Source organism: Megalops cyprinoides, chromosome 9 (genome assembly GCF_013368585.1).
Source record: "Megalops cyprinoides isolate fMegCyp1 chromosome 9, fMegCyp1.pri, whole genome shotgun sequence".
Taxonomy (NCBI): domain Eukaryota; kingdom Metazoa; phylum Chordata; class Actinopteri; order Elopiformes; family Megalopidae; genus Megalops; species Megalops cyprinoides.
The window spans coordinates 37,500,856-37,572,944 of record NC_050591.1 but is presented as its reverse complement, the minus strand read 5'-3'; the positions used below and the strand labels follow the sequence as shown (position 1 = coordinate 37,572,944).

The 72,089-nt window shown below is 44.8% G+C and overlaps 1 protein-coding gene and 1 long non-coding RNA gene across 2 annotated transcripts; one reads left to right on the top strand and one right to left on the bottom strand.

Moving 5' to 3' along the window:
* Positions 1–17,426: 17,426 nt before the first annotated feature.
* Positions 17,427–39,006, bottom strand: ttc12 (tetratricopeptide repeat domain 12). Its single transcript, XM_036537802.1, is given in 21 exon segments — positions 17,427–17,555; positions 20,209–20,434; positions 21,188–21,287; positions 22,511–22,612; positions 24,463–24,531; positions 24,761–24,853; positions 25,315–25,449; positions 25,596–25,659; positions 27,559–27,651; positions 28,472–28,640; positions 29,115–29,203; positions 30,741–30,810; positions 31,898–32,086; positions 34,343–34,403; positions 36,039–36,110; positions 36,841–36,900; positions 37,445–37,566; positions 37,676–37,756; positions 38,335–38,364; positions 38,367–38,507; positions 38,952–39,006. Coding segments are annotated over 21 exon segments (2,148 nt in total). The 3' UTR covers positions 17,427–17,428.
* A 23,318-nt stretch (positions 39,007–62,324) lies between these two features.
* On the top strand, positions 62,325–63,091 carry LOC118783606. Its single transcript, XR_005005197.1, has 2 exons — positions 62,325–62,517; positions 62,657–63,091. It is a non-coding gene; the product is annotated as an uncharacterized LOC118783606 (long non-coding RNA).
* The last annotated feature ends 8,998 nt before the right edge of the window (positions 63,092–72,089 follow it).

Genomic DNA, 72,089 nt, shown 5'->3' with positions numbered 1-72,089 from the left:
TGCTGGGCGGCAGGCGGAGTCCAGGTGCTGCTTGTTTGCATAGCAATGTGACACGGCTGGTTTTTTTGTTTTCTGCAAAGAAAAGCCGCTGCAGGTGAAGGTGAAACCTGCTTTACCAGCTCTTTACCAGCTCCGTGCTTTCAGAGCCAGGAGGGATTTGCCTGCATCCCTGAGTGTGTGGTTTATGCTTAGTGTGTTTCCTCCCCTATGCATTTCATAATTTTTCATAAATTTTATTACTAATTAATTACTCAATTAAATTAAAATCTCGAGTGGCTCAACCAGTTGTTTCAAGCACAGACTGAGCCCCACTGCCCTGGCTGGATCCCAGACATGTCATTGGCCAACAGTGACCGAGACCCACAGCAGCAGAATGAACTAATTCCACTGGAGATATAGAGGTGGGGAGGTCAGTCAGGGGCGTGTCCACTCTGTTGCTCAGCAACCCCTGCTGCTCAATCAGGAGCCTGCCTTGGGCATTCCACATTAAAAAAATGTGATGCGTTTGATTAAATGCATTTGTGTTTTTAGCTCTTCTAGGTCGAATCTGTCTATCTATCTATCTTTGAGTTCACCTGCTGTGTTTCATGTTGTTCAAAAAGTATTTTCGACATTGTCTCACACATGACAATGTGCTTAATAATATTGCCTGTTCTGTACTCATCTAACTCCCGCTCCCCCTCTCCGTCACCCCCCCTCCCTCACCCTGACTCCCTCACCCCCTCCCCCTCACCCCCTCTCCCCTACTCCCTCACCCCCACTCCCTCACCCCCGCTCCCCTCACCCCCACTCACTCACCCCCACCCCCTCTCCCCCACTCCCCCACCCCCACCCCCTCACCCATGCTTCCCTCACCCCCTCTCCCCCACTCCCACCCCGTCTCCCCCTCTCCCTCACCCCATCTCTCCCACCCCCACCCCCTCACCCTGACTCCCCCACTCCCTCACCCCCACCCCCTCTCCCCTGCTTCCCTCACCCCCTCTCCCCCACTCCCTCATCCCTCACTCCCCCACCCCCACTCCCTCACCCCCTCTCCCTCATCCTCACTCCCCCACTCCCTCACTCCCTCACTCCCCCACTCCCTCATCCCCGCTTCCCTGTCCTGCTCTCTTGTCCTGGCTCCCTGCAGTAATTCATATTATAATAGGTGCAACATTCAGGGCAAGATGCACTAAGAAAAAGGGTCAAAGCACAGCATCATCCCAGATGACTGCGGTGTAGCTGATTGTGCAGCTGAAGCACAGCCTGTTCTCTAAGATAAGGCAGGTACCTGCATATTTAGGAAATAACATTCTGTGGATGAAACATCCTCTGGTAATGCCCTGCATGAGAACGAGTGTGGGGTTGCTTGTGGGTCAAATGGGTTTGTATAGTGAATGATTACATCCTCTCTCTTATGGACTTCTAAAGCCTTGAGTCTCCTGACTGACATATTGAGTCAGCGATTGACGGAGTCATTTATTGCCTGAGCCTATTCCCCTGCCTCCGCTCTGTTTTATGGGATGCATATTCCAGTTATGTGTCAGTTTATTCTATATGAAGCTGGAAACGGGGAAATGCCCATGATCATGAGAAATGCTGGTGTCATGAGAACATCAGGAGGCCATTCATGGTCAATGTTCTCCCTTACTTTAGCAGCTGAAGTTTGCAGAAGGATCGCTAAGCTCTGCTCTTACGGTAATGGCAGTGAATGTGAATGTGTTTGGCCTGTTTGTATTATCTGATAAAGAGTGCTGATAAATGCTGCTGAGAGTGACTCAGAAAGGCTTCTCCCTCTAAATGAGTCAGCTGCGCTCACATTGGCCTCCCTGCCGTGGGCCTGTGCCTAATTCACCACTCTTTCACTCCAGCACCAAACCCTCCTCATTCTTCACGAAATATCCTCTCCTGCCTCCTCCCTGTCGGCAGCCTTTTATTGATTGCTTTGTGGTTGGTATTAACACGCTGGTGATTTATGACCGATTCTCCTCCACATTCGCTTTGGTTCATTTTTCCCTCCGTTTCTTCTCCTCTTCAACGTCTCCATCTCGAAGTTTGACATGTTTTGTTTACGCCTTCAGTAACGTGAATCCGCAGAGGAATCGTCCCTGATACAATTTCGCTCTGTCCCCTAAATCTCTGCTCTCTGCGGAGAGGTGCTGCTTAAGTCAGCGTCTGTGAATCATCTCTGCTGCCGTCTCACTGCACTTTCCCTCACCGTGCACCGAAACATCCATCCTCCTCACATTTCCCCCACAAAGAGCACAGAAACAAATCATAACCACACCCACAGGAATACAGCAATCTTCAGTATAATGTAAACACATACAGTAAGACCATCTTTATGAATGTTGGCTCTATGAAAAGGGAGCATCATGTGTGATAGGAAAAATACACTAGTATAAGTGCTTTAATGCGGTGTAGAAAATATTGTTTTTTTATGGTGGGAAAGTACTAATATTTATGTATTAGCTGGCATGAATGAGCAGCCCTTTAACGCTAATCCCCCTGAACTCCATGTCACAACTGCAGTCAGTGTGGTGTAATTTTACAGATTAACATGCAACTAGCAATTCCAAAAATAGGGTCATGAAAAAAAAATGAATGCTTTCAGTATTAAGAAACAAATTAGTAAGGCTGGCAGCCAAACACCTTACAAGACCAAGCTAATACATATGCAAATATATTTAACAGAGCATATGTAGTTAAATGTAAGCTCAAAATACTGTTAAGAAGATGATAAGGCAAAGGTATAGAAAGCACTAATTACACAGTGCTACATAGTTACATAGCAACTGTAACTCCATTTTATTTTTAGCTGCGGTCATACAATTTGGAGACACAGGTTGAAGAAAAGTCATTCTGAACTGAAACCTTTGATTATAATATAAAAAGACTCTTGTTCCATTTAATTTTTCAGTTATTTCACAGTGGCTGCAAAGGGCTTGGCGGACAGGAAGGGGTTAAATTAAGCGTTGTGTTTGAACATTAGAAAGACGAACGTCTAGCGGAGGGTGAAACGGCACCACAGCGCCCCTCTGCCTTCTGACAGCTGCTGTTTGCCTGTTTTATTAACACAGCTAAACAGGCAGTGATAAATGACTGCACACACAGGCACAGACTCCAACCACTCTGCATTGTTCTCAACATAAAAGTACTGTATGTGCATACCTGAGAACTTCGGAGCACAACGTTAACTTGAAATATGACTTTAACTTCATTAATTTATCACACACATTGAGTTAATTATCAAACGTTCATTAATTAATGGAATCTGTGCCTCCATTCAGACATCAGAGAGAATATTACGTCATATTTAAAGTAAGTAAATGCTCAACATTTCACTGAAAGACTGCTTGGGCAGGGGGATCAGATTAGGTGGATTGATTTAAATGTAAAATTCAATATATTTCCAAAACAAACTTAATTTTCTATATTTATTCTCACTGTACTTTGCCTGTCTAGTTTCCAACAATATTGTCATTACATATGATAGCCACTGAGCCACATGGCATATTCAACCTTTTCCTGCATGCTAGAGTTGCAGAGAGAAAACAGATTTAAGTATCAACTCAAAAAACACACATCCTGGGAAACAACAGCACCCTCATTTTGAGCAAAACACCCTCGTTTTGGGCAAACCCCACCCCAAACACTCATCTACTTAGTGGTAACAGAGACACGCAGCTCTCCACAGAAGCACTTCAGCAGGCTTTACGCACACGTGGTGAAGTGAATGAATTGAAACCGAGTGGATGTCTCTCTCCCACCACACAACCGGTCGAGTTCGTCACAGTTTCTCATCAGTCAGTCCACTCTATGTACCACTCCGCCTCTTTGTGGCCTGGCCCCGCCCCCCTGCTCCAGCTGCATGAGATAGCTGATTGACAGGCGCAGAGACAAATCATGCCATCCCTGTGATTACATCACAATGCTTATCCATCATAGCGTAATCCAACACTAAATCGTGGTCCCTTTAGTGATCCAATGAGAAAAAGCTGGTGGACCGTCATTACAAGACCAACCAGGAGAAGACCCAGAATTCAGAGTGTGAAGTACAAAACATGGCTGCTGTTCCACACAGCTTGTGACGTGTCATCAGCTGGATCTGAGGCAGTCATGCTGCTTTAGTCTTGACATAATGTGAGAGTGTGGCTATAGGTTTAGGGAATGACTGGGCGGGGACTCAGTATTGACAGGAAGTAATGAAATAACTATAGTGCAATGCAGCATGTATGTGAAACAGTAACAGTCGTACCCCCTGTTCCGATGAAACACACACTTCTGGATACAGCTCCCTGAGCGTGAAAACCAGACGATAAAAGGCACCTTATCAGAATTCCTGTCTTATGTGGCTGTTTCAGTGGAGCTGAAAGCGCATCCAAGGTTTTAGATAAAAACTCTGCCTTTTGATATTGGCCATTTGTAGCTTTCTGCTGGGTGGGTTTGTGAACTTTGACTATGAATTTCTTTATTATAACTTATCTATGGTTGACTGAATGCAGGGATACCAAAATCGCAAGCAAAAATAGCTGATAAAATTCAGATGGATTACAATGAATAGTTTACACTATACTTGACAATTTAGATTATCATGAATAGTGAATGAGTAGTATTATTCTCACATACATATTTTAGACATACAGTTATTTTCATACAACATTATTTTCTTGACATTAATTGGCCAAACATACAGAGTTACAGAACACAAAACTTCTATTTTTGTAAAAGTTTTATTATTATTTTTTCACTCATAGGTTTTATATTAAAATCTCCCCACACCCTAAACATCTAGAAGAATCTGCAGACTTCAAAAATGTCCCGTTGGAATACAGGAGAAATGCACTTGTGTGCGCTACGAAATATGAAACACTGCACCTTCTGCAACATCATAATCTTCATCATCAATGTTGTCATCAATGACATTATCCTCAACATCTGCAGTATTGCATCATCATTATTACCAAAAGACCTGGACATGAAAAAGACTGGAACGAACACCACTGTTGCAGTGCTTAATTTATACTTTATTATGCTTGCAAAACAAATGCTAATTCACATGGGCTGCACTCTAATCACTCAAATAGAATCAATGATTGAGCATTTATGCTAATTGGTACTAATCATAACTGCTGTTTGGCAACAACGACATCCTAAACATGTCCTTCGTAACTCGACATTTTTTCAACAGCAACATTTCATGCAGAATCTTCCCGTGTGAAGAGAGCTCCAGTGCCATGCAGACTTGCTCAGTAGAAGCTGATACTCACTCCAGCAGAGCTATATCTGTATTACACAGACCCAGAGACAATACATCTCAGGCAAAGGGCTCTATTATCCTGCTCTCTATTATTAATCCACCTCCTCCTTAAGCTACCCACTCCACTGACGCTATCAAGAGGAGGTATCAGAAGAGCGATGTCATGGCCCACAGACTCATCCTCACCAAACATTTATTCGAGGAAGACATAGATCGTTTTACCAAACATTGATGTCCCCGTTAATAAACTCAATATAAACCTTAGCTAATAAATAATGTATCTACAGTCTATGGCAGGCAGCAGCTTTTGTGAGAGGTGAGTTATGTATATTGAGCAATGCCTTGTCCTTTTAAAATGAACAAGGAGTGATTAACAAGGCTGCTGAACGTTGGCTCAGTTAGGATCACTGTCCCAGTGCAGACTCACATTACCGCAGTTCACTCCATTTTCCCCTGAAGTGCCGCTTCACACCATAATTCACCAGCTGCATACAGTTTCTTCTGTAATAATTCCTCTTCTTGTTATTTTCATTGCTGGCTTATTTGGTTGCTCTCACCCTTCTATAAGCTTGTCTTTGTTTATTTTACTGATTTTTGTAGTTTATTGGTTAATATCAGTACCGCTGAATGCATTGGTATTCAATAAGAGGCCAACCTGCAACTAAATTTGCCTGATTTGGCTCACAAGCACGATTCACACACCCTGCATCTTTCTCTGCTCCCATCTTTTGCTTGTATCTGTGGTAATATCTCATGCCCTAATATCCTATTAATCAATGCTTGATTCTTATTCTTATTCAATCCTGGATCAGCTCTCTGTGTTTGAAAGCACTGTGTTACACCCCGCATAAAGGGAGCTAAACTACATAAAATATGATTGATTGATTGATCTATTGATTGACTGATTCATCGCGGCCCTTGAAGACCTGCACGTTTGCTGATTTCTGACTCTATGTGTCAGTACATGGGGAGCCTCTCCATCGGTATCTGAGGGGAATCACGCCAGCTCGGCGGGAGGAAAGGAGCAGGCAGACCAGCTTCAGGCTCTGCTTTTCACAGCGCTGTTTGATAGTGCAGATTAAATATGACTGAGGCTGAAAGCAGCTTGTCGTGCAGTAGGAGAGGGAGTAATCTGCTGTGCAGGAAGGCGGGGATCTGACCAGGGAGAGCTCCGCCTCTAACGAGGCTTCCTATTGGCTGCTGGTGTGGCTGCATGACGTGATTGGCAGGACTGGGTCTCTGCGCTCAGGCCATTTCAGGGTCTCCGCTGGAGGAGGGGCAGCAGCCCCGCCCTGCTGGGGAGAGACGGCCCCTCCGGGTGCGGCGTCTGTGGGCAAGCCACAGCATCACCAGCGCCACCGTCGCCAACGAGCTCCCGGCAACCGTAGCCAGGGCGATGGCGGTCCCCTCCACCTCCACTGAGTCTGAAGGGTTCACAGGGAACAGAGAGACACAGAGAGAGAGAGAGCGAGAGAGTGAGACAGAGAAAGAGACAGTGAGAGGGATATGCCACTCGCTTACGTCCGTCCAGACACGTCTTTCTGACCACTGAAACATTCTGTTTCATTCCCTCCACACCCAGATGATGTGATCCTTAAGGAACTGGTCCATCCTCTGGAGAACTAGAGTGTGAAGTGGAGGGGGAACCAGCAACCAGCCACACCCTTCATACTGCCGTGGCAATCAGCCATGCCCCTCACACTGCCATGGCAACCAGCCACACCCTGTACACTGCCATGGCAACCAGCCACACCCTGTGGAGTGTGAGGAAAGAGAGCCACTTGCCCATGCTCTCTGTGAAAGCAGGATACTCCGCTCCCTTCAGCATGGGCCCGAAGGAGATGCGGTTCGCTGGGTTAGTTAGGACTGCTCCCTCCTCTGCTGAAATGGCCCTGTGCTGGAGGCGCCGCTGCATTCACACACACAGAGGTCAAGGGTCAAAGGGTGCTAAGCACAAAGTCACAAATCTGCACAGCGCACTGCACCATTTCTTAATGCAGATCACCCACAAAGCATGGTCCTTGTAGAAGAAGCAATAAAATCTGAATTACCCTCACTGCAGAGCAACAGTGAAACATCTACATCGTGTCATTCCTGACCTGAGAATGTATGAAGTTTGGATCATTTAGCTCTTGTAACCAAAAGTACCCCGGGGGTGGGGAGAGTGAGTACTGGGAGCTGTGCTTGCTTACCCCCTGTCTCTGTCCACAGAAATAAGAAACACATCAGCAAAGTTCACCCTGAAAAAAATCAGCCACCGATGGGGAGAAAGCTTTCCGTGTCTCAAGGCAAGAAACAAAAAGCTTTTCCAAGAGTACATATTTAAGGGTTTGCAGCACCGTTCAGCAATGAAGGCTACATCTCTACATCTTTACCCTGGCTCACCCACTCCCCCCCCCCCCCCCCCACCCCCCCACCGCCTGGCACAAAGACCCCAACCCCCTGGCACCCACCCCCCCCGCCCCCCCAACCCCCCACCCTCACCGCCTGGCAGGCTGTTTGGTTCCTCCCACAGACGCTCAGGTCACAGTGCAGGTAGGCGCTGGAGTAATTAATCATCTGGAAGAGGCTGATGGTGAAGCTGGCTCTCTGAGACAGATTGCTGGGAAGCAGACGGATGCCAGTTGGGTCTACAGGCAGCCTGGAGATCCCGAAAACAAACAAAACATGGGAAACGTCTGAAAATAACCCATTCATTCACTCAAAGCAGCCAAAGTTTGGACTCACCTGAATGGGAAGCATTCATTCAAAGACATTTTGATCTAAAGACTGATGCTTAAAAGCTTGACATTCTTTTCTTAGACAAATATAAATAGTGAAGTTGATGCCCACGTATTTTTTTGCTCCAAAATTTTATTTAAAAAAATATTTTTTTGCTACTTGTTATATTTGATGAATATAAAATATAACAGATTTTCATTTGTTTAATACTTTTGACCCCCTAATTCTATTTGTGTTATACCATAGTTTTGATGTCCTGGAAATGATGGAAAATAGTAAAAATGAAGTATAAAAGTTGTGGTCAAACTTTTGACTGGCACTGTATCCATATATATGATATATACTACATATATATACAGTATAATATATAATACACAACGGAGTTCAAATATTCCTCATACCACTGTGTTTAATGTTGTGTTGGCCGGTGCTGTTTGTAAAAGTTACTCCACTCTGCGGGTTCTCGGTAAGGGGGACTCTGTTTAATACAGTCACTTTGCACTTTGTATTTTGTGAAGTCCTTCTGTGCCCTTTTCCTTGACAGTGTCACATTCTTCACAGCACAGAAATAAATCAGCTGGAGTGTGAAATGAACAAGCAGGCCCTGCACCTTGAAGAAACATCCAATCTCTCACCAACGTGTTTATAATGCAGTATATGAATGTCGGAATGTAGTCAGCAGAGAAGTGCTGAAACTTTTTATTAGTTTTTTTTTTCTGCTAGCGTTCCTTGAAACTTTATGGTAAGTGACACTCTCACATCCTGTATTAGAGAGATAAAAATGTTGTGATTAAGAGTGAAATGTGATTTGGCGTGCTGCGTTATGAGGGTAACACACAGAGTGAAACACAGCATCGGTGCGTTTTGAAGGCGCGTTGGCCGAAGCGTAATCAGCCGCAGGCACAGAGAGCACCGCGTGTCTGCCCGACACGCCGTGTGAGAAAGAGCTCACGGAGATAATGTCCTTACGTAAGAGAACGTGATGCTGCCCGTCCATCAGCAACACAAAGGCCACTCCTGAAATCAGGACTTACAGGGCGTTTCAATGATGCCTCTCTTAAGAAGAATAAGCCCAAACATCTGCAATAGGCACAAGGTTTTAGTATTAAAAATTCTATGATTTTGTGTGTGTGTGCGTGTGCATGTGTGTGTGCACACGTGTTTGTTATATGTTTCACTTAAACACAGAGCTGTCTACTGTAAATTGAAGTACTTATTTTTCACCGTGTGAAAAATCAAGTCAAATATACTTTAAAATCATTCCTAATAAAGTTCAAATCATTAAAAACACTCCAAAGCCGGGTCTGAGCCTTCTGCTAATCACAGGGACTGCTGCCCACTAGCGCCCCCTTGTGTGTATGGTGTGGGGGCTTTTCAGTATGCAGTGAAAGTAAGGCGTTTTAAATCAGAAGTTAAAGGGTATAAACACCTTCAGCAACTGCTGCTCAGATAAGCAAAGATGAATGGAGTAAAGAACGGCCCCCGTTTCAAAATTCTCCCTCAAAATTTACACATAATCATCTACAATGAGGGAAAAAGAACTCAATCTTTACTTGCATCACTCTTCACAAGAGACTCAACTTTCTTGTTAAGATGTGAGGTGTGATTGTACATGGTCCTCAGACATATTTTTTGCTTTTTTTAGTTGAAATGTTAAGAGAATATTTATTTCATAGTCCATCTCTGTAATGCTGTTTCCCTTTGATAAGACCATTGACTGAATGCTGGCCGCTACCTTTTTTCTCAAATGGAGATAGAACTACTAAACTCTCAAACCATGAGATGAATAATGGATACATCCGAGCTGGATATTACTGTGGACACATTCAGGATAACTAACGTAGCTGTATTTTCAGGTTCTGTCAAACTGATGGCAAAAAAGGCACTAACATTGGGACACTGCAGGACCGCACCTCCCATGAAAACGACAACTTTTCCCTGCGAATCGCACCCCAAAACGACAATGACATCACAAGGGAATTGAAAAAACAAGGGAGAGTATGTGCAAAATCAGCCCCAGTGACGGCACGTGTGAACTGAATAACTGGCCCCTGAATTTTAATAGTATAAGAATACTGAAAAACATGAATAAGTAATTATTTTTTGATTCTGAAATTTACAGATCAGTGCTGTTTAACAGTTTTGGACTTGGTGCACTTGAGGTCACAGTAGAATCATGCTTTTTGTTCATTTTAATTTTTGATGTGTTAAAATAACAATTCCACAATACCATGTGTTCAAGTGCCTTAAAGTGTAGCTTGTTCCTTAGTCCTGAATGCATTTGTACTGACGTTACATTTTAAATGGTGTTTAGAGTCTGCCAAGAAATGCTCCAGTTCTTAACCCATGCAGAGTTTGTTTTTCTAGTGGAAGCTGCTGAAAATATACTTTGCCGATCAAAAGCAGGTCAGCTCCAGGTGTCACCTTGGATGGCCGCAAGTGTCCTTCACCTGTGCTGACACCGAGGCAGTACTGTACTCACTGCTCACTGTAGGAGAGATCTTTACCTGGAGAACACACAGCAGGTGGCGTTGAGCTCGTCTGGCTGGGCGCTGGGAGTGAGGCAGCAGGACTTGACCTTCAGGTTCACCTGGCTCTTATTGGTCTTCAGGTTGATGACGACGTGGAGGTTCCCCAAAGCAGGGATGGAGTCTCCGGGCGTCAGGTCCCCCTCCAGGCTGAGGTTCATCTGAGCCGTGTAGTTCCCCGTCCCACAGACATCGTCTGAGATCACTGCCAAGCTGAGGGGAAGAGCCCGGGGGGGGCGGGGAGGCAGGAACTGATATTTCAGTGCTCCGAAAACAAACCCAAAGATCACAGCCATGATTCTTTATTCTGATCTCTCCATTACATTTTAGAGAAGACAGAGATGTCAAGTGTGTTCTTTTATTCTGAAACTACAAAACCTGCCATGTCAGATCTCAGTAACAGCACCAACTCTTTAGCATCATTACAGAAACAGTATGTAAAATTATTCTCATAAATTATTCTCACTTCTCACTGGTTACAAGAGCTGCTTCCAGCCAGCATGGTGCTTATTGTTTCTGGTTATCAATTATGCAACTGACAGCAGTTGTTAAATGAGAATGTTTGTTCTAACGACGTGATAATGCAGTTACCCGCTGAGTAAGAGATCGGGAGATATCAGCCGCACCCTCTTCCCGCCAGGAGTGCTTTCTGATTCAGTGCGTCTCTTCCTGCTTCTCGAAGCAGACTCTGCGGACGGAGCGTCTCCGAGCAGAACGGGATCAGTCCCCCTGCTGCTGTGTGCCACTGGCTCTGGGCCCGACAGCTCCGCGGGCTGCGATTCGCTTAAATCAGCCTGAACGGTGGGAGCGAAGCTGCCGTCTAACAGCACTCCCAGAGTGCTCTGCACCGAGGGCTCGCTCACCGTGCCAAATCCAGCGTGGGACTCCAAGGCCACTGGGCGGACCGACACAGATGGTATTCGGAGGCGAGCGTCAGAAACATCCAGATACAATTTCTCTCTCTGCTCTGTTTCAGTAATTAAGTCTGTGTGGCTCACGGACAAAGGGAGGCGTGTTTCAAAGGCAGGCTGGTCTTCAAAGTTGAGCGTAACTCTGGGCAGCGCGGTCACCTCCACAGGTGATTCTCTCTCAGCGGGGCCGTTCGCAGGTATGCTGATGGATAGGTCATGCGGCGGCGGTGGCAGGAAGGGCGTGAGGTCACTGCGTTTTGATGGCTTCGTGGTGTGAAACGCCACTCGGGGCCTCTCGGTAGCATCTAACACGCCGGCAGACGGCACGTCTTGTGCTTCTCTCCCGGTGCCTGTGGGCCTGGGGTTCGCAGGCCGTAAAGGAAGCGCACCTCCTGTTTCAGTGTTCTGATTCAGAGCCGCGGCTTTGGTCGGAGCTGTGCTGGAGGGGACCGTCCTCATTTCGGACAGCCTGGCTGGGGCTTCCGTTCTGGAAACTGTCAGAAGTTCAGTTCCAGCCGCGGAATCCGCCGACTCCGACAAGACCGTCTCGATCAGACCAGCGGGAGAAATGAGCAGGTTCAGCGTGCTGTTCAAAGCTGGGTTCACCCCTAGCATTAGTTCCTGAACATGTACCCCTGTGGTCTGCGCTGACATTGTCCCAGATGCACCGTCTGTGCCTTGATTTCGTTCCCCGTGGCTATTGATCAGTTTAAATATTGATGACCCTAAGCTACCGTTTGCACTCTTTGATGGGACGGCGTCCGGGGGAGGGACTCCTGCCTGTTCTACAGCGCTTTGTGATCTCTCAGACAAGCGCGGCAGTCCTGACGTGAGCACAGGCGCACTTTCATTCACAGTTATCAAAGGCTGTGGAAACGTGAGGCTAGGTAGTGTGCGGGTGACAGCTGCCTTAGATTTGACCTTCAAAGCAGAGAAAACGTGTGCAGTTTGGCTGATGTCCGTGCGTTTCGTTGATCCAAAGGGATCTTTTAATAAGCGAGAACTAGTGATGTGGTTAACCGAAGCGTGCACTGTAGGTTTGTGGATAGGAGTTCCCTCTGTACCCAGGTTTTCTCTGTGAGGGGTTTTCAGAAGGTCAGCCACAGGAAAATGGCTGACTTGTGTTGACCCGCCTTCAGCCTGTTCCTGAAAGTTACTCTGGTGAGAGCGAACGCTTTCCTGTCCTCTGCTGACTGCTTGTGTATCTTGAGGAATGCTGACGAATTTATTCGTGTGGAGGGCTGAAAGGGTGAATCTCTCAGTCCTGTGGGTGGGGTTTTCCGCACGGACAGGAAGAGTGGAGGTCATGGGCAGTGTTGGCGCATGAATAACTGAAAGATCATTCGTTGCAAGATTTCTGACAGATAAAGCGATTGGCTGAGAGGCAACGGTAGGGGTCTGGTGCTGCTGGAAATTGCTTGTAGTTTGGGAAATGACTCTCTGGGGAGAAGTTACTGCTTTCTCCACTGTGGTCAGAGTAGTGGCTAATAGTGCGCTAAGCCTCTCTGTGGTCTGAGTATTAACCTCTGAAACAGCACTGAGCTTCCCAGCACTAGCTGCAGTGCTAAGGGCCTGTAGGTCACTCTTTTCTGACTCAGACAGTCTACTCTCTGTGATTACAGATGAGAGCTGGGGGTGAGACACTTCTGCCGGCTGGATCACCCCCCGTTTGGCAGTCGTAAAGCAGGGATTAGCTGACCTGTGGCCGCTCGTGTTCGACGCTAACATGCTAGGTGTCAGACTCCCTGCCAGAGATTGGAACAGCAGCTCTCTGACAGCAGAAGCTGCTCTGGTGCTTTCCCTGGGGACTGGGGTCATAGTACGGACTTTATCGCGAGTCGAGGAAGGCATCCTAATCGTTCCCCGCAGCCCGTGCGATGGCCGGGGAGATGCTGCGGATGAAATACTCCTGGAGCAGCCTCTGCATTTTGCTGCAGACGTTACCACCTCAGGAGCAGCGAGGGAAACGCTGGTGGCTGAGCTCACATCGCCATGGAGATCGGCTTCTGACTGACTCAGCCGAGGCGGCGTGGGGAGGAGGCTGTGCACTGGACCTGTTGTGTGTTTGGTACAGTCAGGTGTCGTGTTGATTTCTGGATTATGGCGCAGCGTTGGAGTTTCAGAGGGAGTGAGGACTTTGAGTGAGGACGCCTCCTTTCGCTCACTCACTTTTTCCTCTGAAATAAACCCTGTGGCTTCATTTTCTGTCAAAATGCCGAGGAATTTTTGAGGTGTAGAAGGTGGTTTAGTGCAGCTGTTAGGTGTGCAAATGGCATGTCTGTTCCCAGCAAACCCTGCCGATGCGTTCTGAGCTACGGAGGGGGTCTCCTTGGGGGTTCCTCGCAGCCTGTCTTGCAGCGGCGAGGCTGAAGTAGAGAGTCCAGCTCCTGCAGTCTTTCGCAGAGGGCCCGCAGTTTGAAATTCAGGTGCTGCTTTTCCTCTGGTGGCTTCCTGTGGGGCTCTGGAGGAGTGAGGAAGAGGAGACAGCGGTGGGGGAGCTGTGATCAGGAGCGAAGCTCGGCTGAGAGTGGGGAGCGGTCCGTGCGTTTTCTGTGCCCCAGCAAGGCTAGGAGAGCTCGTTCTTCCTCTCATTCCCATTGTTTCTGTGTGTTTTACGGTCGTCCTCACGAATGAATGACTGTTACTTCTGTCATTGTCTTGCAAGGGAACTGTTGATAATGTAAATAAGAGTACAGAGTCACCTGCGCTGGAATGCAGGTCTACTCGCGCTGTTGACTCCTTAGTGGGGACCAACTCGACACTTTCATGCAGTTCAGTTTCTGGCAAAAGCAACTCATTCGAAGTCGAGGTCTTGGCATCGACCCCAGAGTGCGCTGATGGCATGTCCTGCAGCCCGTTTTCTGCCGTGCCTGCCTCTCCACCATCCAGCAGAGGGGTCAGGTCTGAAATTTTTTCAGTACTTTTGTGTGGTTTTTCAAGCGGAGGGGTAGAACCCACAGCATCTTCAGTGCTCGTCCTGATCAGAGAGCCCTCCTCCCTGTCATAAAAGATTAATTCCTCCCCATTCAGAGGATGAGCTGTGACAAACAATTCCACAATCCCACTCTCACCTCCTTTTTCACCTCCTCGTTCCCGTGAGCCATCGGACTCTGCTGGTGAATCAATTACGGCCGGCTCAGGGCTGGATATCTCGGGGATCCTCTGCCCGGTGTCTGTAAGCGAAAGAGCAATACTCTCTGTAAGTCCAGGATTGCTGCTATTACGAAGGGCCTGAATCAAAGCGGGAGGCTTCTCCCTTCCGTCAGATAGATGGACTACAGGTGTCAAGGAATCATTCATCAACGGCTCTAATCCAGCCTCTTCGTGATTAGAGATGGGGGTGCGATCCGGCCGACCCACAGATGTCGTGGCTGATGTATTGTCTTTGCTCGGAGTTGGTAAATCTAATCTGTTCTCTGAAACAATCCCCCCGGTTTTTGAAGCGGCTGTGTGTGCAGTGGCTGTGGTTGCAGGGTTCTGCCTATCACCACTCACTCTTCCACCCGATGAGAGGAGCAAACCTCTCCCTGGAGTGGAGCTTGCAGCGGGACCCTGCAGAACAGGGTGCAGATTACGGAAGGGCGCGTTCCCGCCGCTGCGGCCTGCCTCGTTTCCATCCAGAAGCTGCGATACCGCTGTGACAGACAGGCTTTCTGTTTGCAGGCTCTGATAGTCTTCTGTGACCTCATCTTCAGCAGTACCTATAGAAATGAAAGAAAAATTCACAAGGGAAGACAGATACAGCTGTGTCAATACGATCCCTGATACTGTCACTTCAAACATTAGTCCCCAGTTTAGAGGGTGTTACCTGGATGATTAGATTATTATTTTCTAATTGAGTAAATGAAGCATATCATATCATCAAGCATAACATTTCAGCCTCAAAGGTCATTCAATGTAATTCAATACTTTATGCCAGCTATATTTTACAATACAGTAAACAGCAATAAATAAATAAATAAATAATAATAATAGGACACGGCTTTCTCTAGAAACATTTCCCATTTTCTTCCAGAACAAATGCTTTTTTCAACATACAAAACAGAGGTTTTATCGAAGGAAATACTATATCCTATCAAATACTTCAATCCCAGTAACATACAAATACTTCTTTTCAAATGTCTAGTTTATGACTACAGTCTCTTTTCAGTAAATATAAACACTGAAACGAAACGTCACAAAATTCTGCAGAAAAACAAGCTGTGGAACAAAGAGATGAAAAACATACCTGTTAGCACAATCACAGACAATACGAAATGGAGGAAATTGCTCATATTTGAAAACCGTCTTCAGAAAAGCTCAGCTGTAAAAGGCAGGCCTTTAATTGCACACAGCGGGAGGGCTCTCTGGAGGAGCACAGCTCACAACAGGCACCTACTGAGAGCTTTGTCCTTCACACACCTCCTTTATACACGGATTAGATTACTTTAACACGAAGACCAGCACCAGCCAGGAGAGCGGCTAATCCAAGTGCCAACGTTTTCCTTCAACATCCAGGGAAGAGCTTTAAAAGATATCACTGTTATTACACACAGATGCCCAATGCTTTATAATAGGTTATCATATTCACACTTGAGACTGTTGCTTTTCTATTTTAGTTGTATTAACTCATAGTAAGAACACTTGCTTAATAAAAAGAAAAAAAAACAACTTTGTTAATAAGCTTGACGTGAAATGGTGCATTTGGTAGTCTGTCCTAACATTACTGCGGGCTGTACAAATATCATGCAGTGCTTGCCATGCCCGTGGATTTCAACTTAATTACTCCGATTTGTTGTTTTCTTTTTTCCCTTCTGCTAAACGTAAATATGCACAAGTGTCCTTGAAAGCTGGACACAGTGCTACAGGTCTCAGCTTCCTGCCTGTCCACATCTTTCAGGAAGGCTGTCCAAATATGTACTTGAAAAAGTGTGGCTCAGGGCCGGGATGCAAGTCAAGAAATCACTTTTCAAACAGAGAACGCGCAGAGAGGAGGCTGCCCAATGGGTCTGAACACATCCCGCTCGCTGACGGATCTCTGGTAAAAGGAGATATTTCTCTGGACAGCTGCACTGCAGTGCATCAATCCTGCGGCTCACAGGTATGATCAGATTTGTCAGGTACGGCCGGAGATCCAGGAAAGGCGAATAACGCATGGCAATGCATAATAAAGACCACAGGTATGAGAGTGCAGGAGGCGGTGTAGGATATCAGAAAAGCCAGGAAAAGCACCCGAATCCTGTATCAGGGCTTGGACCAAACGCTACTGCTGTCAGCGCTTTTGTGAAGAATCAGCTTCAGCTGAGCTGAAGTTTCTGTCCTTTATGTTTGTGTGCTGCTCAGATAAAGTAGCACCAGCTGGAAAAACACAGATCTTAAAAACACTGATATTGTTCCTTCTTATTTTTAGACCAATTTTTTATTATAATATGGACATAACACAACGAGAAATCTTACTTTTAAAAATAAATGTGCACAAATATAAAGGCCAAATTAAAGTTAAATATGATTATTTAATTTCATATTATGTATTAAACCCTGGGAATCCATGTTTGTATTTAAAGAATACTCACAGCCAAGTTAAAAAAAAGAAAAAGGTGAAAGACACCATCTGTCACAGGTACACAGTATATTGTACATTTTCTCCAGTTAACATGAACAGAGGATTAGACAGGGAACATATTTCAAAATAAAAGCTCCTCTAAACGATGTTGCTCAGGAAACGGGGAAGGCAGCCCACAGACATGAAGAGAATCTGATATCGCTTGTGCAGAACAGGGTGAAACACAGAGACTGCCACAGAGCCTCGTCACTGTCCCTCAGCATGAGCGTAAGTGATGAGGACGGAATGAGAATGACTCAGGAGGACACTCAATCCCCTCAGGTCTCCATAAATCCTTACACAGTATTTGACTTTCAGTGACTGCTGAACACTGGATGATGTGCAAACGCTGGGGAAAAAGAAAGACGATCCTTTAAATGTATTACTGACTAAATTCATTCTATTGCAAATCCATCCCCCCTCCTCCACTCCACCCACATCCTGTATGTCACATCCTGTTTTTTGGTCTTAAGTCTTCACTTTGTTTTGTAAGTCCTCCTTGTTTCAGGTCAGACAGTTTCATGCAGGAGTGAAGAATTTCCAGGCCATGGAGTTCTCTGAGCTTCACCACGTGTCTGAAAATCATACAAAAAAAGATTAGTAATACAGAGAATGCAAGATCTCTTACAATATATCACCGTTAAAATGTTAAACACTGCTTTCATTGTAGTTACAAGATTGAAGTGAATGAATTCATGCCAAATCTAATCTTAGAAACTACTCTGAAAAAGATCTCTTGTGTTGGTAACTCTAACAGGGAGGGTACAGACAGAGCTCTGTCTCCAGTGACAAAAACCAGGCTGTCCTTTATCAAGTGTTGACAGTTTGAGCCCCCAGTCAGTTCTCTGCAGTGGTGCACAGTTCAGAAATGACCAAACCTTTATGAACAAATCCTTTCAGGGTACTGTACGAACTACTTCAAAGATTCTTTCATTTAGACAGCAGCAAAGCAACCCTGAAATGATCTCAGAGACCGCTATGCCAGCCTATAGGAAATACTGCTAGAGGAGCAGAAAGGTTACATTGGGGCGGGCAACTATCCAAGCAGCAAATCAGAACAACACAGTCAATGAATGTAAACGCCCCAAAGATCTGAATGAATCAAACTCCAGTGCATTTCAGTACACAGTAGCCCGATTCATTCAGGTCCCACAGTTTGGTCAGGTCATCAGTTCATCATGGTTAATTCAGTTTTTCCAGTGACTGTGAATCTCAATTAGCAGGTGCACTTTCTTCTCCAACCACAACTATGGTAACACTGTGCCATTTGGCACATACAAAAATGCTGCATCACAGAATAATGTAATAATTCCTCAGCATTCCAATATTCAATAAAAATGAATCCCATATACATCATTATAACAGTATTATGCTATATGTAGACTGTTTTGAGAAAATCACAGGTTGTTAGATGTTTCTTAACTTCATTTAAGAAAACTTGGTACAAGCAAAAATGAGACTGTAGAATATTTCATTTTAGTGTTGAAGCGTTTTTGTTTATTTTTGCCTGTTCGTGATATAGCTAACATGATTCTTGCATCAAAAAACTTATTTCTACAATGTAGTGTTTAAATGTTGAAATTTTAACTTTATATGCTGTGAAAATGTCACATATCCACCCTATAACCAGAGGTGATTCAGTTCTTTGATTACACTGCATTATACACCACTGCAACTGAGAATCAAACCCATGAAACTCTACCGGAAATCACTGACATTACTCATTCATCAACATTACTCCATGCCCATTAAAGGAACCATGCTAGGCCAAGCCATGGTAGTACAAGTTGGTCGAAAAGTTATTAGATTTCCACTGAATAAGAAGGCTGCTAATATGGATGCTTTATTTAACATGAATGTCAAATAAAAGGACAGACATGCACTGCTATATACTCATAAGCAAGAAGAAAGTATTTAGGCCTCAAAGTTTCGCTTTGCTAACAGCATCAACAAAAAACAAACTACTGTATTTTGAATTCATCCCTGTTAAGAATAATTCACTTCACATTCACTTTCTGTGATAAAGTTATTCTTTCACGCGATGTCTATAGCTATCACACATATACTCCTAAGGAAGATAAGAATGAATGTCTGACAGAGACAAATGTGTTACAGGGCAGTTTGGACACACACAATCTTTGAGCTTAACTAGGAGCTACACATTACAGAATATCCCTAAAACATGCGGCAGCATTCCCCTCTTCCTGAGGGACAGAGTGTCTCCTCCCTCTGGGCTGACCGCACCCCTGGCCTGCCTGAAACCAGGACAGCATTCAACAGTAAAGGTGACGGAAATCCACTCCGAATCTCAACTTAGCAAGTCAGGCTGTTGCCAACTTTACAGAGGACAAGCACTTTCCACACTAGAATACACTTCTGCTCCCAAACATTGTTCTAATTCAGTATGGCCAACATTGCCCCTCACTTCAGAGTAATGCTGTTTCACAGAAAAACACACCACAGTGACTCTTCCTTTGTGTTTTATCTGTTGTGGTCTACATTCTACAGAAGAGCCCAATCCAATTTTATGGCTAATTTATTGTTGAGAGGTTGCAGAGTCTGTTAAATACAAAGAACAAAGGAAGCATTCACATCAGAGGGCATGCTGTTTACTTCTTGCTGTCTCAGAGAGGAGATTAAAACCACAGTGCTCTTACGTTTTATCCACAGTCTCCAGCACACTGTGCAGCTGTCCTGTGACAACTGGTGTTCTGCAGTTGGTAAACATATAGTATCTGTAGATAAACATTTTCTGTTGTATCAAACTTTAAAACATCAATTTTAAATGACTAATGCTGTGCAGGTCTAAGATGTGCTGCCACCTGGGCTCTCCAGGGCACAGGTGAGTGTACAGGTGAGCGTACCTGGGCTCTGTGGTGTACAGGTGAGTGTACAGGTGATCGTACCTGGGCTCTGTGGTGTACAGGTGAGTACAGGTGAGCGTACCTGGGCTCTGTGGTGTACAGGTGAGTGTACAGGTAAGCGTACCTGGGCTCTGTGGTGTACAGGTGAGTGTACAGGTGATCGTACCTGGGCTCTGTGGTGTACAGGTGAGTGTACAGGTTAGCGTACCTGAGCTCTGTGGTGTACAGGTGAGTGTACAGGTGAACGTACCTGGGCTCTGTGGTGTAAAGGTGAGTGTACAGGTGATCGTACCTGGGCTCTCTGGTGTACAGGTGAGTGTACAGGTTAGCGTACCTGGGCTCTGTGGTGTACAGGTGAGCATACCTGGGCTCCGCAGTACACAGCTTCCCCAGAGTGATGGCAGCATTCTCCCGCACAGCGGCTTTCTCTCCATCCCCTGCTGCGTGGCGGAGCAGCAGCAGCACCACGTCTGTCCCCAGCAGGGAGGTGGCCGTCCCCCCCACAGTGAGGCAGTGTCCCAGACACAGAGCAGCATTCCCCACCGAGACCTGCTCCCCTGCAGCCAGCAGCCTGCACAGAGTGTGCAGCCCTGCAGGTACACACACACACACGCACGCGCACACACACACACGTATACAGACACACACACACGCGCGCACACACACACTATTATACTGGAGCATGCACTGTCTCTGAATGAAACATAACACCAGACAGCTTGCAACAGCTTGTTCCTATTGTCCAGGTCAGGTCATGTGACGTATAAAAATTGTAACCATTAAATGAAAGGGCAGCTCACCCAGACTGCTGCCATACAGGCTACAGCACGTATTTCACCAGAGTGAGCGGTGACAAATTCAGCTCTGGCAGGAAAGGGTGGGTCGCAGGGCTGCGTTTTATCACCAGCTACATCCAGTAAGTGAACCATCTTACGATTCCAGAAAGCTACACACTGCGCTAGGTAGTCAGCTGATAAATCAAAGATAAATTACTTTATACTGGAGTCAACCTCTGAGCAAATATTTCCATTTGCCTCTCTAATCTGTTTAATAGAGGATGTCGGCCATCTTGTTAAAGAAATCTGACACCCCGTCTGATTTGCTAGGCGCGGCTCTGTCAGTCATTCCTGTGTCCCATCCTCCACAGCTCTCCTTAGACTGGGTCCTCTGTCACTGCGTGCCGCCACACGTCTGTGTGAACAGAGCCTGACACGGCTGCACCTGGATCAGTAAGGTGCCACAGGATACAAGGCCCACAAAACACAAGCCTGTGTGAACAAGGGCACAGAGGGCTGTCCCTGGGTCAGTTATCTTCTGCAGGATACAACGCCTGGAGAACTCACTCTTGTCCAGTTTGACCAGCTGCTCCCGAGCCTGCTGGCTGGCCGCGGTGCACACCGCCAGGGTCTTCATGCAGTACCGCGTCGTGGTCTGCCCCGCCCCCTGAAACCACAAACCACGGCCACAAAAAACCCTGAACAGAGTGAACACCAGTGAGAATGATGACACAACCAGCTACAACAGCCTGCAGGGAATTCAACAAAACAAGCTCATCTGACACTTCACCCATTCAGCGACCCTGGATTCAGCCAACATTTGTCTAAATCTGACTAAAAAATAAGATAAGAGATAAGATAGAACTTTATTAACCCAAAAAGAAAAGTGCTTTGCCAACAGTCAAGCATGTGGGAAAACAGAAGCACACAACATAAAACAATAAAACAATAAAATGCAGATATGATGTATTCATTCATGTTAGAGTAAAATTAAAGTCCTGGACCAATAAAATGTCATATTGCTCTAAGTGAGTTTATTGCACTTATATAGTTATTGCACCTAAGAGGATGCGCAATTAACAGCACTTACGAAGTTATTGCACTGCAAACGATTATACAGTGATCTCTCTATGACAGATGGGGGAGGAGTTAAACAGTTATTGCTGCAGGGAGAAAGGATCTCCTATGACGCCCTGTTGAACACTTTGGAGGGGTCAGTCTATTGCTGAAAGTGCTCCTCTGGTGAGCCAGTGTGCCATGGAGGGGGTGATCAGGATTCTGGAGTATCCTCCTCTCCGAGACCTCCGCTAGAAAATCCAGCCCTGCTTAGGAACTTGTAGATCCACAGTCTAACAGAATACCTGCATCATTTTCCTGAAGACATTAAGAGTGGAGCCACCTGAGAAAGTACAAATGACTGTCCCCTCTTGTACAAAGCCTTGGTGTTTCTGGAACAGTCCACCCTGTTGTACAGATACACACCAAGGTGTCTGTACTCCTCTTCTACCTCCACCCACCTACCTTCGACAGAGACAGGGGTGATTTCCATCTCCTAAAGTCCAGCACCAAATCCTTTGTCTTTTTGTGTTGAGTTGAAGGTGATTCAGACCACACCACTCAACAGTTGCCCACTACACTCCAAATTAAGCACAAGTAGTAGTCTTTCCCTTCACCAGCACAATTGATCAAATTCAGCGGACCACAAAATTTGTGCAGAAAAACTGTGCTGGTAATAAAGCAACGTTTGCATGTATTTGTAATTTGCGTAAGTTAATGGCAAACAATGAAGTGAATCCATTACTGAACATGTGCCGACTCAGTGCTGCTTTGATGGCCTGGGCCACAGCCTGGCTCTGTAGCGGTTTGGGGGCGCTAGCACGTTGGCGCTACCTTTAGCAGCTTCAGCATTTTCTTCACCACCCCGCTCTGTACGGCGTCCTGCACAGCCTCCGAGCTCTGAGGGAGGAGCACGCTCAGCAGCCCTGAACTCCTCTGCAGAAAGAACACATGAACAGCTCAGACTGAACACATGAACAGTTCAGAGTGAACACAGCGTGAACACATGAACAGCTCGGAATGAACACATGAACAGCTCGGAATGAACACATGAACAGCTCAGAGTGAACACATGACCAATGCATGAACAACACAGACTGAACACATAAAGGGCTCTGAGCAAACACATGAACATTTCTCAGTGAACGCATGATCAACATGGAGCTCTCAGCACACAGCAAAAGCATATGATCAATACACAACCCACAGCACACCTGGGGACACCTTCCAAACTCCTCAAAGGAAGATGTGAAATCTGCTTGTTTGTGCAAATTTGCAAACTGGAGAAACTTCTGTCACACAGGGTCAGAGAAGAACTTGACAGTGAGAAATTGATGTGAATATTTGCAAGCTGAGATATGAAAGTGATGGATTAAGTTTGGTGTTTGTGAGTCTGGCCCAATGACCCTGCGGGCCCTTCAGGGAAGCACACAGCAGCCTCACATTGTTCATTGTTGGGCGCCTGGGAAAGTTTGCGGCTAGAACTTTCCTGCAACTTCATTTTAACAACAATCAAGCAGAGGGAGCGAGAGACGCTGTTGTGTGGGTTTGTTCACATCAAGAACTGCTGAGACAAGATAGTACGCCTCTCATAGGGTGCAGAGGTTTTGTAGTAATCCCCTTTAAAACTGCTTGCTTGCTTGCTTTATAAGAGCTTTCCTTTGAAACAGAATCCTCACGCCCAAAATGCAATATAGATTTTTTGAGTACTTCAGAGCCCCTTTTAGTTGAAAATGTGGATATGAAAATAAAAAATGACACTGAAAAGGCTTGTAAATTTATGACACGAAAGAAGTAAAATGAAAGAACATTTGGACAGATAAAGGAACAGGATGCCCTACAGGACTCTTACATGGCGGATTCTCTGGAGTATATTCTGATTACTGACACAGTGCGGATTCACAGGAGTATATTCTGATTACGCACTCACAGGAGTATATTCCGATTAATGACACAGTGCAGATTCACTGGAGTATATTCTGATTACTGACACAGTGCGGATTCACAGGAGTATATTCTGATTACTGACGCAGTGCGGATTCTCTGGAGTATATTCTGATCACTGACACAGTGCAACAACAATTCCTTACTCAGAGCATCTGCAGCACATACTGACTGTAATAAAATGTCAATCAGAGCTCAGATGTCCCTGGTGGGTCCTGAGAGGAGCAAGGACAGACCACACAGTGCAGGACAGGAATGACACCTTCCATATGAAAAATGATTCATTTTTCATCCATTCAACACCCTACGGAGCCAATCCAGCTTAACTGGCATTAATGGCCTTGCATTTTGCCTCTTTGTACCTGCAGCAATATACTCGTCATCCGGTTTCTGAAATTAAGAAAAGTTCCCACTGGCCCAGGATGAATCATCAGTCATGAACTAAACCAGCAGTTTTTAACGTAAATTATTTTTGTAGAGTTACAAGCTGAAGCTGTCACACTGCACACTGGCACATTAATTCCTTGACATTACTAATACAATAGTATGTACCACACTTCACAGCATTGAGCTGGCCATTTTCATAACAACAAACTTGTACTTTTGTTTCAGTATCAGCTGACATAACATGACTCTAGGTCGACGTCTTTGCCCTAATGTACCACATGCACTGATAATTCTACATGATGGCGTGGATGCATGCAGGACCACCGATCTAACAGCGTCCCAGCTGTAACTGAGGCCAATCATTAGTGGGGCAGTGGGGCTGGAAAAGTTAGCCAGCAGGAGAGACTGAGTGCAGGCTGATGAGTTGGTTAAACTTTAAGCAGGCGTCGGCTCACAGTGATAATGTCTCCACTGGGATGGCTGAGCTGGGCCAAGCACCTGCTGCTTATGCGAACAGCATAGCCCTGCAAGAGAGGAAAAACAGAACAATCCGATACACACTGTAAGCACTCCAGCACAGCCTCATTTCCGACTGCTTACACTGCCTCTTCCTCCCGAACACTCTGTCCTCCTCCCTCCCCCCAGCCACCCCTCTGGCCCCTGAATAATTACATATTGACCCGGAATGGCGGCCCGGTGTGCAGTCCATTCCCATGATGCAGTGCATCGCTCTGCAGAGAGGACCTGTCTTACCTGGATGGTCGGGGAGGGGTTCACAGAGAGCTTAATCATGGCAAGCAGCAGTGCACTGAGGACATCATTGTCCCCGCAACAAGCACACTGCTCCTGCAAAAAGATCCACACATTACCCCGCCTGCATTCACTGCCCCTGCAACAAGCACACTGCTCCTGCAAAAAGATCCACACATTACCCCTCCTGCATTCACTGTCCCTGCAACAAGCACACTGCTCCTGCAAAAAGATCCACACATTACCCCTCCTGCATTCACTGTCCCTGCAACAAGCACACTGCTCCTGCAAAAAGATCCACACATTACCCCGCCTGCATTCACTGTCCCTGCAACAAGCACACTGTTCCTGCAAAAAGATCCACACTTTACCCTGCCTGCATTCAGAAGGAAAAGAAGAGCTTTCTGCTGAATGCTGACAAAAACTTTACTCACTGCATGATTTCAGGTTCTTCTCTTTTAAAAAAGGTCAGCTCACATCCTCATACCACAGTTTGGTATAGCTTAGCAGTGCCAACGTTTTCATTATCTACCTGAATACAAACGCAACAGAATTACCATGGCAACAAGAAACGCTTCCCAGCATTCCTGTTCAGAGGCGGTCTCCCGGCAGATGACATCATCAGAGGTCATAGCGCTCATGACTGACATGAGTGACAGAAGCACACTCTGATTGGATGAAGTGATATTTCTCTGCGAACAGAAAGCGAGAATGACAGCTGGGCTGTTTAATTTAGGTGAGATGCACAGGAGTGTACTGAAGACTTCCAAAGGTCCAGGTTTAACAAAGATCTGAATATTTGGAGAAGTTTTGTGGCTTGAAAGTGCAAATGTCTTACCAGAAGTTTTACAAAAGGGGGCACAAAGGAGGTTACAAAGTTTCCTCTTAACTGAGCTCTAAACCTGAAACAGATGAGGCAACATTGGATTAATAACGACTTTAAATCAAGGGCTAATCTATAATTTCTATTGTCAAATATTGCCACATTTCATGATAGAGTGAAAGGATCAGTAGGCAGCCTGAATGTTCTGCATACATTATTCACAGGCATATCGCTCTAATCTACCAACACATCACATCTTCTCCACCAGTATTCTGTGAATGATGATTCTTGTAGTGTTTTTGTGAATGATGTGTTTGCATGTGTGCACTCTCATGTGTAAGCTGATTCTTGTAGTGTGTTTTTGTGAATGGTGTGTTTGCATGTGTACACTCTCATGTGTAAGCTGATTCTTGTAGTGTGTTTTTGTGACTGATGTGTTAGCACATGTGCACTCTCATGTGTAAGCTGATTCTTGTAGTGTTTTTTTTGAGTGATGTGTTAGCACGTGTGCACTCTCATGTGTAAGCTGATTCTTGTAGTGTGTTTTTGTGACTGATGTGTTTGCATGTGTAAGCTGATTCTTGTAGTGTGTTTTTGTGACTGATGTGTTTGCATGTGTAAGCTGATTCTTGTAGTGTGTTTTTGTGACTGATGTGTTTGCATGTGTAAGCTGATTCTTGTAGTGTGATTTTGTGAATGATGTGTCTGCATGTGTGCACTCTCGTGTGTACGCCTGCTCAGTTTCACACCAGCGCGTCTGTCCCCGCTCCTCTGTCTGCATCCTCCAGCGCTGTTTGTTATTGTGCGAAGCGGATTTCCAGGAGGATATCCACAGAGGGTGTGTCAGTCTCAGCTCTACAGCCTGTGCTCCGTGCGCCTGATTAAGGCTTTAAGGCAGCCGTACGACTGTGTGTCTCACGCTGTGCTGGGGGACAGCAGCCAAACACACTCACAAACACACACACACACTCTCACACACACACACACTCACACACACACACTCTCACACACACACACACACTCACACACACACACACACACTCTCACACACACACACACTCACACACACCAGTGCAGTCACTGGTGCTAAATGCATTCATTAGGGTGGCTGGTGTTTAGGCATGGCTGTTCACAGAAAACACTGCACTGGGATCAGTGTTTTGACTTAAATTTCGCTGCTGTTACTTTGATTTCAAAAGGTAGCTACCTGTGAGAAAGTGCAGCAGGAGTATTAATGCTTTTGCTCCAAACAGAGCTGAATAAGCCTGTTCTGTACCCTGATACAGAAGTCCCTGCTATCAGCACTGGCAGCAGTGTGGCATAGCGGTGAGGAGCAGGGCTTGTAACCGAAAGGTTGCCGGTTTGATTCCCCACCGGGGCACTACTGTAGCACTCTTGGGCAAGGTTCTTAACCCACCGGGTTTGGACCTGAATCTCGCTGTGGTTACTGGAGTGAGTTTGGACCTGATTCTCGCTGTGGTTACTGGAGTAGCTGTATTTTGACACATTCCACGCTGGTCACCACCCCCTGCACAGGCTGTAATGCGGTTCCTGTTTGCTGGAATGAGCTGTGAGCCTGAGCGGGGAGATGAGAGGGAGGATAGCAGCCCAGGATGGAGCCGGGGTCTGAGACGAATAGGGCTGCACGGGGTCGCCCGGAGAGACAGGCACAGCACTGTGCAGGGCATGTCCAACAATGCCTGCTGCTTACAAACGTGCACTCACACACTCTCTCTCTCACACACACACGCATGCACGCATGCACGCACGCACGCACACACGCACACACGCACACACTCTCACACTCTCACACGCACACACGCACGCACGCACACGCACACACTCTCTCTCTCTCACACACACACACGCACACACTGTCTCTCTCTCACACACACATGCACGCACGCACACACTCACACACACACACACACACACACACACACACACACACACACAAAGTGCGCATACGTATACATACTGGTCTTCTGCTGCCAGGTGCTCCAGAATAGCTAGCAGAGTTGCTTCATTGGATTTCTCGTCAGATACGCCCTTCATCAAGTTCCTGAACAACCTGCACACCACCACAAAGAAAAAAGGTCTGTGTCTTATCACTGTTAAACCCATAAAACCTATTTAAGTTACAGAGATTGCTGGTTATAGTTCATATCAGTACCACTGCTGTGGCTCTCCATATAAAAGCTAGTGCTCTCATAGGATTCCCATTGCATGAGTTTAGTTATATTATGAAAGATGAAGAGGACATCAAGGGCCACCAAGACACAGATGCACCTCTCCCACAATATCCAAGAGAAGAGGCTTACATTTACTAGGCTCTAAACTCTTCTAACCAAACAATCTGCTTTAATAATTTTTCATATTTGACATATATGCTTTTTATTCTCTACCTAATTACAATGTGCTGTGATATTTTGTTTATGAAGATTAGGGTATTCTATCTTGCCAACTGAGTTTACAAAGCTTGGTTTCCTGATCGAGTGTTTAAACTCGGGCCTGCTCTTAAAGAGGACCAGTACTGGTACATAAGACGTGGGTGAATTCAATCTAAGCACAACACACACTTTGTCCTTAAAACGGGATACAGGACACAACATTGTGTTTGACTGTCGCTAAAATGAATAATGGCCAGGATCTCCTTAAGCTTGACATTCAAGGCGTACTGCAGCCGGATGGAATCTGGCCTTTAAAAGTCTTAGGATTGCAGAAAATATGTGGCAAGATTTGCAACGAGGTAGAACCATTTAAAGAGTTCAGTTTACACCCAGCATCACACACCGGCCGCGTGGGCAGCGCGGCTCCCTCAAGGGTATGACACGCTAACTGTGGACTATTCCGTTTGTAATGCAAAGGTGTATTTTTTATGGGGCTCGTACGCGTTCAGGTCCAGGTGCCGGATGAGCAGACGCCGTCCGTGTTCAGTCTGCGCGTACGAATGCAGCAGCGTCAGGCAGGCGCTCCGCGCCTCAGCGCTTTCTGACGCCAGCAGGCTGACGACACTCCCCCTCGCCAGGCCGCACCGCAGCAGCAGCTCCTGGTTCTGCTCTGTGAGGCAGAGAGGCAGGTCAGGTTCACAGGAAGCACCAGCACGACACACGCAGACAGCAGCCTGCTCTTTACTCAACGCGTGCAGTTCAATGCCGAGACAGTCCGTCTTTCCACCCGTTACTGTGCTACTCCTTCCCATAAACAGGTGTGGAAATGAGCAGGTCAAACATGTCAGCCTGCAAGTCATACAGACTATAATCCAATGAACAATTACAACAATTCACTTTTTTTTCCAAGTCAAACACATGAGATAACCATGCCATGCTGATAGTTTAAATCAGACACAGGATTTTCTGTGTTGGAGTGTACGTTACGCAGCCGGGATGTGCCCACAGGAGCGGTGTCACAGCGTGCAGTGGGAACTGTGCTGTGGGGGGGTGCAGTAAATCACTGCGCCCCCGCGGAGGGCTGGTAGCGGGAAGCAGCAGATCAGGCAGGACATCCGGTGAGAGGCGTCGGCGGGGCACTTGCCGTTTCCCCTGCAGACAGCATTCCACAGCGAGATCACGCTCACACACAGATCCCGGGCGGAGGGCTCGGCCCAGCTCTGCGAGAGACAGCTGAGAAACACGCAGCGTTAAAGTGTGCCATCGCGGAGACATCTTTCAGCTGGAGAACCAATCAAACACCTCGCTGCCCAAAACAGGGCTGCACCACTCTCAGCCCAGAGCGAGAGCGTTTGTACACGCTAAATTAAAAATAAAACATTCACGCTTAAGTCCGAGCAAGTTTCCAGTGATCTTGGTGAGACTAGTTCTTGTTATACGTTACCTTAGACACCCTTACCAAGGTCATTCACAAGCGTACTTCGCACAGGAAATATCCTTTCACACAATTCAGGATAAACACGTGACTGAAGGCTTCAGTCACAGCCATTCCACACCCCGGCACTCAAACCCAACTCCCTCTGGACGCAAGGCCGGTTCCCTGATGAGTGTGCTAAACAGCTGTCCTTACCATCACACACAATAACCTGATAACCCAACCCAAGATGTTGTATTCAGACACATTACATGTTTCTCTAACCTCCTACCACTGAATATAAGCGGGCACATAACTGTGTCACTCAGCACACACATCTATCTGGGCGAACCCCGCCTGGCTGTGGAGACGGGGGCAGGACTCAAAGCTATTTACCGCCACCGTGATTAAATCGAGCAAAGCGTCCCGCAACAAGCCTGCATTCACACCATGATGAACATCTGTGCCCATTTGCTTTGATTCTAAATGCAAACTGTCTGACATGAAAGCGTTTTCCCATTTTCTATTCAAATCATTTATTACGAGTTTTTCTGCGCAGAACTTGGCCCCGTCCCTATCACTTCTGCGCGTTCTGCCGCTCATCAGTGCTACTCTCAGAGACCAGCTGTTTCTATTTTAATCTCATTTCCAAAGGCCTGTTACAGCAGCACAGAACACAGAGAGACTCCCACCAGGGTCTCGCCATCTGCATTTGTCTAAAAACGGCTCATGATGATGTAGAGGCCAGGACACTCGTGTTATACTCATGTTCACAGTTTAATTATATTCAGAACTGACTTTCTGAGGCAGTGACCTCTTGTGTGATCTGTTTCTCACACAAACGACTCAAGGGAAACGATCAGATATGATCAGATTAGAGAAGACGTCTTGCTGATGATCCCAACAGAGGTTTCTAATTTTGTGCAGACCCATCTAAGTTGAATTATGGTCAGCCGTTGAAATAAAAAGCTTGAATCCATAACAACCAGGCACTTGAGGCTATCATGGCCAAAATGACAAGAAATGTCTTAGATCTGTGGCAGGAAATTGGAAGATTTGACTTTGTAGAACAGAGGGAACTCATATGGTATGATCCCTGACCCCAGAGATAAGATTACTCAGGGACAGAGTTACAGCTTCAGTCACATGGTTTTATTAGTGACACGATCTCAACAATAAAAACTGCACCCACATGTGTTTGTCAGATGGGGCAGTTAAAAACCCCTTCCCACTTGCTGACTGGTGGAAGAGCCGTGTGTTTGCGTGTGTTTGCGCATGTTTGGCTGGGCCCGTGTTGTTTGTCCGTTCTGCCCCGCCCCGCAGCCGGGCTGTCAGGGCCCTCACTCGGCTCCTCACCTCTTCACCGCGCCATTGCCGGTCACCACACTGAAGCCGTTGTTCAGCCTGAATAAGGCCTGGCTGGAGCCTGCAGGAGGAAAACACGCCCTGTCAGGACTCATCGATCATCGCCACGGCAACGCAGCCAGCCCCCGAAACACTACACCTCCCCTCAAGGTCGAGACCCCCGGGGCAGAGAGGGGCAGGCAAGCCGGCTCGGACGGGGCCCACAGCGCCCCTGCAGGGTCAGGAGAGGAGCGTCCGACTCTCTGCCTGCAGGGTCAGGAGAGGAGCGTCCGACTCTCTGCCTGCAGGGTCAGGAGAGGAGCGTCCGACTCTCTGCTGCGCCACACTGCAGGGGGGAGGTCCTTTTTTTGCTGATTATACTGCCATATGCAAATATTCCTCCTTTTATTTCAAATTAAACACGGAAGAAAAGAGGGGCATGAGCTAGCAGGCTAGTGTGACAGGCACTAAGGCAGAGCTCCTGACTGCGTGTCTGGGGTACGCAGGGGCAGTGATGGCATGGATTTGGGATTTTCTGCAGCAGACCCGGGACTCTCCCAATGGGAGCGTGCATTGCGCCTTGGCATCTCTCCTGCCCACCTCCTCTGTGGAGGGATTCCGAGGGTGAGCGAGTTCCACTGGCGGTGACCACAGAATGAACCATGCGTGGGACAGGTATGGACCACAGCCTAATCGGGTGTGACACCGGGCTTCGCAGATGCAGGCGTCCCGCCAAATGCCGCCTGTTGTCTGACCACCCGTGCAGCCCGTATCGAAAAAAAATAAGAAGAGGATCGCTGGAGCAGGGCGGCAATTCGATTCACAGAACCCACAGCAGCGGCACCAATTCGTCCCCCGCACTGGCCCTGTGGCAGTACTTTGTGCAATCAAACGCAGCGATCTGAAAAGGAATGACCTCTTCACAGGCCACTGGGCAATGCTCTCAGGTGTTCCCCATAATCTGCAGCCATTCTCAGAGGACTGTAGCTAATCAATAATGCTGTTGTCCTAAAAAAGACTGAAGAGAAAAAGACTATACTCAGACTGTGATGGTGTGGGACATCAGTACTCACTGTCTGTGATGGTGTGGGACAGCAGTACTCACTGTCTGTGATGGTGTGGGACAGCAGTACTCACTGTCTGTGATGGTGTGGGACAGCAGTACTCACTGTCTGTGATGGTGTGGGCCAGGAGCTCCAGCCCACCGCAGTAGTACAGGTTGATCTGGTCTGGTTTCTTCAGCTTCTCCAGCACACGGTGAACGGCCACAGCCTTCTCCTCTCCCTCCTCAAACTCCTCCCACGCCCTCCTCTCCTGCCACGCCCTCCTCTCCTTCACGTCCACCTGGGTCAGGTAGTCTGAACAAAACAAGCAACAACCACAACCAAACGCAGTGATTTCAGGGCCACCAGGCCACAGGCATCAGGGAGGGGGGACAGCTTGTCCACAGATTTGTGTGGGGGGATCACTGGCTCCACACAGCACATGGGGAACCTTCCTTTTCAGAAACACCACCAGTTACACAGTATGCTGTTACCAATCCATCTGGGCCATTTTTAGGTCAAAAATGGCCTCTTCTGTGTGGCAGTAAAAGCATGTTATTTGTTTGGAAACAGTCTCACAAGGGACATGGTTTTAAATGTTACCCACTGACCCCAGTGGGAATATACTGGAGCTGTTATTGGATATGCAGGGTGGGCAGCCCCCTTAGGGTGAAAATCAGGAAGCTAACCTGAATACAATCCTACAACCCATTAATGACACTAATGCCCAAAGCACAACCCTACTGCCCTATAGGGAATCATGTACATACCGATATTAGACCTACAATATGCTGAAAACGTCAAGCTATTTTCTGTGTGCAGGGGGGCACATGGCCCAAAACCACCACACAACAAGACCCTAAAAATTAGTGTGAAAGTGTGAAATCCGTAACTATACAACCAAAATAATAAGAAATGCATTACAATGGTCATTATATTACTTGTGTCACATTCCCACAATAGTGGTGGTCAATTCCTCAGTGATCTCATTCATTCAGGGTGATAGTCAACAGAAGACCATGATCATGTTGTGAGAGCAATGAAATCAAGAAACACCTGCTTCATTTATCTTTCAGGGTCCAGGACAAATCTCAAGCTGGCCTGCAAACGCCCAGACATCGCCTCACAAATACAAATGCAAAGGTAAAAAAGTGCTGTCGAAATAAGTAACTGACTGACTGGCCAACTGACCAGCTGACTGACCGGCTGTTCACCGGCTGATTGACTGTCTGATTGACTGACTGTTGACTGACTGATTTAAATATAAAAGCACAGCAGAGCCCTCATGAATCCGCTGCACCCTGATGCCCCTGCCAAAGCTCACAGCCTCATCCTCCAGCAGGGAAGCTGACATCTTATTTTTCTCTTCACTGGAGCACAAATGAGACTCAAAGTACTTTTAAAAGTTTAATGGTGGAAATGAATATAACCTCAGTGAACACTGAGATCTTCAGGACACTCAGGGTAAAGTGCTCTGCAGCTCCAGGCTTTAACACTGCAACCTTTCAGCAAAGCAGCCAGCCCTGCATCACACTGACACACACAGCGTGGATCTGTGCATGCTTATTCACAGAGAGCATTTCACTTTCACAGAAACTCTGAACCCTCTGCATGCTAATTCACAGAGAGCATTTCACTTTCACAGAAACCCTGAACCCTCTGCATGCTTATTCACAGAGAGCATTTCACTTTCACAGACACCCTGAACCCTCTGCATGCTAATTCACAGAGAGCATTTCACTTTCACAGACACCCTGAACCCTCTGCATGCTAATTCACATAGAGCATTTCACTTTCACAGAAACCCTGAACCCTCTGCATGCTTATTCACAGAGAGCATTTCACTTTCACAGACACCCTGAACCCTCTGCATGCTAATTCACAGAGAGCATTTCACTTTCACAGAAACCCTGAACCCTCTGCATGCTAATTCACAGAGAGCATTTCAGTGCACAGAAATCCTGATCCTTCTGCAACACACTTCACAAAACATGTATTCCCCAAGGCCTCTGAAAAAGACTTTCATCATCTCTTGACGCAGATGTTCAACGGGTCCTTCTGCAAACGCACAAGGGTAAAATTCATCTCGGGTGAATTTGCCTGAATCTGGTTGGTGTTTTTAGGAACAATACACCCACATTCCCTTCTCAGGAGGGTAAAAAGCCTCCCAAAGAGAGGTGCACAGAGAACAAAGCAATGCAAAGCTTTTTGTGTTATTTAGATTGTCTGGTTGTACCAATCAAGCTTTTAATTCAACAGAACAGGCTTTACAATGTGGGAATCAATCGTTTAATAGTGGGGGGGAGAATGGTTTCATTTGCCATGGGTGACGGTGAGCCGATAACCTTGAGTACCATCCGATTGATGTTGTCACGGTAACCGCCGTAGCTAACTGCCTGACCCTGTCTGGGCACGGAGGGGAAAATAAATGACGACAGAAGTGTGGCCTAACTGTGAGTAGTTTGGCCTCATAAATCCCTCCGTGAACAAAAAAAAAAAAAAAAACACGTCGGCCAGCCTGGAATACAAAAATGTTATTAGCTGCAGCTTTAGAGGACAGAACAGGCTTACCTTTTACCATGGTAGCTCGTCCAGGCTCGATATCCAATATCTGACGATAGCACGCGCGGGCCTGAGAAACAGCACACGGCAGAGACAGGCGTGAGGGAGCGTAACGGACAGACAGACGGACCGGTACCATAACAGCCAGCCCACACCCCCACACACAGGACAAACATGCTACCCACACTGACACACCAGGCACCTGCTCCAGCCAAGCGTGCCTGTTTTCCCTCTGTTTCAGCGACTGCTGACCTGCTGATGGCGTGAGTGAATTTATTAAACGGAACAGCTGCTTATCCTGCCTGAAGGGTGAGGCGATACAGAGGTCAGACTCAAAGTCCCTCCGAGTCTCAAAACTCACAAGCAAACACTACATATCAGATATGCATCACTCCTGCCAATCCTTTCCTATTCACTTCAAAAGGCCAAACAGGCAACACTACAAAACCCAGACAGGACAGCCAGGCTGTTTAATGATAGATGCTGTCTGCAGTATTCAGAGGAAACGGCGCTCACTGTCGGCCAGAGCGTGTCCAGGTGTGACCCCGCAGGCCGTGCGGCTACAGGTAAGGTGAGCTGCGCTAAAGGTAATCTGTTACCTAAAAGTAACGATTTCATGCTTTATCACCTCTGCCCCATGGAGAGGAGCATGTAATCAGCAATGCAGGCTGAACGCATAGAGAGAGCCGCCACCACTGTGACATAGGCCAGAGGGATTAGCACTGCCACACAAACTGTGTCAGCCAAATTATTAGTGGCATTAAAAGGTATTTCAGCTCCTGTGAAAGGAATGGCTTTCAGATACAGGCTGACATTTTGTCTCTAATTGCTCCTGGAGCCCGAGGACCCAGCTGGGCGTGTGTCTGGCTTAGTGCTGCTCCCGACACACAACGCAGCTTTAAATTAGACACAACATCTACACCTGTTGCACCAGCTGAACTTTTATCCTGCCTTCTGGAGCCAGTCAGTCTGGACATAAATCTACACCTTTTACAAATTTATGGCACTATAAAACACATTTGGCCAAGTAAAATGTTTACAACAACAAATGCATCAACAGTACCACATCCGAACCGCATTTAGACGGGACAGAACTGCCGAAGACCAAAAGGTTGCACCGGATAGTAACACCAGCACGGAGATGACTGGCAGGTTTGAATTTAGTAGCAACGACGTATAAATCGACTGCACTTTGGTTTAATGCAAATGCCGCTCTCCAAACACTGCGGGGGATGTGATTAATGTGCAGCAATCCACCACATGCTGAGGCGGTGCAGACTGTCAGCTGCTCGTCAGTGTGCTCTGGCACATGCACACGCAATTCCAATATTATGTCTGAAAGACACATTTCTTTTTTGTTCAATTTTGCATTTTATAGCCAGTGGGCTGATGGTATTCTGACGCACACTAGGTGCAGCTTAGAGATGTCCAAGTTGCAACTGTATGATTGCATGCTTATCTACCTTGTTTGGTGAGGCTGATGTAAAAATAAGATGAATAAGGTGCACGAACATCCATCTTAGCACCAGACCACCTTTTTTAAGCCCTGCTGGCACAACCAATCCGTGCAGTGGTTTAATCTGAGCGATTCAGCTGTTAGGTGTCTTTTAACGCGGTGACGGACGAGTCAGGCATGTGGGGAGTCTGGCACACGGAGGTGGACTCTGATTTAGAAGCGTGTGAGCAGAGATTAAAGGAGCCTCACCTCTGCGTAATTCCTCAGGCCCAGATTCGCCCGGCCCTTATGAACGAGGGCCTTGATGCTCTTCTCGTCACACTGCGGGCGGCAGGAGGAAGGCAGAGTTTCAGACACAAAGCCAAACACATGACAGGAACCGTGATTACAGCCTGAGCAGCACGTTCACGTGCAGTTCTGCAATGTGAGAATCGGCTCGATGGGAAACCAGGCAGTGCAGCATCTTCAGTGTAAATGGTCCTCTTTAGAGCTGGAGTTCAGCGGACTGAATCATCCCGAATGGAGACGGCAACACCAAGGAGACAGTTTTAATTTGCACCTCTGCTCTTACCATTATATGTAATGATTGAACAGAACATCTCGACTGCAATGAAAGAAACCCCCAACCACCCAGCCACAACAGGTGCAGAGACACTTGCAGACATGTCCATAATCACCGTCACAAAAACTCACTAAATAATTACCTTAACAAAGAGGGCTTTTCTGTAAAGTTCAGATTGATTTCAGACTGGAGTCACCTCAAAGTAGGCCAAAACAAGACCCAACAAGTCTCATTTATATATGTTTTTCCCCCCGGTGTTCTAAAAGCGAGTGGATGAAAGAAGATGCTGCACTGGTGTCAGCTTCAAAGCAGTGTGTGCGACTCCAGCCCAGTTTCTGCCCGTTCCCCTGCCCCACGGCCCGTCCAGACGATGCCCGACTGACCCGGTCAGGCCCCCAGACAGAACCCCAGCACAGGTCCAGCGCCTCCGATGACACGTTGAAGAATGAGGGTATGAGCACCTGACCCCAAACTTCCGCTTAGACTTACCCTGAGCGCCCAATCACAGTCAGCAATGGCCTCCTTGTACTTCTGTAGCTTAATATAAGCCTACAAACGAAGGGAGAATCAAACAGTTTGGATACAAAGGCAAGCAGATACAACTTCTCACAGTTCTCATTATTATTATCATTATTATTGTAATTAGTATTATTATTATTATGCTTGCAAACAAATTTAGTTTGTGCTTTTTAAAAAGAACACCAAAGCTTGACATTACCATTTGACCATAGCTAGGTTACATTATCATTGGAGCTCACAGATTAAGCAGGTCAACCTTTACTGGGCACATCATTTTATCATATACACATAAGACTGTTCATAAAAACATTACATATACTACACAATTTTCACTCCGCCAAGTAAGAATTAGGACATTCATGCAGTCTATCTTCAGAAAGGTCAACACCATCAATGTCAGCGTTTCCTCACACCAGTGCTAATTTTCAGCATGACCGCTCAACTTCTGCCATGATCCCTATTATGATCATGGTATTAAAAAAAAGTCTCAAAACATCTCACAAATATCTTTCAGTGCCAGACTAGCCTGTGACTATATCTGTGAGTGGGACAGTGTCGCGGCAGAGAGACGTGCCTGTGCCCGGTTTGTGTAGAGGGTCTGCATGTCCCGCAGCTTCTCCAGGCCCTCGCTGTACAGCCGCACCGCCGTCTCATAGTCCCCGCACGCGTACGCCTCGTTCCCCTTCGCCTTCAGCGCTGCAGCAGCGAGAGCGAGCATGACCTCACCGGGGCACCCGCTGTGCGCGCATCTGAATTTCAGGTTTTCATTGCGGCCGGTGCTTATTTACTCGATTTACTCACGCACCACTTGCCAGCTCTTCGTTTTCCTTCCTCCTCTTCCGTCTGTCCTCCGCATCCTGCTCCATGATCCTCACAAAATCCTCTGCTGCAAACACAGGGAAGATCCAGAAAAACTGGGCGTTTGTGGCGTCAGCAATGTACGTGGCTGCTGTCAGAACAAGCTTACTCTGACAGAAACTGTCAGGGGCAGTGCAAAAAATGACAGCATATTCCAGATATGAAAGAGAGAAGGGAAATATGAGAATATGAGTGGTTAATAAATAATAAGATAAAACTATAAAATATAAAACTGCTAGGACGTTATGAACTATTTTCTATACACCCAACATACCTGAACTTATGCCTGAATCACTCTGCAAATCCTAAAATATGAAAACAATAAAAACGTTGGATTTCAATAACATCACTCACCATACAGAACATATAGGCAAAACAATGTCATTACAGCAAGAGTTGTAGTGAGGAACTACACACAAAAAGGGCGTTTAGAAGAGCTGCGGTGGTCGCTTCTGAATGTAATGGACAGTTTGGGATGGAATCGCTGTTTGTGGCATTGGTAAGGGTCATGTTGGCCCACTCCGACTACATTTTCCCAGTCTAACTGACTACAAGTCGTGGTGGGATTATAAAACACCGGAATTTATTTTATTATATTGTATTTACCGTTGGGACTGTGGGCACCGTTGGCTGGGCAGGTTTGGCGTTGATGGCGGTCCTGTTGTGTCGGGTTTTGCAGGGTCCCTCATCCTTCAGAGAGGAGATTAGGGCGTCCGCTCTCTCCATCGCTGTCTGCTGGAGCGCCGCGCTGGGCGACCTCATATCTCTCACCAGCTCGCCTTTCATGCGGGCCAATACAGAAACAGATTTTAAACTGTTCACTTTTGACACTATCTGCAACATTGGACACTGATTGTTTCATTCTTAATTGAAAATTTAAAATTTAAATGTTTACAAAAACATTAATAAGCCCAACTAACGTTATAAAAGCATTAACCACCAAAGACGTTAGCCATAGCTCATTTTCCAATGTTAACCAACTCATCCAGGTAACTAAAGTTAACGTCACCTAACGTTAGTTATCATAATGCTCTGTCAGGATAGTTGAAATGACCGTTTCACATTTTGCCGACGTAATAGAAATGAAGTTAATTAGAAAGCAAGCTACCCACTGATAAACTAACTAGCATTACGATATAAGCCTAACACCAATTCAATGGCACACCTTGCTGGAAAGCTACAGTAACATTAACCGGCCGGGCGAGCAGGAGAGACTGACTTACTTATCTCATCCACATTCTTGAGAAATTTTTCAAGATCTTCACCATCTTTTGTCATCTTGACGTTAGGAAATATAGTTTTATTTTTTAAAAGCGAGTATTAACCAGGTATGCGCAGCAGGTGGTTAGCTGGTAAATTAGCTAACTGGCTAACAGCATAGTTTAAGTTTTGTAACTCAAAGGAAACTCAGCGTCAGCCAATCAGATGCATTGTTGTATGGATTCGCTACCATGGTAACGCCTAATATCGTCGCCCCGCTCCCTTATCCTCCTTATCTTGATTCGTGCCGGGTTAGGCTGGGGACGTTTATTAGTGACATATGATATTTATAGCCTTCAGCTAACAATTTTATATTTGCAACCAAACATGTCTGCAGACGTTTTCATTTATATTAAAAATGATCCAGCAACCAGAACCTTCTGGCGAATTCATTTATCACAATCCTGCGTCCACGTCTTCTATAGCCTAACGCTACCACATCAGAATAGAGTAGTCATGGGGCATTGAAACGCTGTGCTAATTACAGTTTTTACACAAGCGAGATTCATTTCTCAGTTACATCAGTATATGGTGACAGTGCGTGGTCTTTTAAAATGCATTGCCAAAAAAAGATTTTGTTCAATGTGAAAGCGTGATAGTTAATGTTGTATCTTTAATTGTGCTCACATTTTTCAAGTTCAGGTTCATTTGTCATGTGCATACAAGTACAGAGTACCATAAGCAATGAAATAAAATGTGCCCTGGCGCTCTCTTAGCCCAATATCAATAAATAACAATAAATACCAATAAATAGTAATAAAAGTACAACAATAATAAAAAAAGACTAAAACCATAGATCAGACCTCTGCCCTCCTTCTGACTGAACTGTTGTTCAGGAGTTTGTGATTTTTTTTTATGTCTTTGCTTCTGTGTTTTGCGACTGCTTCATCACAAATTAAGAATATGGAATTCCACCTAACCTTCGATCGCGTAAACTTTACCAGCAACCGAAAATAGACGAAAAAGATGAAAATCATCTGGCTGGCCTCGCGAAGAAACTCTTGACAGTTTTACCACTTGGTTTGCGTGAAACACCGGCATCTAAAGGGTGGCTGGAAACTTTGTATTAGCGTTGGGACCTCGAGGAGGGGCTAGGGCTACTGCGTTTGGTTGGTTTCAAAAAAGGTCCAACAGTGCCCCCTGCTGACCTTTTTAAAATAGAGTTGCGATTATGAACTTCAGTAGCGGTAATATTGGGATATGATATCCATTCCTTTGTTTCCGATCTGGAAAACAAATTACTCCTAATGTAGACTGGTTCTGTTTTCAGTTGCTGTAACCTGGAGGGAAATAAGTTGCTGAATAGAGTTGTTGTAGAATAATGTTTGATGAGAACTGAAGGGTGTGTAAAACTTCAAAATAAAGATGCTGAGTTGTTTGTCCTGTTGAAGACGGTAATGACATGTGACGTCATTTCCCGTGACAGCTGGTAAGAATCAGTTTGGCCGGCGACCTGGGCTTCCTGCCATCTATTGCTAAACACTCTTTTGATGCGGGAACTACACTTCCTCTCTGGTCCCATTGGACTGGTAGAGTTTCTCCTCTCAACTGCATGAAACAAAATCATTCTACACTTTTATGCAGTATATAAAGCCAAATAAACATATTTTAACTGCTTTGTTCTCCCAGTTATGATGATGGTGGAGGAGTGTTTCTCTGTTCAGTGTTTTACCTTCTTTGTGTTCGTTTTGCACAGTAATTATTTTAGTGTTTATGACTGTGTGTGCAGGGGTGCAAGAGCATACAGCCTCGTAATGATAAAAAAATTAATCTGAGTCATAAATGTGGTTGTGAATTATAAATATATATGTATACAGATATGCAGTTGCTTTGGGTCAGTGTTGCACGGGGCTTCCCACGACTGCTGGTTTTCATTCCAGCTGAACTCTCCCTGAAATAGCTTTCGTTTAGCTGTTAATTGAATACTAACCTTTTCTGGCATCTTTACTAATTGGATAAGTAGATTTTAACTCATCTGTGCCTGCTTTAGACCTGAAACAGGAGAAGAGGTGATTTTCTCCTTGATTACTGATTCAAAGCTCAAGTTGAGGTACAATAAAATCAACCATACACTAATGCAGTCCTGTGGTAACATGACTTCCACATCTCTATGGCAGAGGAAACATGTTTCCAGTTACCAGTGTCTGAAACAGAGCACTAACAGTTTAGTGTTCATGACTGTGTGTGGGCAGGATTGCAAGAGTATACAGCCTCATAATGATAAAAAAAATTCTGAGTCATAGATGTGGTTGTGAATTATAAATATGTGTACAGATATGCAGTTGCTTTGGGTCAGGGTTGCACATTAACTCTGCTCACACTTAATAGATTCATTTAAAGCCCTGATTCGATAAGTGGATTTTAACGCAGTCCATGTCTGCTCTTGTTCTGTGATGCCTGCACAGTAAAGGTGACAACAACATCTTTAAAAGAGGCTCTGCAGCAGAGAATATTGATTTAAGATGGGAATAAAAGTTCTCTTCTTTCGAATAAATCATTAGTCTCACACTGTTATTCAATGTTTCTACCCTTGAGCGGAACATTAAAGGATCACTCATCACAATTCGAGTCAGCGATGCCTTTTGTGCCGTTTCACCCCTAACTGTTCACTTTGTACAGTCTTGTATGTAACAAAGGAGTGTGGGGCGGTGATTAGGCAAGAGGAAATTACCTTAGTGGGTTCGTTAACAGAGCAAACGGCTGGAAGGAGACTGTGTGAAGGGAGATACTCCCAGAGCACTGAGTGCTGCACACACCCAGATGAGCTGGAAAACAATGAAGCCGTACACATGATGCGTCAGCGCTCAGGCAAGTACTCAAACGCGGACACGAGAGCTTCAGGTTTCCGAGGGGCTTTATTGATAGCGTCAGGCAAAATAGCAAAACCAGAACAGGCAGTGTCGGTAACAGGCAGGCAGTCCGTGGGCAAAAACAGGGTCGAAAACGGGAACGGGCAGGGTCAGGAACCAGGTCAAGGTGGAGGCAGGATCGTAACCGGTAGTACTCACAGGCAGAAACCACTGCAACGAACTGGCAAACAAGACAGCGACAAGCAGGGAAGATATAGGGCAGGGCTGACGAGGAGATGGGAAGCAGGTGTGCGGGTAGGCAGGTGAACACGATCTCAGTGATCAGGTGAGCGGAGACAGGGCGGAGAGCGGGGCAGGGCTGAAACACAAGGAAAAACAATAAACAAAAGCACATGGACCGCAATGACAGATGGGGGGAACATAAACACAACAGCTAGGGGGGCGGAGTACTGACATGATGTCTTTGCTGCATTACTGCGGATTCGGCCACCACACTGTCTCCCACTTTCCCAGCGTGTAAAGTGCATGCCCAGCCTCCACCCCTGCTCATTGCTCCAGCCTGTCTGCCTACTGGCTTTTACACAGCGGTTTTGTAGAGTAACTTAGTCAGTCTTATTAACCAGGCATCTCACATCAGGACAGAATGTGGAGCTGCACCTGTTCCTGGTGTATTTGGGGAAGTCCCATGGGGCAGGAGTGAGGTTGGAACAATGTGTGTAGGGTAGGGGCGTAATAATTCCCAATTATGTCACAGCCTTTCTGTCTAATCTGTTTTCCATAAAATGAAGGCAGTCTTCTGAGAAGCTTAGTGATAACTTTGGAGCATGTCAAAATGCTTTCAAAGAAAAACCTATAAAAAGTTGTTGGTTTTTTATACTGAAAAAAGTTCTGCAATGGCAGGTACTCTGTAGCCAGGTTAAACGTTGGTTAAACTAAAGTCATTTTCAGATATACAGCTACAACTTAGCTAGCCTAATAGTTATAATAAGGGCCTTGCCATAAAACTAACCAGTCAGCTCAATACACCTGTAACTTGCATAGTTCACCACAACCTCTGATTGTTTGATTTAGATTGCAGGATAAGATTGCAAGCTGTATTATTTCTCAGGACTGTTAGCCTTGTTTCTGCTGTGATTTGTAGGCCAGTTCACCGGTGAGAGTGATTAGTCATTCATTCACATCTGCTCTTGTGATTACCCTTATATTCAGTATCACTGAAACACATCCTTAGAAGACATGATTTTAAGGATAAACGACACATACGATGCCTGCCCCCCCCCCCCCCCCCCCCCCCCACACACACACACACACACACACACACACATGCACACACGCACACACACACACACACAAACACACACACACACACAGCCCTCATCAATGGGCCTAAAAGCCACAGCCGAGTTTCAGAGAGCAAAAGTAATTTCATTTTAAAACTTAAATAATGTTTGAAATTATTTAAAAGACAATAATATATGTACTGTTAATTTGATTGCGTAGTTAAATTCAACAGAGAGGCCACTTGGAGGGTTGCCACGGACTGCACTTTGAGAACTCATGTATTTTTTCTCACAATTTGTAGAGGCCAATGACCGTTTGTTTGCATTTTTTGGGAGAGCTCTGATGCTAACCACAATGGTTCATGTGACTAATTATTCTTTAATATTATTTAGTCTTGGTTATAATGGTGTGTCACAGTACATGTAATTGTCCATACATCCGTCCTGATGTTGGCATCAGTTTGAAGGTGTGTGCTTTCCAGGAATTTGAGTGTAGCATGATATACATCTAGCATCTTTTAGACAGTGGTCATCAAAAACATCAAAAATCGACAATCCTGTGGTGAGCGAGGTATGCTTAGTATTGTCTTCGCTGCAGCTTTTGACTGGCACCACAACTGTGTGATTCATTCAGCTGTCACTAAATTAAATTTAGTTTCTTTTTTGTATTGTCACAGTATTTGGGTTTGTAGCTGTTCCCTGTGTTGTGCTGTTGCTATAACTAACTTTCATCTGTCCTGAACGCCAGCAGCTGTCAGTGTTGTGCATGAACGCGTTAAAAGAGCGCGTTCATTGAACGTGCTCATTTTTTTGGTGAACAGTGAACTTGAACGTGTCAGTTCACTAAAGAAGGGGAACTTGAGCTCGTTATGGTTTATGAGAGATTCGGAATCCTTGGGTGTGTTAAAGTTACTGCTTGATGAATAAACATGGACGGCGTTATTCCATACTTGAGACATTTTAATTAGCGCAACTCATCAGATAGACAGCTCGACAGCTCGCAACCAACTGCCCATATCCCGCGTAACAATCACTGCGCATGTAGACGTACACATAAAATAGTCCCTGGAGCAGCTCATTTAAAAAATGGAAGAAATGAACTGGGGACTGTGAACTTGTTCAAAATTCAAAATTGTGAACTACGAACACGAACTTGTTCATTTTAATCTGTGTGGACTGAACTTTGAGCTAGCTCTTGTGAAGTGTGAACTTGCACAACACTGGCAGCTGCAGCGTCTGCTTTGCAGCCTCTGTGTCTTAATCACACTCTGCTTGTCTGATTTTTTTTAAGAAAGAGAATAAAACTTCCAATTAAAAAACAGATGAGCAGAAGATAAAAGAGATGTGCCGCATGTCAGCAGAAGCCCGGCAGAGCAGAGAGAGCCTGCCCCTTTATTTCTGTCTCGGAGGGAAGGGGTGGTTTCACGGGAAGGGGAGCTTGTTTGTTTTAGGGAAGCGAGGGGGCAGCTATCGAGTGAGTGGAAAATCTCTGCAGTGCCGGTTCTTCCTCTAATTTCAGAGTGATTTCCTGCAACAGCTGGAATGTTAAGTAAGACCAGTGCTGCTGGCCGCACTGACGTGCCAGGTTTTCTACGGCACGCAAACCTTGCTCCGCTGCCTGTTTTTCTGCGTCTTTCATGTGAAAACTGTACTGCGTTTCCAAAAGCCCTCATCCTGCACCGTTACCTTTCAGCTTTCACACACAGAAGGCCAAAGACAAGGTCACTTTAGTTCACACAGTCCTTAAATAAACACACTATCTTCTTTCATGGTTCGTTAAAAAAAAAAAAATTCAGAAAGACAGCTGGAATACATTACTCTACATGTAAACCACTTTGTTTATGTGGGACTTGGCCTGGACTCTTGTATTCTTTTTTTCTTTTTTCTCTTCACTCTCTGACTCCCTTCCCTGAGTTTCACAACGCCTGTGAAAACGAGTGGAGTGCGTATGGACAGGAGCATTCTTACATAACCTCCCCTCCAGCTGTGGCGGGAATCTGCGGCATGTAAAGTCTTAATGAGAGCAGAGGGTGTAAGGATCTGAGCGCGCTCGGAACCCGTGTGGCTGTCCCAGACTGTGAGGATCTGAGCGCGCTCGGAACCCATGTGGCTGTCCCAGACTCTGAGGATCTGAGCGCGCTCGGAACCCGTGTGGCTGTCCCAGACTGTGAGGATCTGAGCGCGCTCGGAACCTGTGTGGCTGTCCCAGACTGTGAGGATCTGAGCGCGCTCGGAACACGTGTGGCTGTCCCAGCCATGCAGCGCTGCAGTGGAGTTTTTATTGTGTCTGGAGGAAATGGTCACTCCCACAGTGAGCCCGAGGGAACGAAATTGACACCCTCAATTTCAAACGTTTTATTTCAGCAGCAGCTGGGGTAGGAAGCAATAATAAGCCAGCTCAAACCAATTCACTCTCCACCCCAGTCCCCCCACCCCCGGCAGAGCTGCCTCCTTTCTGCTGTGCTAATCCTCGGTTTAATTACGGTTTTGTTACTTTATTTTATTACAACTCAAAAATTGCTTTCAGTTCAAGCCCCCCATGAGGTTGTGTCACCTCTTCTACCATTCACGCGTAAAGATGCTGAAATTTCGGCTCAGAACAGGCTGTGGAGCATGCGCGAACGGCCCTGCCCTCCTTGCCTGAAATGGGGGTGGGGGGTTTGGACAATGGCTGCTTTCTTATCTGTGCCACTCGCTCATGTTTCAAAACATCCCTGTGGCTAAGCTGAGTTACAGCCGTGACGCCCACGGTCGGGGGAGGCGGCAGTCTGTAATTTTGCACCAGGCGGGGGGGGTGGGTTTTCGGGATGGGGGAGTTGTTTGGGGGGGTAAGATGTGCCCCCCCCCCCCTCGCTGGACCCCTCGGAGGGAGTGGAGGAAGTCCCGGGAGGCCACAGGAATGCAGAGCTGACCTTTCCGAAAACAAAGGGAGCCACTAGGACTGAGGCAGGCTGCAGAAAACATGGCAACCGCTGCAGCGCCCGCGCAGAAACATCCCCGGCACGCCTCTGCGAGAGCAGAGAGGCCACTCACACAGCACAGACACGCATGGGGGGCGCGGGGCGGGCGGCGGGGGGCGCGGGAGGGGGACGGGGGACGGGGGACGGGGGAATGAGGGGGTGGGGCGTGCTTTCACGTCCCGGGGAGAGATGGGGTTTACTGGAACATGGAATGCAAACCCAACAGCAGGGAGACAATGCGTGAGGTCTGAGGAAGGCTGAGGGTGAAGTGTGTGTGAGAGGCAAGCTAAACCATATCATCACTTTCATTACAGATGTTGAACATATGCTCTTATCCAGAGTGACTCACATAGCTTACAGTTTTTCAGAGTTATTCATTTATACAGCAGGATATCTTCCATGCCCAAAGATACAAACCCCAAGGAATCACATCAGAAACCTTTGAGTTATAAACCCTGCTCCTTACCACTACACCACACTGCTGCTCCTTACTGTTACACCACAGTGCTGCTCCTTACCGCTACACCACACTGCCGCTCCTTACCGCTACACCACACCGCTGCCCTGCTCCTTAGCACTACACCACACTGCTGCTCCTTACTGTTACACCATAGTGCTACTCCTTACCACTACACCACACCGCTGCTCCTTACCGCTACACCACACTGCTGCTCCTTACCGTTACACCACACTGCTGCTCCTTACCGCTACAACACACTGCTACTCCTTACCATTACACCACACCGCTGCTCCTTACCGTTACACCACAGTGCTGCTCCTTACCACTACACCACACTGCCGCTCCTTACCGCTACACCACACCGCTGCCCTGCTCCTTAGCACTACACCACACTGCTGCTCCTTACCACTACACCACACTGCTGCTCCTTACTGCTGCAACACACTGCTGCCCTATAGACAGAGCAATCTTATGTTAGTTTGGCCAGAACTCTGACTTGGCTCTGTTGTCACTGTTGTCACTAGCTCCTCACACTTGGACACTGATACTCCACAGTAACATCCCACTGTGCAGGTGGACTGAGAGGCTGGTGGACAGAGCGCTCGCTTTTCAGCATGCTGCCATTCTCAGAGACGCAGGACGGATGACTCGTGGCTGGAATGAAAAACGACTCCATGTTCTGGGTACGGCAGAAACACCATCAGTCTGCTGCCTCGCCATCTCCTGCCCTGCACGGCTTTTATACCACTGCACCACGATTGGCTGATTTTTGTGACAGATTAATTGACTAATTCATTTTTTTTAAGTGTCATGCACACCATGGTGCCAAAAGAGGAAGAGCTTGTAACACACTTACCATACAGCAGAACATTCATTAGAACTTTTACAATTAGTACATGTATGTACATATTTTTTACATCCTATACAGCATTCATATTCAGATAATAATAATCATTAAAAGTTAAAGATATGTTTATGTCTGTCCAATGCATTCTGCATACACTGGGCTGTCTCACAGACACCCATACTGAAACACCTCCCTAAACCGGGGTCATCATGCAGCCAAAATCAGTCGTTTTCTGTAAGACCCTTTACAGAAGAAAATGTGTGTGAAATCATTTTATAAGGACAATAAAGCATAAAATGAATTTCACTTTCAACTTACTTAAGATCACAAAGTGTGGAGTGTTATTAAGTCTGTCTGTTTAAAAGCCAGAGACAGAAGACGTGATGTCATAATGACCTTTAATCTCTTGTGATGTTGACAGGTACATGTGGTTCTGTTGTGTAGGTATGTTTAATGAGGGTATAATGTTCTGAGTTGTGGTCTGAGCTGTATATCAGCCACCCATGTTTACTTATGATTTAATAATAATTTGTCTACGATCTTTAGTTTTTACCCTACATTTGCTTGTGTACATATTTTGCGAATCTGATCCTTTAAAAATTTGAAACACGTCCCATGCATCCCATGGACAGCGATGAATGATGTCCCAGATATCTTTTCGGTAAGTCTGTCCTGTAGCATTTTAACAAGTCTGTTCTATAAACAAATCATTTCCCCTTTCTGGCCGACCTCAGATGGCTCCCTCCCCGTATTGCGACAGATGGAGAGATTTAAGGCAAGAGAAGGCTGAGAACATAAGGAAAGCAGTTCATTGCTCTGTTTTAAATAGTGTTGCGTTTATTATGGCCTTTCAATCCTAATATATCAGCCACGTAATCCCACAAGCTGAAAACCCATGACTACGTGTATATGCACGCTCCTCTTTACAGGTAAATAATGGGTAATTCCATTAGACGGTGGAAACATTGGGGGGGGGGGGGGGGTGGCTTAAGAGCTTAATTGCATTACAATAATCAAAATAAAGTGTTTAGATGACTTCTGCCTGACTGGGAGTATTGTCCTAACTGCATCATGTAAACACCGGCCATTGCCATAACCGAGAGTGTGCACTGTAGTCAAGTTCTTTGCCATGTTTAATTTTAAGACTGACTTCAAAGCTCCTCTCACTGAGTCTGCAAGAGACCAAATGTCTGCCTCAAATGATATAATTATGTTCATCCCAGTTCATCTCAGTATGTAATATGTGTTAGCCCAAAGAAAAAGACAGTATGCCTCTCGTGACTCTTTTCTCCCTTTTAGTTCATAAATTGGGTCTCCACTCCGTACATTCCCAATACTCTGCATATTCGGAAGGTCAAATCCTGGCTAAAGGTATAATATGATTATCATAGAGCAATATACCTAGCATCACATCTGCTACCTTTCCTCACATGCATGTTTCATTTGGACAGGCAAATGATTTCATATAAAAAGCAAACAACAGGATATTGCATACACTGGGTAACTGCTCAAACATATCCCTTCTCCCATAAACTGAGTTTACATTCAGTGCCCCATAGGTTACCTTTTGCTAGTCTGACACCAGTCAAAATCTACATCAAAATAATCACAATAATAAATGTTTTTGTTTGAGAATGCACCCGATGCAAGCGATCTTGCTGGGAAAGGGCCCTACAGGACTTGAGCGAGAACGTTTACTCAGGAATGCTATCTGTCCGCTCTGCTTATCGCCAGTTTGATAGCTCCCGGTGTCTGTAGCAGCCGGGATTACCTCACACGTCAGTGCGATGATGTGTTGAAAATGTCCTAATCTAAATGCGTCCTACAGGGAGTGTGAGGGACTGTTGAGGAGCTACTTATAGTCTTTGCCTCCTATAGCAAAATGACCAGCATATACATTCATGTTAAAGCAGTATGGCCGCTACAGCAGGTCACAGAGACTGCACACATAATACTCCATTTTTGCTGATAGAATCACCACATTGTTCAGCCCAGCTTAGGATATAGACTGCAGGTCGGCATGGTGCTTGTATTAAACCAACAAAATGTTCAAAATGTAAAGAATGTAAAGAATTTAGCCACTCATACTTTTCCCACTGGTGTGCAATACTGGAATGCTGTGTAATATAAACGTAACACTGTTTCAGCCTTGTGGACGGTGTCATTTTCCTCTGTTTTCTCTTAACTTCCCTTCTGGGGTTTTCAGATGTTATCCATTTGTAACTGGACTGTCTTGGCCACAAGTGAACTAGCACAAAAGCAAACCCTGCACGTGTCTGTATGTGAGTTTTCTGAGTGGAGAGTCAATTAACATTTCCATTCAAGTTTTTTTTTGTTCTCCATGGTTTTTGTCCTGTTGAACTCAGAGTTGTATATTTTTTTTGTTTGATTTTGTTTTAGCTATTTTCTGGATCTTTCCTCTCCATGACAGCTGACTGTCCTCTCTCTGAATAAGGCAACTACTATAGCATTGAAGGCAAAGCAAATGATCTCTCTTTTCTTTAACCAATGTTACTGTTACCCTATGTTATGCATTGCACAAAGCATATTTTCTCAGAAAAGTTTTCCTGTCACCCACTCATTCAGCCGGAACACTCAAGAGTTACCCATAAGCATGTCTTCACAGGACCAAAGACACTCCCTGAGAATATCCTGGAATCACAGGCTGCCCACAGCCAGTGAGTATTAACAAGAAATGAAACTGAAACAGTAAAGTGGGTTGGGTTCTGTGGGCGGAAAACAGGAACAGCCAAGCTGAGTATTGTAGAGCACATTCAGCAAGCCTGAAACCCCTATGTTGGGAGTTGGCATATTTACTTATTTATAAGCCTATAAGACCACTAGGAACAAGTCTTCACAGTACTTGTACTTTTACATGCAGTCACTTGGAGCAGGATCTTCATTATCATCTGGAGCGGCACGTACACAGGGCAGCAGTGTAGCATAGTGTTAAGGGGCAGGACTCGTAACTGAAAGGTTGCGGGTTCGATTCCCCATTGGAGCACTGCAGCTGTACACTTGTGCAAGGTACTTAACCCACAACTGCCTCAGTAAATATCCAGCTGCATAAATGTATAACATGTAAAATTGGTAACTTATGTAAGTCAGTCTGGATAAGAGCATCTGCTAAATGCGGATGTGATGTAACGGAGGGACTGGTGAAGCAAACACAGAATACGCATGCAGTACAGCGCATACAGAAATCAACACAGCACATACAGACACACCTGACAGCACCACACAGCGCAATGATCACCTCTGCCACGGTGAATTCAGAATGAGCGCTCCAACCGCAAGCGTCAAAGCGCCACACTGCGGGGGGTTTGCAGCCTGCGGGGCAAAACGGCCTGGAGATCCCTGCGCTGGAGATCCCTGCGCTGGAGATCCCTGCGCTGGAGATCCCTGCGCTGGAGATCCCTGCGCTGGAGATCCCTGTGCTGGAGATCCCTGTGCTGGAGATCCCTGCGCTGGAGATCCCTGTGCTGGAGATGCCTGTGCTGGAGATCCCTGCGCTGGAGATCCCTGTGCTGGAGATCCCTGCGCTGACAGCTGCGGGGCGCTCATTTCCACTGACTCAGGGCCAGAGCAGACAGGTACATTACATAAATAAATTATAACATGCACAAACATCAAAGATAAGAAGGCCAAACAGCCTTAAAAACAGCAAATTATAATGTGGCTACAATGATTTCTTCCCCATTCACTTGAAGGGGGGTGCCAAACCACCCACCCGCCTGAAAAATGCGACCTTGTGAGACCTTCTCAGAAGTGATGGGTTTTATCACGGTTTTCCCATCAGGCATTTCAGTTTACATTCCAAGTGAAGCAAGTGTCTACATGCCTGAGCTGTAGCATAGCCGTAGTCACCAGCACACCCCTCTGCTCCTGTGGGTGCCTTGCAAGGTGTGTTTGGTTTTATGCATGTCAGGCCATGCACCTCCCACATCCAGCTCGGCTCCTAAGGTCAGGCTGTAAAGTAGCACTAACAGCCTGGGCAGACGTGGCTTCTCTGTGGCATTGTCAGCTTGCTGTGCAGGTGTGCAGGTGTACAGGTGTACAGGTGTGCAGGTATGCAGGGGTACAGGTGTACAGGTGTACAGGTGTGCAGTATGCAGCTTTACGGCGACAGGTAGGGCATTAGTGACCAAAGTAAAACACACAGGGCCTGAACAGCACCCTTGTGGAGGCCTAGCTACAGCACCTGAGATCCAGAGTTGGGAGTGTTTGCAAACGCTGGATCTTGGCTCCGATAGGTCACCATCTCAAAGGTAAGCAAAGCCCACAAAGGCAACTAACTAACCCAGCCCACTCTCGTCACTGCAGATGATGCTTAATTGTGAGAAATAATGATATACAATTAGTATATCATTATATTGACTGTTTGCTGCACTAAAGTTATTTAGCACTGTTTACATCATATCGGTAGCCGTTACCTGTAGATTTTTGGACATTGTTCTACACAGCAGATGCACAGCGCCAGCAGAAAATCAGCAAAAGTTGATACAGTTGACAAATCAGTGTTCTGTATTTAGCCAGTCGGTCCGCCTTATCTTGCTGATTCAAAAATGAAGATTTTTGAATATACACACATGAATACAAAGCATATACTGAACAAAACAGGATACTGTGTGTCTCCTTGTGTAAAAAAACCCCTGTTTGTTTGTTTGGAAAATGAGGTAGAGGAAGGGAGGCGAGCATCTATATGGGGCTAGCATCTAGGGAATTAAAAAAGATGCACACCCTGGACGTTGCAAGCTGATGTTTATCATTGCAGTTCTCACACAGCAATGCACAGGCCATGGTGACGTGAAGGACTGAAATTCACACAAGAAGAAGAAATCAGTGTTTCTTAAGCTCTTCCCCCCTTTCACATCATCCGCTTTTGTCAGTTGCACATTAGGCACATTGTGACAGCCTCCGTCCTCCAAGTTAAAGCTCATTTCTCAAACCACACGTCCCAGGGTGCACTGCAGTGAGCTGAGTGCTGATTGGAGGATGCCCGTCACCCTGCCTGTGTGGGGAGGGGCATCTGGGTGGGGGATGGTGCTCAGTGTGCAGTTGATTGCTGGGGGCATACTCTCAGTGCAGGAAACAGGAATTCACCTGGGGATATATATTCACGGTATCTTCATCTGATGTTGTGTTTGAAATGAATCTAAATTAAATACATCATCACTGCTGGTGTTTTGAGCTGCCTGCTTCATCATGACTTAAGAACAGTAGGAGGAAGCCAGGATGGTACTGCTTCATCTTGCCCTATATCCACGGTTCAGCTGCAGTGTGAACCACACCTCCCCCATCACTGGCACCACAGGTTTAGCTCTGAACCAGGCCTGAAAAAACATGTTGAGTTCTGGCCAGACATGCGACATGCTCCGTCTTACATGTCAGCAGTGTTCTAACACACACCCTTCAGGTGGCGCATTTCACACACAGTGAGTGTCTGCAGTTTTTAACCACCCACTGGGAGCACACATTGGTATATTCATTAATGTTTTAAGTCTTTGTTTTTGGTGACAGCATTGGCAACTGTTAACAAAATTGATTTTTTGTTGTTGCTTCTGTACCATAGAGTGTAGAGTATCCATTCCATTATCCACTTCCATTACTCCACTTTCTATGCTCCATTATATTCAAGTGTTTAAATGAACACATCAGCGTTTCATGCCCTACCCACAAAACACTGGTCGAAGCAAGTAAATCACTTCTTGTGGACAGTGTCATTAGGGCGGCATCGTTAAGCAGACAGGTCGGATGTATGGGTTATTACAGAGAGCAGAGAGCAATTCACAGCTCTCAGGACCTGCACACGCACAGGAAATCCCACTGTGCATCACGTGCAAACTATTTAAAAAAAAACCCTCGCCTTTTCTAGAATAAAATTCATCATTTCTTCACAACAGGACGTGCGCTATAAAAGCCTCAAGCTATAAAAACCTTTAAAAAGCTGAAAAATGATCTAATACATGCCCTATATTTTTTGCACTGTATCATGATTTTTTTTTTGTCCTGTGTAATTAAGATAACAAACAAGGGGCAATTTATATCAGTTAAAATTCAAGCATCAGCTGTGGGCTTTGGGGGTGATCGTGCTTATATTGTGAAGAGTAATATTTACAGTGTATACGGGAAGCATGAGGTGATTTTGACTCAGTGATCAGCAATCATGCTGGAGCCCTGCCCTGTTTATGAGAGCTTAGGGAGGCTCTCTGTGAGTGAGGTTTCAGTTGGTGGGGAAAAAAGCTTATGCATTTATGGCTGAAAAATACATACACAATACATTCTGTACAATGAGGTGAAGGTGGAACACAGCGATGTTACCTAATCTCCTTGACAGAAGTGTGTAAAATTCTATCGCCATGGTTCCCGGACTGCGGGTGACAGCTTCATTGGTAGTAAGATCATTTTGGTGTTGGAAGTTTGGATTATTTTAGCTAAGGATGGTCTGCTGCTTCTCTGGTTCCTGTGACACTCTGGGCACTTGGACAGCGTCACACTAGAGGTTCTTCCCCCTGTTTGTACTTATGTGGTATTATGTTGATGAGGTCATTACCACAAAAAAACCACGTGTGTCAAATATTTACTGTAGCTCACCCAAAGGAAGGATATTGCTTTATCTGTTTTGATAATGCGAGGGGGCAGCATCCTGTTTCCAGACATTAAAAATAGCATCACCACTGTCCTGTCGCACTGCCAAGACCTGTCATGTTAGCAGAGGAGCTTCATTTATTACATATTAGCTGTTTTTTTATTTAATTTGAGTGACCAAAATTAAGTGGTGTTTCCGTGATGTCCTTGTGAAACTGTGTTCAAATAAGATAAAGCATGACAGTTGCTTCACAGAGCGAATCATGTCTTTGCACAGCAAACAGTTTTCTCTGAGTCTCCCTCAGGGAGATTCAATATAACGATAGGAAAGAGCCAGACCTTGAAAGGAGTATAAAATGAATTAGTATGAAATAAAGTGTTTTTGGACACATGTACATGTTATTTTACACATTCATCATAAAAGCAGGGGAATAGGCATCTGAGAAAAAAACAGTAAAGTAATTGATGGAACTGTGACAATAAAACATTGGCAATGTTTTCAATTAGGTCAAGTAAACAAGTTGTAAAGCCAATACTACATCTATGATTTGATAACTGGTTGCTGACTTTGGTGACTGGTTGCTGACTTTGGTGACTGGTTTCAGACTTTGGTGACTGGCTGCTGACTTTGGTGACTGGTTTCAGACTTGATGACTGGTTTCAGACTTTGGTGACTGGCTGCTGACTTTGGTGACTGGCTGCTGACTTTGGTGACTGGCTGCTGACTGGCTGCTGACTTTGGTGACTGGTTTCAGACTTGGTGACTGGTTTCAGAATTTGGTGACTGGCTGCTGACTTTGGTGACTGGCTGCTGACTGGCTGCTGACTGGGTGCTGGCAACTAGCCAAAGGGAAACAAGGGCTTATGCAAGGGGAGAAGGCAGTGGGCTGCTCTAAGCTCACTATTTTGCATGGGACAGCTTTGCGGTGCTCTTAACAATTAATAGTAAAGGCATATCTTGTGCACCTTGGGAGTTGTGTTAGTGTTATTTTTATTTTATTTTATAAAAAAATTTGAATAAAATAATAAAATTAAACTTGTATAATTCCTATATGTCAGATACACCTGCTCCTACCACCTGGGGACTTCCAGAAAGCATTCACATTTATATCTGTATCACTTACAGGATACTCTGATCCAGAGAAGCTTACAAAGAGTAAGCAAATTACATTACAATTACAATCATTTAGCAGACGCTCTTATCCAGAGCAAGTTCCAGCACAACAGAACAGAAGTGTATCCTTTCAATTTAACTGAGCAACAGTGTCAGACCAGGCTCACAACACTTCCAGACCAGTGAGTGTGAGAATAACGCTATTCAAGCCCTACCACAACTTAACCTCTGCAATCTAACTAGGCAACAGAAGCCAACTATATTACCATACATCAGTCGCAAGAACACAAAATCCAAAATACATCACAGATGCAGTCTGAAGGGGTGGGTTTTCAGCCTGCGTGGGAATATGGCCAGTGATTCCACTGTCCTAACCTCCGTGGGGAGTTCATTCCACCACTGACGGACCAGTACAGACAGGGATCATTTCTGAGAGGAGTGACCCCGTCAGGACGGGCCAATCAGTTTCCCCATGGCTGCAGAGCGAATTGATCTTGGTGGAAGAAAATGCGTCTAAAGAGGTGGCATGAAAGACACCATATACAGGATTCATCTGATCAGATTAGAACAGGGTGGGTCAGTCCCCAACAGGGCTGTGATAACTACTGCAGGTGTAAGGGTTACTTCATGTCATTTCAATGGTCTCATTCCCCCTTACATGTAAAAGAGACACTTACTTGAAATAAAGCATTAATATTAATTTCATCAGTGGCATTACACAGAGAGCAATAAAACACAGAATCAATCAACATGGCTTTGACCACATAAACATACTGGATCGGACACTGATCAATCAACATGGCTTTGACCACATAAACATACTGGATCAGACACTGGTAACAACAGACTACTGCACTGTCCCGCACATGAGCACCGCAACCCAGCCTCCCAGACACAATATGCATATTCAGAACTTCACCCAATCTACCATATTTCCCCTCTACTATCATATACTACAAACTGTGTATGTAGCAAAATAAACATGTTACCTGTTAGATTTGTATAACTAAACAACCATGAAATGGTATATTGACCAATAAGCTAGCTAACTCTCCCAAAATCCTAACAACATAATTAAAATTGCAACTTGCCAGTACAGCAATAAAAGTCATTCTTGTATTTGAAATTGCAAAGACATAGATAGTCCTACAGATGCATTGCCACCACTCATGTGCATATCCAAACATTATAACCTGAAACTCAAATGTGTTAAGATTAACTAACAAGGAACTTTTGGGAGAGACATATCTGGTGCTACACAGAGTGTAATAAAATACAGAATCAATCAACAAAACAGCTACCCCTTGTAATGTTCAACAGTCAAGCACCCCCCCCCCCCCCCCAGAGCAAGATATAGGCTGTCCAAATGAATGCCTGTTTAAAACCCACACTAAACTGAAAATTAACCCATTATAAGGGGTCAAAGACCTATACATACATACTTCATCAAGTATACAAATGCCATACATAAGTGCACTACAACATACCTTATATTAGGACCACACAAATAAGGGGAGGGTGAGATACTCTTATAAGTAGAAAAACCAAGTAACAGTCTGTAGAGGTGGCTCTTTAGTCTGCAATAGAAGGTAGCCAATGACTCCACTGTTCTGACCTCTGTAGGAAGCTCATACCACCATACTAGGGCCAGGGCAGACACCCCGGATGTGCAGCTACAGAGGTGAAGTATGAATCTTTTTTAAATACTTTTTGTACCTCAGTGCAATCAAAATGCACAAGTGCAATGCAACATACTCAAAAGGAGCAGCAGTGCAGCATAGCTGTAAGGAGCAGGACTCCTAACCAAAAGGCTACCAGTTTGATTCCCCGCTGGGGCACCGCTGTTGTACCCTTGTGCAAAGTACCTAATCCATAACTGCCTCAGTAAATATCCAGCTATATAAATGGATAACATTGGGGGCTCCCGAGCGGCTCAGTCGGTAAAAGCACTCGTTCCGAGTGTAGACTGAATGCTACGGCCCGGGTTCAAACTCGACCGTATCACTAACCGACAGTGACCGGGAGCTCACAGGCGGAACACATTGGCTTCGTTCCGCCGGGGATACGAGTGGGTACGTCGGCAGGGGCTTCAGTCCCATTAGCAACAGCGACCCTCACTGGTCGATCAGGCACCTGTGGTCCACGTGCCAAAGCTGCATATGAAATGCCTCCGACTCATCTCTGTGCTAGCTTAGCTTGTGGACCGCAGTGCGAAAAGAAGCAGCGGCTGACATCACGTGTCTCGGAGGAGGGCACGTGCTTGTCCATGCTCTCCCGGATTGACAGTGGGGGTTGTGCAATGGGACCAAACATCGATGACAAATTGGGCATTCCAAAAATTCGGAGAATTGGCCATTTCAAATTGGGGAGAAAATGGAAAAATGAAAATAAATAAATAAATAAATGGATAGCATTGTTAAAAAAAAGCTCCTGTAAGTCGCTCTGAATAAGAGTTTGCTAAATGGCAATAATGTAATGTAAAGTAATAACAAAAGGAAAAGGCAAAAACATATTTCAAAACCAAGCATTTGAGCACTTCTGGAAATGTGCTAACACTTTACAAAGTTTTCCCTCAATGTTGCTGTTCTTTAATTTTTCATAGGGCACCTTTTTATCTGGAGACTTTTTAGAGTATGATGTTTAGGATGCATCAGTATGAGCGTTTTGTCAAGCATTCTCCCTCAATGATTTATTTATGCTACAAATATTTAGAAAGAGGTTTCATGTTACACAAGGATACTAGAGTACAAGAGACACTTTCTGGTACATTACCAAGTGGAAATATGTGTGCAATAACTTCCTTCCTATATATATACGCGTATATATATATATATATATATTGACGCGATCCTATAACACTCTGGTAAATGAAGTGAAAGCATTCCCAGAAAATAAGGAGTTTCGTTTTGACTACAGAGTGATTCAGGCGAGAAGCATCATGTGTCAATTTATCTTTTGTGCTTTCTCATGACCCAGCAGTAGATTTTCTTTCATATTTCACTGACTGACTGAACAGTGAAGAAAGCACAGCAGCAGCTTTACTTCATCAGGCTGCTGAAAAAGGCTGGACTCAGACGTCAGCCCCTCATACAGGCCTACAGAGGACTCATTGAGAGCGCTCTCACCAGCAGCATCACTGTGTGGTTTGGAAAAACCACCCAGGCTGAGAGGAAATCTCTTCAACGAGTCATCAAAACTGCTGAGAGAATCATCGGCTCTGACCTCCCCTCCATGGACACACTCTACACACAGCACTGTAGGAGAAAAGCACAGAGCATCCTCAGTGATCGACTCCACCCAGCTCACTCTCTGCTCAGGTGGAAGAACTCAGGATACAACCTGAGGCACCACAGGACAGAGAGCATCACCACTCACAAGGCACACTTCCACAACAGCCTTTTTCCAGCCACTGTCAGAATGAGTGCAAAGGACATTAAGGCGGGAATGAAATACCATACCCCCACCTTACTCACACCATGGACACTTAACACCTCACAGCACTCTTGCACCTTACGGACTGGGTTTTAGTACTTAACTACCTCACTCCCTCATGAAGTCTTCCCCAGTACATTGGTTTGTCTTGGTTTGTGCAATATTTTCAATTCAACAGTGCAATAATTTACTGTGCAATAATTCATAGTGTGTATTTGTATATAGTGTGTACAGTGTGTATTTATTCATAGTGTATTTCATAGTGTATTCTATACAGATGTTTTTATCACTAATTTCTTATGCTGCTCTTTTTAATTGCCTTTTTTTTGCCTGTTTATTATTTTTATAAAAAGCTGACTCAGTGAGCTACGCACAAGAATTCCAATGAACCTGTATTGTCCCGTACCTGTGCAAATGGCAATAAAATCTCTTGAATCTTGAATGACAAACCAGCAAGTAGCAGACATGTTTTGCAGCATTGTGCAGTAGCTGTTAACCATGAGAATTTTCATGTCATTTCAATTTCATTCCATTTTGTTTCATTTTGATGATCAACTGCTTTGCAAGTTGCCAGTGAGCAAAACTTCCTGCAGTACACCTGTAAAGGAAATGAATATATTTGATATAAATATAGTATATACAGTATATTACTATATTAACATTACTGTTTAATATATTGATATGTATGCACTGCGTGTCTGGTTTTCAGCCAGCCGAAGAGGGCACATGTTACACCTCCCTGTAGCTGTCCACATCAGGCACAAGGCCTTGTTGCTTGTGTCGACAACAGCTGACAGAGCTGCACCTACCTACCTGAATGCTCTCCTACAAACGTATGTTACCTCCCACCTGCTATGCTCTGCTACTGAACGGCGTCTGGTGGTCCGATCACATCATGGCATAAAATCACTGTCCAGAACTTTCCCTGCCTTTGTCCCATGATGGCTGAATGAACTTCCACACTTCATCTGTTCTGCCGAATACCTCACCATTTTTAAGAAACATCTAAAGACACACCTAAAGCAATATCATATGTCCTAAACTCTGTTTTCCTTAAAAAAAAAAAAAGCAGGTCTGCATTTAAGAGAACTGGGAATAGCAATATTGTATGGACTACTTGTGTAGAAATGGGGCACCATTGTGTGTGTGTGTGTGTGTGTGTGTGTGTGCGTGTGTGTGTGTGTGTGTGTGTGTGTGTAAATGTGTGTGGTTGTGTGTGAGTGCGTGTGTGTAAGTCTGTGTGGGTGTGTGTGAGTGCATATGTGTATGCATGTAATTAGATGTAATAACTACCGGCACAATGTCTTCCAAAAGTCCTTCTTCTACCAGGTACTGTTCCACAGTTCTTATTGTATATGTGTTTTTGTGTGTATCTGTGTGTGTGTGCATATGTGCACACTCATGTATGTGTGTGTGTATCTGTGTGTGTGTACATGTGTGCGCACTCATGTATGTGTGTGTGTGTGTGTGTGTGCGCGCACACTCATGTATGTGTGTGTGTGTGTGTGTGTGTGTGTGTGTGTGTGTGTGTACATGTGTGCATTTGGCAGAGACACAACTGCCTTTATCAGACTATTTCCCAAGGACTGCAAAGAGAATGCTTAGCTAACTCAGGAGAACTAGAATATCCAGTCTTGTTTGAATTATGCAAAAAGATACTCTGGATCTCTATGGTGGTGGTGGCATCTATGCTGTGGGACTGTTTCTCTTCAGCAGGGACAGGAAGGAAAAAAGAATAGTGCAAAATACCAAAAGATTTTAGAGAAAAACCTGCTACCCTCTGCTCAAAAATCTGAAGATGGGGAAGAATTTTACCTTTCACCGTGACAATGACCCAAAGTGCACAGCTAAATCCACGGTGGAATGGCTGAAAAAAAGAAGATCATTATCACTTCAGCGAATACGTTTATTATTGTTATTATTATTATTAGTATAAAAATCACTAAGTCATTAATTATTTATACACAACACCTTCAGTTACTGTCCGATTCTGGTGATACTGTCTCTGATTCTGGCGATATCAGTGCTTTCTAAATAATTTAATTATTTGAATTTAATCTAATAACTATTATCAATTTCCCGGTGTTACCCTGTGCTACATATTGTAGAGTGGTGTAGTACTGAATGATGAAGAACTGGACACTGGATTTTTATACAATTGTTTTGGGTTTTGGGTGTTTTAATGGGTGGCTCACAACAAACACAAATGCATGGTTGTTATAAGTATGTTTTTTTTTTTTTTTTCTTAAAGTTTGTATTTTTTCCACCTCAGAACCCCTGTAGTGTCTTAGTGTGTGCATGTGTGTATATTGTACTGTATAGTACTGGGTCGTTAACCAAAGACTCTAAAGGGGAAATTAATTAAGTGTGTAAAAGTGTATCAACACTAACAAATGTTGGCTTGCTGAAACCTCATGCGCACAGCTTCTGGCGCGCTTTCTCTCACCAGTCCTGCAGCTGCATTGCTGACCCAGTGGAGGTCCAGCACTGTACGTCTGAACCACATTGTCCGATCATATCTGATTGCCTGATCAGATCTGATTTTATTGCTCCGGAATGCTATTATAATTCACATGTCCGCGATACTTTGATATATTTTAGAAAAGCGTAGTATATGAGCGCGAGGTCCATACGTTTCAGGAAGTCCATACGTTTCAGGAATCCCGTCTTTTTGTGAATCTACAGTTCTTCCTCCCCTCCACCTCTTTAAAATCCTTCTAAAACACTTGTGCTAACTGGCCAACAAAACACTAAATGCTGTTGTATGTTTTTTTTTTTTTAACCATTCCAGCAAAATAAATAAATAGTTCCTGTGAAAGGATAGTACAGTAGCTACAGTTTTTACGGTTTGGGAACGCCCACTTTAAGAGACGGGGAACGCTTCAGATAGAGGCTAAACCTTGCGCTTCTGAGCGGCATACATTTACATATGTAAAATTATTCGTTCATGTTTCATAGTTTTTCCACTCCATTCACCTTTTACCCCCCGCAAAGAATCCACGTTAAAAAGCAACAATGATTTTGTTATTGTTATTTTGAGCAGTATGTTAATGTCGTGGTGAAGCGGCAGGGCTAATGTTAGCCACAGTTACATGCTGGGACAGAAAGGCGTGAGAGAAGAAGCGGTGCGCTATGCATATGCCCGGACTGCACAGTCCAGATGGCGCTGTCAGTCAGTTATGCTTTGAAAGTGGATTACTTCATGGGGAAATTTCGTCTCATAAGTTACAGACTGCAAAAAAATACCCATGAAAAGCTGAAATATCAGTGAGAAAATCAAACCGATGTTGACACCGGCAAGACATCTCTGTAGGCCATGTTTTCCTTCAGATGAACGGCACTTTTAGAAGCCGTTATTCTTTGCTCTCCGTCACGACACTATGTGTGCACTGTCACGATAAAATCATGCCCAACATGCACTGAGATTTAGTGCTAGATAAAGAGAATAGTGGTGGAAGAGGAACGGACACTATAAATCTAGAATGTGTTTGGTGTTTTGTAATACTTAAATATATCAGTGTATTGTATTTATCGTTCATTGTCTTATTACAGTTAAGTTTTTCAAAGTTAACCCGTTTGATACGCGCTGTTACCAATTTGCATGTGAAAATATGAAATATTAGTTCTCTGTCAATAACTGTCTTCTCATTAATTCTTGTTCTGCTTCCTTCTGCAGTCACACGATTGTTCTTTTTTCCTGTGATGCAGAGGGGGGTAAAGTACAAGTTAATAGGAAACATGAATTCAACCGCTCGTCCGCTTTTTAAATCTTTAATTGTTCCGCGCAGTCCCGCCCTCTTCTCCACCCCTTCCCCGGCATTACGACGATATATTATAGTGTGCGGGCTCCCCAGCCTCCGACACTAGCTCTGGGGTCTGCATCGGATTGCAACTTTGAAGACACAACAGCTGAGTACCAACATCATGGAAGGAGGCCAAGCCCGATCCAGCGTGCCCACCTACTTGGCTTGGTCCATTTTAAACACACTCTGCTGCTGTTTCCCTCTCGGAGTCGCCGCGATTGTTTATTCCAGCAAGGTAGGTTACAGATACAGTGAAATAATAATTATTAAAATGTATAACAACTATCTTACCAACTATCATTACAAGTGCATTTTAAAAGGTTGAAAGTATTAGGTTAAGTGACCGAGCCAACTTTAACTCTCGTTTGTTGAAGGCGAATAGTGCGAATTCTGTGGGAGACTCGGCCACTGCGCAGGATGCCTCCCGGACCGCCAGGAACCTGAATATCGCTGCGCTTGTGTGTGGAGTTATTCTGTTGATAATTATCATTGTGGTCCAAGTCCTCAAACAGCAATAATACAAGAGGAAGACCGTCCTGGATCATCAAAATCTTTGAGGACATTATCTTTCTATCATTTCTGCTGCAACCTTTTCTGTAGAGTATAACCAAAACCAGCTGTACTCTTTTAATGTAAACACAAGCAGGAACGGGACGCTGCTTAAAATTTAAAGTCACGGGAAAGATGGGATAAAGGGATTCATCATCAGATATTGTAAGAGCCATGTGTATAGCTTTTAGCTCTTGAAGATTGTCGCTTAATTGTCTTTGTGGCTTGTCGCACTGTGTAATAAAGGCTCACAAAAGTCAGAACGCAGTTGCTTGTGTCTGACCTTGCTTGAAAGTGCGTCCAGTTTGCAGACGCGTGGTACCACGTTTTCTACGCATGTTGACAGTCATCTTGTTCCAGTTACTTATGCATTGAAATAATGTATTTATCAGTGAAAATGCACTTTACAGATTTCGTGAAGAATTTACATATTTGAAAGAGGTATTCCTGAAATGCAAACAGCTCGAGAGGAAAATAATTCGGTGTGAATTTGGAGAAGGAAATGGGTTGAAAGTCGTTATTCTTGCTTTAAATATAAGACAATTCCAAAAGTAATGCAAAAATTAAACCCTCGAAAAAGACCAACGCCCACCCCTTCCTGACCCCGCCCCTTTCTGGAGGCAGGCAGTGAGGTAATCGCGGGGAGTTGGACAATAACGGTCGGATCGACGTGGAGCTCCACCAGGAATGCAATCAGGGGAGAGAAATCTGATCATATTTGGAAGGATAGATGTAACACATGCAAACAGCCAAAAACAGATTTTTTTTCACACAATCTATTGGACTCCCTCCAAATCATGAAAAGCAAGTCTAGATAATCTAAATAATTAGACAGATAGTCTAAATCAGTGTTTCTCAATCCTACTCCTGGAGCCCCCCTGTCCTGCATATCTTCTATCTATCCTTGCTCACACCTGATTGAAATTAGTGTGATGCTCTTGATTAAATCTGGTGTGCTCAACTAATCAAAAGTGCCACTGATGAGTTGAGTCAGGTAGGTAGAGCAGGGAAAGATGGAAAACATGTGAAGTGGGGGGGGGGGGGTCTAAATAATTGTTGGAAAAATAAACCGTATGGCAGTGCAGGTTTGTAAAGAATGCCCTTTTAGTGGGGCAGCAGTGTGGTGGAGGGCTGGTGGTTCAATTTTCTGGGAGAGCACTGCTGCTGTACCCTTGGGCAAGGTACTTGTCCCAAAATTGTAAACATGTTGCTGTATAAATGGACAAAAGTGTAACCTACATGTATGTAAGTCACTCTGTATAAAAGCATCAGCTAAATGAGAATGAGTAATGTAATGTAGAGGGAATACATAGGTCTGCTGTGTAATTATGGTTGACAATCAACAAATGGGGACACAGAAGAGAAATGAATAATCAACAGCGATGGAGAGGAGCTGCAGAACTGAACGACAAGATGGAAGTATTACAGCTCGCACGCACGTGTGACCTGCGGTGTGCATACAGAGGTGAACGGTAAGCCAGGCAGAGCAGACGTTTACAGAAAAGAAACAGAAGAATCCGGTTTTACAGTACAGTGCCTGTCACCATCTTACACCATAAGCTTATTCAATGTCACAGGCAATACTAAACACAGCGCCACATACTTGCAATACTCAGACATTCCAGCAGGACGAGTATGTCTGAAGCAGCTGAAAGTATTCCAATACGGACTGAGGGCACAAATGCAATTCATTTGTTTCATCTGCAGCTCCATCGATATAAAATACATTTTTTTGACATATAATATTACATACATGCATATCTAAAAGCAAAGGAACATACCTGGCACTGGGCTGTTTGGCTTTATTTGTCTGTTGGTTCTTGGTGCAGTGAAATATTGTTCCAAGTCACTTACCAGTTCTTCATTTATGATATCCTGAGCTGTAATGGATTCACCTGCATAAGCCTGAAGGCTGACACACGGGTAAAGGTGAGGAGTGCTAACCTGTTGCTTACATGTTCTCAGATAATGAATCAAAGCAGCTGCATCTCAGTGTTTCTGCTGTCACCTGCCTTTGCAAAGAGGTGTTACTGAAATAGCAATAATCAATCAGATATACTGTACAAAATACAAGCACAGAGGGCAGAGGGTCTAACATTTCCAGCAGTTTCGGCTTGTTTTAAATAAGATTGTTTTAAATGATCAATGTTTAAGGTGCTTGGGTGGGAACAGTCAATTGTAGCTCGGTCATTATTTGGCTGGGCAGTCAGAATGATGCACAGGTTAACCTGCTGGCTTACGACCTCCGCTTGAGTAACAGCAATAACAACAATAATAATACAGGATTTATGTGGAGTCTTTCAAGAGGTCCAAAGAGCTTTACACTTATGGGGGGGGAGTGACTGGCCTAAGCCACTACCAATGTGCCGTATCCACTTGGGTGATCTGCAACAGCCGTTTTTACCACAGTGGGTCACATGACTCAGAGCCTCCCCCAACAGACACGCTGCACTGAAAGCACACATTGCCTACTGCAAGACGTTGCTGACCTGCCCCTTTGCACCAAAACTGTCAGCATTATGAGGATACCTGCACTGCATCTCCTCAATAAAATGTCAGTGCACCTTTCCAGGAATGGGGATTTGCAATGTGTTCTGTACTTTCTTGATTTTGGTGCAAGTGTGAACACCTCAGATAGCAAGCAATCAGGCTTTAGATTAGCAGTGGCAGAAAGGTACCCTTTATTAGCACTGGTTACTTCCTGTGGTTTTACAGTCTTCATTTTGATCATTCATGACTCCCAGGAGGGCACTAGCAGCCACCTCTCTGACTAATACAGGGGCAAAAGCTGTATATATAAATAGCATTATTTTATTCGATGGTACGTATGAGTTTGCACCTGTTTTGAGAATAAGCATGACATGAAATTTTACAAAGTTACCAACACGCGTTTAAGCTGACATAATTATAAACATGACATGGTTTATGAAAAATAAAGATGTGGAACGTCACAGAAAAACAATAAATTACATTGTCACACACAAGCTTTCTACTTAATTGTTTCTACTTCAGAACCAGTTCCTGGCAGAGGTGATGTATGTTTTTTTCGCAGAATATATTAGTTCCATCGGGGGCGGTTCCAGGCATAGGTGATATACATTTTCTTTCCCATAATACACTCTGCTTCTATCAGCATCAATTCCTGGCACAGATTTTACATTTTACATTTATTCATTTAGCAGACGCTTTTTATCCAAAGCGACTTACATAGGTTACAGTTCTTTACAATGTTATCCATTTATACAGCTGGATATTTACTGAGGCAATTGTGGGTTACGAGTCCTGCTCCTTAACTACTATGCTACACTGTAGATGATACAACATGTGGCTGCATAGGTCCCCCCAGTCACCTGGGGTCTCCTGATGGAATTTTTTTATCGGATAGCTAAACTTTCATTTTTTATTTGATTTACTTTTCGTGGCATGAAAATCAAACAATAGTAAAGGTAAAAAAACAGAACAAAGGGAACCTTGCTGAGTTACTGATATGCTCTTGTTCCCTGCCATTGCCAGCAAACCAGCATACCATGACAGCTGACCTGGGCCATAACGTACTAGAAACTATGTAAAACGTTCCCCCTGAGCCTGCTATGGTCTAAAAGTAAGTGTAGTTCCCCTGCATCGCTCCAACAGCGTCTTGTATTATTATACAGCATACTCGTTATTAATATCTCACAAGCTAAATATGGCGTGTTTTGTGCTTAGTTCCATGACCTGTTGATTTGCTACCCAGCAGTCTTCAGTCTTCATTGCCAGGAAAATTGAAATAGAAATAAACTAGTCTTTATTTTTGTAAAGATAATGGTTGTCATATGGGGTTCATGTACATATGTCAGGGATTGTCATATGTTGATGGCATTGATGACTTTAATTCAACAAGATGTAGCCACTGTTGGGAAAAATTTATATTGGTGAATAGTTATGTTCATTGTTTATTGAGTTTAGTAATTTCTTTTAGTTCCTGTTGTGTTACACTATGTTTCACATTCTATTTATTAAGTTCTTCAAAACAATAAAAAGGACTGAACAGTACATTTATCCAGTGTATTTGTATGGATATAACTGTGTGGTATAATTGTAGTATATTGCTGAGATTAGATTCTTATTACAACATGGCATGTAGACAAACATTCCATCCATCCCCAACAGCACTGTCACCATGGCCATAACCAGGGTTTGAAAAATATTGAGGTCCAGGAGGGGGGACCTAATTTGGCTTTTAAATGTTTCGTAGGCCTACTATTATTGATAGCGTCGCCTACATAAGCTGTTTTTTAATCAATGGTGTTGTGGGAAACGTTAGCTATCCTACTAATATGAAAGAAATAGCCTAGCCTTCATCATGGCCAGAGCAAGCATATTTAACATGTTTCATACAATTGCCTTTACTCCAGATGCTGTACCAGGTTACTGTTTTGAACGTTTCTTACAGATAATGGCATAATGATCACTGCTTTGTCTTACCGAATGATATGCTGCCAGTTCACACACAAGCCACCTGCTGCTGCCAACGTGTGTAAATTCCAATTGCTGTAGTCAGTGGAAGTGCTGATGATGCAAGGGGCTGCACCCGCGCCTTCTCTCACAGCTCTCACACACAGCGGACACTAAATAACAATTCTAAACTGAATTAAGCATGCACTCGTCTCAGAGGAGAAGTTCTCAACCACTGATTTGTTTTTTTTATCCAGTTGTATTTAGCTTCCAATTTTATTTTTAGTTCTAAAAAAATTACAGAGGTCCGGACCTCAGTGACCTCATAGCTGGTTACGGGCATGAGTGTCACATGACATTGGGACACCTCATGTCCCAATCTATGATGTCATGTGTGTCATGTGACGCTGTAGGCCTGGTTGGATATGACATTAATTTCTACCTTTCATATATTATGTGAAAAATGTGTGACGTATCATTTACAATGAGTCATGCAGCTGTTATGCCATCAGGCTCTGTGTCATTGCAATGTGACCTTAGTGTGCTTCTTCCAACCTGCACTGCATGAACAAAAACGTACTACAGACCTGACCACACCTTACAGTGTCAATTATAAATTATATTTTAATCCTTAAAACAAAGCATCTATGCATGAACTGCAATAATGTACCGGAAAATGTAATGAAATGCTGTCACTGAATGTACAGTAACACTTTAAAACAAAGACCCTGGCTACATCATATAATTGGTTGCTGGTGCTTTGTGGAAGTTGTGCTACTTGTATGTACAACACATTTTTTTACTCACATTATCAATCATGAATCTTGAAGCATTTGTGCCACAGAAACATGAGCATATAGCAGGGCTGTAGAGACCCAACGCAGGGCTCAGCTCAATGGAGGAATTAACAATGTGTCCTCTCAGCTCCTGCCGTCTGACCCAGACACGGAGCATTTCTCACCTCCCTCGAGCTGTCGTGTGTCAGAGCCGGCAGCGGAATGTTCCGGAGATGCCACACTGCCACCGTGGGTGTCCTCACTCCCACCGCCCTCCATCAGCATTCTGGGTAACCGCTCCTGACACTGTGTTTCCACGGAGACCTGCGGCCTCGGTCTCGCAATGAGTGGATCTGCCGCTGAGCATTGTCTTCAGAACAACAGCGAAATTAGGAAAGACAGGATATGGGAGAGGTGTAGTCATTTGCTGAGCAAAGGTCAGCTTGTATCACACCCTTGGTGGTGGCCACAGATTCAGCAGAATGTGTATGCAAACCAGCCATGAAGCAACATCTCATCTCATTTTCTTTTAGGGTTCGTCTCTTCAAGACAAAACAGTCTGCACAATGTCAGCAATAACAACGCATGTTATAGTTAAAAAGTGATGTTTCCACAGTTCAATCAAATTTACATGAACCAAAAAGCAAACACATTCTGATTCGTTACTTTTTTCTGAAAAAGTCATGGTAACAAGAAAAAGCTTCAATGTTTTAAATGTGACAGTGATCCAAATTCACATGTATCATGTGCTTCTGTGTTTTGTCTTCTTTCTGAGTATACCTGATCCTTTGTATTTGTATTAATTTTATTTTCCTTCTTCGATCAATTTGAGACATCAGTCTGAGAAAAATAACAAAGTACCAGAAAATTACTTTGTTTTCATCCTTCACTATTGTCACTCATATGACATTACATTACATGCATTTAGCAGACCCTCTTTTCCAGAGCAACTTCCAGCACAATAGAACATAAGTTTATCCATTCAATTTAAACAAGAAACAGTGTTAGACCAGGCTAACAATGCTCCCAGACCAGTGAGTGTGAGCGTAACACTTTTCAAGCTGCATTCAGGCTCTACCACAATTTAATTTGTGCAACCCGATGGAAGGGCGGGCAGGCGGGCGGGCGGGCGGACGACAGAGTGCTGTCACTACAGTTGAGTATGCGCTCTGACTGCCATACCAATGAGCCTTGCACTTTGGTGTTGCAGTCAAAGCTGCAATTTGATATCCTGTAAACCTGGGTTCGAGACCAGGTGGGGTTGCTGCTCTTGCTCTTTGCTGCAAGGGGTATCTTTGCTCTCAGCTTTTTTCACTGACACCTCAGTGTGGCCCACAGTGAGGGCAACAGTGTGGGCAGCAGCTATAGCAGACGTTAAACTTATCAAACGCTAGTCATATCAGGAAAGTATATCCGTGTCAAGCAACCGCAAGGACTGAAAGTAGGCCATGACATTCATATGTAAAAATTTTAGATTTCTATTTTTTATTAGTCTAGCAGATGCTCTTATCAAAGGCAGCTGACGTATCTTACATTTGTCTTTTTTTAATATTATTCATTTATACCATAAATGAATACTGAAGCACCTTGGTCCATGTACTGAACTCCTTAATACACAACATGGCATATCTTGCAGTTATTTTTTTCTGTAAAATTTATTTCATTGTAAAATTCTAGAACTTTCAGAACATTGTATTTAAATCATAACTTAATGAAGCTAACATTCATACTGTTCATTTAAAGGTAAATGATTTCAAATATCGTTTTTGTAATTATTGTGAAATTTAATTAATTTAGTTCCTTGACTGAATATATGATATTAGCTTCAGAAAATTCGGCTCAAATAGGCTCATCATTTTGCCTGTAGTCTAGAAAGTATTTTGCACTGTCTTGAGCCTTGCCTTACACTCCAAGGGTGTCTGCTGCGACAATGAGTCCTGCTAAACACCTTGCCTTCATAATTCTCTCAATAGAAGTTTTATGAGTATCAGTAAACTCCTGTTATCATCTGTGGTATCTCCTGCATGACTTTACATCTAACAAAGTTCATGAGGTCAAGAAAAACATAAATGTTTACTACAAAGCCATATATAGTATGTGAAACTGCTGAACATTTTAAATATCAGCTAAAAGTAACAGATTAAAAACCGGCAGAGGGCAGAACAGACACAGGTGATGAGGACCAATCAAAGTGCAGTTCATTGTATCCTGTCATCTACACAGGAAGGCTTGATCAAGTCAAACAGAGAGCAAGAGATGAGAAAGACATGTTTAATCTGCTTCATCTTGCTAAGATTAAGCAGAGGAAACACATCTTTTCTGTTTTGCTATCTTCTCATGCTAAAAAGCTTGAAACTTATTTTGATCCAACACACCACAAGGCAGAAAGTATAACATACTTAATGAAGTGAAAATATTACCTTGAACATTGATCACCTCCACAAAAAAAAGAGTAGCGCTCATCTAAACAGGTTCTCTTCAGCAGCTCTCTGCTGTTTCCACAGGAGCGCTGTCTCTGTGGGTGTGCCCTGCTCTGTGGGTGTGCCCTGACTTTCCACCATCTTAGTTCACTGAGATTCTGCTGCTGTGGCATCTTTGCATTGATGCATAAATTGCGGGGGGCTGAGTTTTTGGGCTTTTGCACCACTGTCCTCCCTTGAGCTTGTCTGATTGTTGGTGGCTCTGACAGACCCTGGTTTCTCGCTATGTGACTACTCCATACCTGTAAATCATGGAGACTGCATTTTTACTCCCTGCCATGTGGCAAACTGTGGGAATCTAGCAATAATACTCATATAAATGTTCACTGTGTGGAGTAACAGTGAGATCTTCCCACTAAAATCCACATACATATACGTACATATGCTGATCTTGCTGTCATTCCACACAGTGAACATTTATGTGAGTATTATTGTGTGTGTGTGTGTGTGTGAAAGATTTAAATTAGGATGCTTGCGAGTATGGCATATCAGAGTGATGCACATTAGTGATACAGAGCAAGTAGCTGCCTACGACTTGGTGCTTGACATCACCTTAATGGCATAACATGCTAAACAATTTATGGAATTAAAAGGTTAATCAGTAAAATGATCTTACATTCTGTGTTTACAGGGAGGAATCTAAAGCAGAGAGGTGTGGAGATTGCAGAGTTAGGCCAAATCACTGTACTGAGGTGGTGCACCCTGCCTACTGTTTCAGATGAGGAGTTATTGATCAGTCTTTTGATTTGTAATAAAACAGGCACAATCTTTCAGACTGTAGGTGCCAGCAAGATTACTTTTGTGCTTCTGTGAACCCAATTTTCGTATTTTGAGCTTTGAGGATTTTGTTTTCAGAGGTGATCATTTTAGTGTTTAGTTTTACAGGGAGCACAGACCGAAACCAAAACCACATGCCCTGCACATCTAACAAAGCCAGCACTAATGGCTGTTCTTTGCTTTCTGCACCTCTCTCTCCTCTGTGAAGAAAAAGCCTCAACAATTCAGGCAGCAACACAGCACCCCCTCCCATCCCTGCACCCTTGACCCCTCCTCCCCCCAACCCCCCACTTCCTGCCTCTCCCCCTCCCATCCTCACTGCTGATAACTTAGCCTGCTTTTCTGTGGTCAGTGTCTTATTGTTTAAGCACAGCGGAAAAAACAAACAATCTATCATCATCTGGGCTTCATCTATCCATATGAGACCATAAGAATATAGCAATAATATCCATATAACTGCTGACTGGAATGGTGTGACTAAGATTTTCTCAATATCGCTCTTCACAATGTGGATTAACAGTGAGATCTTTCCTAAGATTCTGCTGTTTAGATAGTCAGCTTCCCTGAGCACAAAACTCTTCACATGCCAAGTGCTCCAAAACGATCACCATAATTCTGAGGCTCTTATCTGTTCTGTGTGTGAAACTGCCCTTTTTGCTGGAGCTGAAACAGGCACGGAGGCCGTACAGAGGGACGGTGTTGTCATTAACACATAGCTCAGGAGCCCGTGTCTTTGCTCCACAGAAACACTGGCTGGTAAATGCATTTTACACATGTGTAAGCAATCTCCA